Source organism: Pinus tabuliformis, chromosome 5_2, assembly GCF_031772625.1.
Source record: "Pinus tabuliformis cultivar Carrire ecotype Pingquan chromosome 5_2, CPIR1, whole genome shotgun sequence".
In the NCBI taxonomy this organism is placed as follows: domain Eukaryota; kingdom Viridiplantae; phylum Streptophyta; class Pinopsida; order Pinales; family Pinaceae; genus Pinus; species Pinus tabuliformis.
Window position 1 is genome coordinate 1,001,308,252 of NC_142306.1, and position 72,089 is coordinate 1,001,380,340.

At 39.7% G+C, this 72,089-nt stretch overlaps 1 protein-coding gene across 1 annotated transcript; it reads right to left on the reverse strand.

The window, feature by feature from the left end:
- Window positions 1–14,283: 14,283 nt before the first annotated feature.
- On the reverse strand, window positions 14,284–28,927 carry LOC149162655 (nuclear intron maturase 4, mitochondrial-like). The gene is made up of 2 exons (XM_089437337.1): window positions 28,312–28,927; window positions 14,284–16,794 (listed from the first exon to the last, which is right to left on the reverse strand). Exons 1-2 carry the CDS (start codon window positions 28,415–28,417, stop codon window positions 14,297–14,299), a joined length of 2,604 nt encoding a protein of 867 aa, XP_089293463.1. The 5' UTR covers window positions 28,418–28,927; the 3' UTR covers window positions 14,284–14,296.
- Window positions 28,928–72,089: the final 43,162 nt, after the last annotated feature.

Consider the following 72,089-nt stretch of genomic DNA (forward strand, 5'->3'; position numbering starts at 1 on the left):
CATCAAAATTCATCCATTTATCCAATTTCGTCCTCCAAAAAGAACAGCGAAAAAATCTCACAAGAGAGAATGATCCAATCCAAGTGATGATGATCAAACGATTCCATCGCACTTCTATTTATACACTTCCTAATGAATTTGATTTAGTTACTTAGGCCTAATTTATCCCCTAAAATAAAATAATGTGCATAATAACAAAACCTTTAGCGACAAGCCCACCAAATAGCTCAATAATGTAAAGATAAGCCTCTCAGGAGGGTTGAATGATCAACAAAGTGATGTCGTTGGGACTTTGAAGAGGCCTGATGATGTCCAAGGGGTGCCATGGTGAAGAAAAAGACTCCAAACATAGTGGACAAGGGGTTGACTCTTTGTTACCAGTAATCAAAAACCTGTCATTAGAGGAAATTTCAGCCCAAAAGTGCCCATGAAATTTTCATGTACATAATATGTAAATCAATCAAAATCATCTAAATTTAAAAAGAAGTACATGTAAATATTTTGGAGGGAAGAAAAAATAAATAAATAAAAATAAATAAATAAATAAATTGTTTTTTTAATTGTATTTTTGGCTTAGCTCATTATACGTTTACTCAAATTTCAAGTGTAGACATTCGTAGAATGCGAAATTAAATTCCACATCCAACGAGTACCCATTATGCATACTTCTGAGAAGACCCATATTTGATAAAAATTGAAGATACATTAAAAAAACATGTTGAACACACTTTTTTAATGTATCTTCAATTTTTATCGATGTGGATCTTCTCAAAAGTATGCATAATGGGTACTCGTTGAATGTGGAATTGAATTCCACACTCAACGAGTGTCTACACCTGAAATTTTTGTAAACCTAGAAGGAGATAAGCCAAAAATAAAATTAAAAAAACCAGCTTTCTACTTTTCCCTCCAAAATTTATAACTTATTTTATTATTTTTCCTTAGGAGGTCACTTTTAGGTTGAAATTTCCTCTAATGGGTGCTCCCAAGTGGGTGTGGGGGCACAAGGACAATCTCATGGGTCTCCAAATGGATCAAATATACCTGTAAACCATTTGTAAGGGCTAGAGTGATGATATAAACCGTCCATTCGCGTCGAGAGGCATCCTGGAACATATGCCAAGTGTATGGTACAACTGTGGAGTCTGTTGGGCAAGGTGGACTACGTGCATCATCCTCATCCAAAGGTGGAATATGAGCAATCAATGAACGTTGTTGAGGATCCATGAAGTAATATCTGCTATGGTGGAGGCCCATGGCTCTCAAAGCTCACCCTACAAGTGTCAATGTGGCCTTTTGGAGGGCTATGACCTCATATAGGGAGACCAAGCCTTAGATGAAGACCCACCTGCAATCCTGCATAAGATCCAATGCGTCCCCTTGCCCTCCAATACAACAAATCATTAGAATAATCAAGTAATAATGTTTACAAGTTATGGGATCAATGGAGCACTTCATGGTGGCATGCCTTTCCATAGTGGGCTTTGGTAAGTACAAGTGTCTCCAAGCTCAAAAGGGGGTTAACCAAGGACCCTATTAGGCAATTTCAACCTTTAAATGGGATGGCCCGTCCATAGTACATCCTTTAAGAGGTAGGTGTTAAATGATATAATGATGGAATGGAGTGGCGATGAAGGGAAACATCCAGACCACATGTCAAGGTACATTGGGTAGATATAACAAGGGAAGCTCGCACACGGATATATGTATGTAGGAGGGAGTAAATCGTGGTGCATGAGTTACCTCGGCCTTTGTTTTTCCACCCTTCTTCATATGCCTTTTGCCTTTTATTGATTTTTCTTCATAATTGCTCGGGGCTCCAGGGGATGGAGAGCATGATGTGTAATATGTAGCAGTGGATACCCCCTTGAGGTGGGGCAGTTCATCACCCACTAGGGGTTGGGACAATCATGTGTTCCATAATGATGGAGGGGGCTCATCTAGGGCCCACAGGAACCAGGGTGATGGCCATGCATAAGGGGTAGAGCTCATGTTCGGTTTTTGCCCACGTGATAAATTTGTATCTCTCGACCATCTTTTGCATTTTGTGGTACATTTCCTATTGAGAGTGGCCAAATTATGTTTTTCACTTTCTTTTTAGCTGCATCAACCTCTGAGGCATTGTTCCAGACCCAACCCAAGGTGTGGAAATGGGAAGGAGGAAGTTAACCCTATGTGGACCTAGTGGACACATGTGGACCCGGATGGGAAAATAGATGAATGGGGCTAAACAAGTGGAGAGGGAGTAATGTAGGTGGTATTGTGAAGTAGGACCACGCAACCAAATTAGGGTTTCCCATGTAGTGCCAAACCTAAAGCTAATGGCTAGTAAAGGAGATCCCACGAGACTAAGATACAAGGGTAACCAAGAAATTGGGCAATGGAGACAAGAATACAAACCTAACCCACTCTTTCCTCCGAATCCCCCCGCCAATTCATGCTTCGAAGTGCCCATAACAAGTAAGGAAAATTACCCAACTATACCAATAAAAAGTCATACCTTTGGGGTTGGGAGGCCCACCTTCAAACATACATTCATAACAGATGGGCGAAGGACCACATGGTTGACTCAGATAGCAGAGAAAATGGCACATCGAGTTATGTGAGGCATGCAAGGGGTTGCTCGCTATCAGCTAAGGACCATCTAAGAAAAGAAAAAAATCCTCCCATATATACTACCCACAGATGGTGGGTAACATTTGGCTCCAACTGGGTCATGAGCTCTCGGAAAAGTGCGCGAAGCCACTCGAACAAGAGGTCATGAGAACATCAACAAACTTTTAGTTACCGTAGACCTGTTACCTACACATATCAAAGACCAAGCACACAGGGCAACATGCTTTTTGTGGTGTCTTGTGATCACCCATGCTTAGTATTAGGTCATAAAATCAATATAAAAGTAAATAAAATATGCAAATTTAAATCTAAATGCAACCATTCTACCATTCAAAATATCATACGATGTTATTTCTAATGAGAAAACCATCATGCAATGCATCCTACTCTAACATACATATACTACAATTTCATGTGTCGAGGAAAGGGGTGATACGACTTGACAGGTTGTGACCATAGTTCATCATTGAGTTTAGCAACGTAATAATAGTCCTCCCCAACTTTCTCGTGGATCTTGACAGACATTAGGTCTTTATCGACCAAGACCAAGTCCTCGACCTTATATTCTTTTTTAGGCTTCCACTTTTTGCTTGTTTTGTGATTTGGTCATTTGAGAATACAGAATTCTTGTGAAGGGAGAATGGGAGAAGGCTTCTCGATCTCATGTGTCTCGTAGTATGGGATTGATCCTGGCTGGCTTAATCACATGAGAAGGGTAAGTAGGCTCTCTATAAAGGATGAAAGGAGTTCCATCAGATTGCGAGATAGTAGCGTATGACAAGTCCATTTGGAGATGACCTCCAACAGTGGCTCCCCATTTCCTAGATAAGAGCATACCCCACACATCAGGGATGTCTATGACCACAACATCCATGAGAAGTGATATATCAGGGTTCCTAGCCAAAGAAACCTTAAGGTCCTTTATGAGACCTTCCACCTCCACGAGCTTAGAGTTAAAACCACATACCTTCTTATATGGTCGAGTGATGTTAAGACCCAATTGCTTCATGACTTTTAAAGGCATGATGTTTGCGGAAGCCCCTGAGTCTAACATACAATTATGCAATAGGAGGTCGTTGATGGCCAAAGTAAGCATGAATGGCTCATTCCCAGGGTTAAGATCAGGAAGGTGAATGTTTTGCAAGTCTTGGGTAATTCTTCTTCCTCAAAACCTAGGGATTTCTTAATTTGTTGTTTTTGCTCTGGAAGTTTCACAATCTCTTTCAATTTATTTTCCCTATAGTAGTCTCTATGTCAATGTTAAGTCCAACCTCTTTGCCCTTCTCCTTCTTCTTGGTGTTCTCTTTCCTTGGGGGATCTTTTTTTGGATTAGCTTTTGTTGGGGAATCCTTTTTAGGAGGACTTTTAGGAAGAGGTTCCTTAGGAGAGACTTGCTTGGGAGTTGGGCCATCTTTGTTTGGTTCCTTAGAGGTTGTGAGGCCCTTATTATTGTCCTTTCGTGAATATTCAACCCCTTTAAATCTTCCACTATCATCAGCATTAAGAATGGGCTCCTTCTCTTCTTCTTTAAAGGTGACCTCATTAATTGGAGGATGAGTGTATGAACCTCCTAACAAAATGTTGAAGACATCGAATTCTACAAGGTTAGCCTGCTCATCTACCTCTTCATCATCACTTTCGTCCTTTTCACTTTGCTCATCCTCAAAAGATGAATCTTGCTCCACTGCATTAGGCATAGCTAAGGTGTTTGGGACTTGAGATGAACTTGGCTTGTCCTTCATTTTGCTTTTTAGGAAAGGGTTCCCCTTTTGGTATGTAGCTATACTTTTTGGCCCTTTCCAAGGCAATGATTTTGTTCATGTAATGCCCATCTCGTGAATTTACTTCTTAACTAAGCTTTTCCATTTGTTTAGGATGGCCAAAAGGGTTTCTTCGTGTTGATCTTTGGATTTTCCCTTTTTGACCTTTGTTTTTGCCTTGGGATGGTCATTGACATCTACTCTAGAGATCCGTAGGTTTTCTTCAACCTCCATTGCTATCTCTTTAGCCTAGCCAATGTTGAAGGTTTCTTATCCCTTAATGCATAGGTAAGGTGGCCACCCACAGCGTTGATGAATTTGTCGATGTTGAAATTTGTAACCAGGTTCGGTCTTCATTAATGTATTTGAGATGTATTTAACAAAAGAATGGAGAAAATATTTTTATTATTATTATTATGACTTATTAAAACATGGGTTTCATGTTTAGGTCCTCATGTTTTAGTTCAAAGTCCCCATTGAGGACTTCTACTATTTATTCTAAGTCATTGGAGCCATTGTACATTTAAAGAGACCCTTATTGGGCTTTCAGATGATGTAAAAAGAATTAATTTTGAGTCAAAAATGAATTTAGTCTCCTCCACACCAAGTCGGCCTCAATACAAGTAATTCGACCTCCCCAAAAGGCTATAAATACAAGGAGCTCAAATTCATTTGGAGCATCTCATTCTCTCTCACTTTTTTATTTGTTCTTAAGGTTATAGGTATCCCTCAAGCTTGGAGGGAGCCCTTATCAACCTCCAAAGATAAGTATCTCATTACCAATTTCCTTGTTAGGTTTCCTTACTTATCTAGTTTTATTTGCATCAAATACTAATCAAATTTCTACTCTTATTTTCCTTGTTTAGGAAAACTAGTTGAAGATTCAAGAAAGAAGTCATCACAAAAACAAAGCATTGGAATTACAAGGTTCGTTAAGAAACAAGAGGTATGTTTTGAATTACAAGTTTTGTTATCTCCATATTCATTCTTGATCAACTATTACTAACACCTTTGTGTCTAGCTTTCCTAAATCTTAAATATTCTTGATTGGGTGATTCATCATTAGATAAATCTACCCTCTTCATATCTTTGATTGCTCTTGTGGAACCCTAGAAAGGTTCATTGTGAAAACCCTAACTTAAGGGGATGTCGATGATTATGTGTGAAACCCTAATCTGCTTAGGGTTATTGTTGAAAGAAAATGTCTGATTTTTTATGAAGTCTAAAGTAATTGATTGATGTTTTGATGATGCCTTGTTCGGGGTTTTGGTATGGTTATGGAAACCCTAACTTGTTAAGGTTGAATGGTAATCTCTGAAAGACTGAAACTTTGAAGTATTGATAATTTAGGGTTTGTTATATTTTGTGTTGAAACCCTAAATAATTAGGGTTTGGTAGAGTGTATAAGCAAGACCCTTATAATGTCTTAGAAATGATTTCCTTGGGATGTGTGTGTTTGTCTGATCAAACCCTAGTCTGATCAGGTTTGTTATATGTCTAACTCTTATTGATATTTGCGTAGTTGGGTTTGACTAACACATGTTGTGATATGCTTTTACATGATGATGGAATCCTAAATATATGATTTAACCTAATTGTTGATAGTCATGAGTCCTAGGGTTTGGAACTAAGCCCTAGTCCATGTTGTTTCTCTAGGATGATAGTATTTGTGAATTCTAGGGTTTTGGGAGATAAACCTTAGTAGAAGTGAAAATCTCTGATGTATGATGACAATGTGATCATTTGAGATTTGTATAAGATTGTTGAAATCTGAGTTTTAGTTTTCACTGAGAAAATCTAGGGTTTGCAATAAATCCTAGTTGAAGCTAGTCATGTTATTGATTAAGTTGTAATTGGTTTTGATTGTTAAATCTCATGTATGAAATCTAGGGTTTGTATGAAACTTTAGTGGGAAGTCTAACATATGAATTCTGAAAGTTGTTTGATACATTCTAGTTCTATATTTGTTTGAAGTTGTTTCTAGGGTTTGCAATATGAAGTGGTAGGGTATGACATACCTCTGGAAGAAACATTGAAACCCTAGATGTAATGAAGGTTGTTATGAATTGCTCAAAGTTTTGATGAAATAGTCTAGGATTTATGACAAAAACCCTAGCAAAAAGTTGAAGAGTATGTGTCTCTTGATTGTAAGTTTGTGTATCTAATATATAAAGTTGAATGCTTCCGTGATTTTGATATGGCTAACTTCATGCTTCTATAGATTTGGTTGTACTTGCTATCTAAGTTGTACAGGTACATAATCTTCAAAGATGGTGAAGATGTTCGTAAAATAAAGTTGATGTGATAAGCATGATGTGAATGATGATGATCACGATAACTCTGATGAGAAGGATGGAAACCATGAAGGATTCTTCGATGTCGAACTCCCCAAATTAAGAGGAAGCTTGATGAAAACTCCATAGGTTAAGAGGGAGCTTGAATGAAATAATTCTCCCTAGATTGAGAGGGAGCAAGGATGAAAGGGATCGCCCTAGTTGAGAGGGAGGTCACATCATGGTCCTAAAGGACACCTTGATAGAAGAAATTGGAGAATGTATTTTGAAGGACTGTTGAGATAAGAAAATTCAGATCAATTTATAAAATATGTTGTTGCATGAGAAGTAGGAAAGGAAGTTGCATGGTTTAGGAATCTTCTGCCAAGATTCATTAGAAAAGCTCTAAGTCCTACTATGAAAAGTTGAGAAGCAACATCAAGTTGTTTGGAAGACTCAAGAGGTTTGTATCTATTTATGTACATTTGAATGTTTATTACTGATTGGGTTGTGTTTGTACAAGTAAATATCTCGGAAGTTTGATAGCATGTTTTGACATGTTTAGAGTTGTCAATCAATTTGATTGAGAGAGATTTGGAAGGATTTGTTACCGATTGGAATAATCGGGAAGTTGAGGCTTTGGGTGAGACATTGCCTGGGAGGACATCTAGCCAACACTTTGTGTTGATGTCTAGTTCCCGAAGTAGGGAGGGTGACATTGGTCATGGATCTCTGACCTCAGATACGCACCCAGATCCCTGAGTTGATGGTTAGTAAGTAAGCCTGATGATACCTAGAAAGGGTGAAATCTTTAGTCCATCTTAGTCCCACTTGGATAGATTGCCTTGGTCAGGAATCTAGTCCATAGCATTGCGGTGCCTACACTGTTAGAGGACCTTATATAGATTACCCTGGTCAGGAATCTAGTCCATGGCGTTGCGGTGCCTAAAATTCTTTATGGTTCATGTGTTCTGAGATCTTCCTTGTACTTGTGCTGATGAATACCTCCCTAGTTAAGAGGGAGTGTTGAAATTTGTAACTAGGTTCAGTCTTCATTAATGTATTTGAGATGTACTTATCAAAAGAATGCAAACATTATTTTTATTATTATTATTATGACTTATTAAAGCATGGGTTTCATGTTTGGGTCATCATGTTTTAGGTGAAAGTCCCCATTGAGGACTTCTAGGATTTATTCTGAGTCATTAGAGTCATTATACATTTAAAGAGACCCTTCTTGGGCTTTCGGATCATGTAAAAAGAATTGTTTTTGAGTCAAAAATGAATTTAGTCTCCTCCACACCAAGTCGGCCTCAAGACAAGTAATTCGACCTCCCTAGAAGGCTATAAATACAAGGAGTTCGAATTCATTTGGAGCATCTCATTCTCTCTCACATAGTTCGATCTCTGAAGCTGGAAACTGGAAAAGTGTGAAATTGTTTAAGGGCTAGAAAAAGAACTGGAAAGAAGTGTGAATTTCTGGAGGAAGAGAGAATGGATGAAAAAATGAAATTTTGGGACAAATCTCACTCAATTCCGAGGTGTATCAAGGGAGATCGAAGTTCTCCAAGTTTGGTCGAAGTCATTCCTGCAACTGTTCTTGGGTCGAAGTCACTGCTTATGTTGTCAGGTCGAAGTTGCTTGTGAAGGGTTGTCATTTGAAAGAAGGATTGAGGGTTGACTTGGTGTGGAGGGAATCTTTGTCTGGGTCTAGAGTCTTGGATTATCTCAGGAAACTACTGAAGAAAAAATTGTTGACTGGATTTTCTCTTAGATATGGGTTTTTCCTTGGTTGTCCACCTACATTTGTTGTCCTTGTGTTATTGTTTTGGTAATTACTTAATGAACTAAAAAATAAAAGAACATAAAGATAAAAGAATCTCAAGTAATTATCTATATAAGAAAATCTTTTTGCCTTTCTGATTTTCTAACAGTCGAGAATGTTGGCATCAAGGGGCTTCATCTATTGTCCTTGTGTTACTATTTTGGTAATTGCTTGATGAACTAGTAAATATAAGAACATAAAGATAAAAGAATCACAAGTAATTATCTATATAAGAAAATATTTCTGCCATTCTGATTTTCTAACAGTGGAGAATGTTGGCATCAGGGGACTTCAAATGGTCAGGGATATTCCTGGCTATCCTATACAAATTTTGGATGAATTCCGAGATATCTTCCCTTTCCCTATTTATTTGATTATAAAAAAATCAATGTTGAAGGTTCCTTGGGCATTGCATGACCATCTTCTCATGAATAGGTCCTCAAATTGGTCAGAATCTTCTATGCATGTTGGGGGAAGACTAAGGTACCATTCTCTCGTTTGTCCTTCAAGTGATAAATCAAAAAGCATCATGAGCCTATCTTCATCAAAAATCATCCTAGGGGACATGTGCCAATAGAATTCTTCAACAAAATCACAGGCACTTAGGGTACCATTGCCTTTGAATTTGGGTAACCATCTATTGAATTTTTTACGTAATGGTTTAGGGTCATGACTCAACTTCAAGGGGGCAAAGACACCAACCAAATGCCTCTCACTCTTGGTCAGCGTGGGAAGGTCATTGTTAGAACTAGTTGTCATTTTTGGGGTGGCGTCACTGACCTTTTCAAACTTAGGGATAAGGGTGGTTTTAACAAGCGATGGAGTTCGTTCTCCTCTTCTTGCAGCAGCCCTAGTTAAAGGAGGAATATTGTCACCTTCAAGTAAACTAGGGGCTTGGACAATGAATGGAGTCGCCAAAGGAATATTAGAAATGTCATTTATGAATCAATTCCTTAATGATTCACTAGGAAGGTAGACCTGCTTCCTTCACGACAACAGACACGAAAGCATTACCGCTCAAACTAACTAGGGTCCTAGGAGGGGATCATAAAGTGACAACTACTAGGTCAAGGGTAACAATGGAGCAATAGCCCACTGTCACATCAGCTAAAGATCTCTACTCTTTACAGACTTTCACCGATGGGAGGAGACCCAATATGAAGGGAATCACTAGATGAATAAGTTAATGAAGGGGTAAAGAGTGATTCCTAAGGGTCTATTCACGAGAGAGACTCAATTTTGTGGTTTACTTGCTTGAAAAGCAAGGTGTAAAGCTCTATAAGAATGGCCAAGGGGATTTCAATGGCTAGGGTTTGCAAATAGGACTTGTGAAGGAAGGACCTAGAACTTGGATTCCAAGTGGCCTTTGTGAAATTATATGCAAAAGGTTGTGGGACCACACGGGATCAAGTGGACCCAAAATTAGGTCAAGGGGGTGGAGTTGATCAATCAAGGGAATGCTTGACATGATTGAGGGGAAGAAGGGGATCAAAGGAATAATATTCAACAATCTTAATACAATGATCCCTATGAGGTCACTAGCCAAGGGTATCAAAGGGCAAGAAACAATCTCAGAACTAGGGCTTGAGGTATCTCGAGATACCACCGTTGGAATGGCTTCAAATTTGGAAGGCTCTTAGCAAACACAACAGCGTAATAGAGGCTAGGAGATCGAATTTTTTTTATGGGTAACTTGTGAGAAGTGTGATGCCCTAGGTCCCCTATGGTGATTAGGCCTAAAAGAAAGAGGGACAGGTGATAGAGATTGTGTTTTTTAGTGATCATCTATGGAGGGCAGGTGCCTAATCCATTGGGAGAAATGGAGTCAAGATGATTCCAATGCTTTGAGTGATTTCACTTGGTCAAAGAGGCCTCCAGAACAATTTTGCATGGCAATTAGGGCATGGGACAATTGCTTCAAGGCATTTATACTTCAATATGTGATATGTGATGACTTATCGAGATAAAATTTTAACAAAATATCTCTAGAAACATTCACTTATTCAAACATGGCCCATGACATGATGCAACACTAATAAAAGACAAATTTTCACCATTTCACACAAGAAAAGTAACAAACTTCAACCTAGTATAGAGAAATTCCCCAGCAACATGCATGTGACATAAGAAAAGACAAAATAGCATTAAAAGAACACTTACATGTGAGCACAAGTATATCCAAGAGAAAAATGAAGAGATCCAAACATCAAAATTTATCCATCCATCCAATTTCGTCCTCCAAAAAGAATAGCAATAATATCACAAGAGAAAATGATTCAAACCAAGTGATGATGATCAAATGATTCCATCACACTTCTATTTATACACTTCCTAATGAATTCGATTCAGCTAATTAGGCCTAATTTAGCCCCTAAAATAAAATAATGTGCATAATAACAAAACCTTTGGTGACAAGCCCACCAAATAGCTCAATAATGTAAAGATAAGTCTCTCAAGAAGGTCGAAAGATCAACAAAGTGATGTCGTTGGGCCTTTAATTACGCCTAAAGTAGTTCAAGGGGTGTCGTGATGAAGAAAATGACTCCAAACATAGTGGACAAGAGGTTGACCCCTTGTTATCTAATCAAGAACCTATGGTGCTCCCAAGTGGGTGTGGGGACACAAGGAAAACCTCATGGGTCTCCAAATGGATCAAATATGTCTGTAAACCATCTATAAGGGCTAGAGTGGTTATATAAACCCTCCATTCACATTGGGAAGCATCCTAGAACATCTGCCAAGTGTATGGTGCAATTGTGGAGCCTGTTGGGCAAGGTGGACCAAGGGCATCATCCTCGTCCAAAGGTGGAACATGAGCAATCAATGAATGTTGTTGAGGATCCATAAGTAAGATCTACTATGGTGGAGGCCCATGGCTCTCAAAGTTAACCCTACAAGTACCAATGTGGCCCTCTGGAGGGCTAGGACCCCATATAGGGAGACCAAACCCTAAATGAAAACCCACTTGCAATCATGCATAAAATCCAATGCGTCCCCTTGCCCTCCAATACAACAAATCATTAGAATAATCAAGTAATAATGCTGACAAGTTATGGGATCAATGGGGCACTTCATGGTGGCATGCCCTTCCATAATAGGCTTTGGCATGTACAAGTGCCTCCAAGCTCAAAAGCAGGTTAACGAAGGACTCTATTAGGCAGTTTCAACCTCTAAAGAGGATGGAATGTCCATAGTACATCTTTTAAGAGGTGGGTGGCAAATGATATAATGATGGAATGGAATGGGAGTGAAGGAAAACATCCAGAGCACATGTCAAGATACAATGGGTAGCTATAAAAAGGGAAGCCCACACCTGGGTATATGAATGTGGGAAGGAGAAAATCGTGGTGCATGAGTTACCTTGGCCTTCGTTTTTCCACCATTTTTCAAATGTCTTTTGCTTTTTATTGACATTTCTTCATAATTACTCGGGGCTCCACGGGATGGAGAGCATGATGTGTAATATGTATCAGTGGATACCCCCTTGAGGTGGGGCAGTTCATTGCCCACCAAGGGTTGGGACAATCATGGATTCCATAATGATGAAGGGGGCTCTTCTAGGACCCACAAGAACCAGGGTGACAGCCATGCATAAGGGGTAGAGCTCATGTTCGGCTTTTGCCCACGTGCTAAATTTGTATGTCTTGGCCATCTTTTGCATTTTGTGGTACATTTCCTATTGAGAGTGGCCAAATTATGTTTTTTACTTTATTTTTATCTGCATCAACCTTCGATGCATCGTTCTAGGCCCGACCCAAGGTGTGGATAGGGGAAGGGGGAGGCTAACCTGGACCCAGTGGACACATGTGGACCCGGATGGGAAAAAAGATAAATGGGGCTGAATAATTAGAGAGGGAGTAATGTAGGTGGTATCGAGAAGCAAGACCATGCAACCAAAATCAGGATTTCCCATGTAGTATCAACCTTAAAGCTAATGACCAATAAAGGAGATCCCACAGGACTAGGATACAAGGGTAACTAGGAAATTGGGCAATGGAGACAAGAATACAAACCTAACCCACTCTTTCCGCCGAATCCCCCCCACCAATTCATGCCCCAAAGTGCCCATGACAAGTAAGGTAAATTACTCAACTATACCAATGAAAAGTCATACCTTTGGGGTTGGGAGGCCCACCTTCAAACATACATTCATAACAAATGGGTGAGGGACCACATGGTTGGCTCGGGTGGCGGAGAAAATGGCACATCGAGCTATATGGGCACTGCAAGGGGTTGTTGACTGCCAGTTGAAGACCATCTAGGAGAAAACTTTTCTCCCATATATACTATCCACGAGTGGTGGTTAACAAGAACAATTCCATGGCTTTTTGCAGAGTCCTTAAGCAAGCATTTCCCCCTTCCCTATTATTAACATGCATTTCACCACTTTAGCCACAAGAATCGAATCCAGAAATCCCCCCTCCCTCGCCCCTAGTAGATGGGAAAGATGTTGCTAGTGAAGTTTTTCAGTGCAGGACTACAGACTGTCACTCAGCCCGAATTCTCCCATTATTAGTTCAAAACTCTTTAACTTAAATTAACAAAACCCACAAGGGCAAACTAACGCATGCCTGTAAACAAATTCAATACACTTAATATTTCAAGTCTGCATTATATAATATAAACTTCCTCATTGTAAACGACAAATGTTACTGTTCATCCTACTTCATCATGGATTCATATAGACATGATCCAAACAATAACCAAACCTTAGATCCGTATATAGTTCCATCCAGTGTGAAAAAAATGAGTACAATAGATTCATACTCTGTTCTACAAGAAAATGTAATCATAAGAATAACACAATAGAAATAGAACCACAAGACAAAAGACATTTTACCGATTTATGCCAAAAATAATTGCTGAAACTTTTGACAAGGTCATAAGCTCTTGAATTAGGCTTAGAAGGCAACAAATACATTGGACTTCAAGATTAATAAATGTTCAAGGGACTGACACTGAATGCCATAAGCAAAGATACAAACTGAAAACAATAGAGATGCAAACACTGTATTTACTGATAAGATTTGGCCAGTGTGGTGAACAAAATGGCAAAGTTTTCATCACTGATAATTAGTGCAAGAGAGGACAGGACCATTATAATGGGTTAAAGATATCCATTTGGTAATTGTACACCTAAGCTGAAGTTTAGCAATGGGATTATTTCAGAAGGCATTGCTTATATTGGTTACCCAGGTCAGGCAAACATGGAAAATAAGGGGTTTCATGGTGATCGCAGGCTGGAAGAAATTTTATCTGCATAGTAGATGTTGCTGCGACTTATGGAAATTTCCAGTATTTTCTGATGATGAAATAAGAATTGGGCAGGGGGAGGGGCTGTTTTTTCCCCAATAGGGTATGTGTTCTTCTGTTTGTTTAATTTCATTTATGTGAGAGTTTAACACCCCTGGTGGGTGTGTTTCCCAGCAAGGGAAACTTCCTGCATCCAGAATTTCCGAGGGCACTTCCCCTGCTGGTAGACACTCCCAGCAGATCATAGGCTGGCTAGGTGCACATCGGAAAAGCACCCAGTCAGCAAATGCCCTAAATGGGTGCTTTGGGTACAGATGCCTGCATCTGGTTATGTGCCCAATGTGGGTGTGACTGCAGGTATGGACACCAGAACCTAGGGGACCAAATCCGATAATCTAGCCATGAAGTTATATGCATTTCATTCCGAATAAAAAGTTCCATTGTGAAATCAATAAGTTTGAATTGTTCATTAATTTACGTTGTTGGAGTAATAAGTAAACCATTGTTGAGGATTCAACCAAGGAAATCATCCAAAAAAAGAAAACCCATATGATAAAGAAAGAATAAAATTAGCCATGTGGTTGATATGTGGTTTTTGAAAATGGGGCAAATGTAAAGTCAATGTCTTGAAGTGTGATTTTGCCCAAGTACAAATCTGTTACATGCTCCATGCATAGGTTTATATATTTTCTTTCAAAGATTGGATGAGTACTACCCAAACCAATTGGGCATATCTTATGATTCACACCAGAATTATGTCCTTTTCTGTTTCCATATATGGAATATAATTCCGTAACTTTGTTATTGCAGCATGCAATAGAGCATCTAGCAGATGAACCAATACTTTTATGGACTACTAAAAGCCACAAGCTATTACCGAAAGATATTCTGTCACTAAAACAGGAGTTGCCTAGTGATAAAATGTCAAATTTAGATGAGGTTCCTGATTCTGTTTCTTCAGATGAAGGTATGGCACTTAGTTCTTCAGCAAATTGATTCAGTACCCAAGTACTGGATGTCCTGTGCTTCATTGCGAGGGTTACAACACATGAATTTTTTACATGTTTACTAATGATGCTCATGACCATCGAGAAATTTTTGCAGTCAAAAAAGTTATTTATCAATCTCATGGCAAGCCCAATATACCAATGTATAATTAGTGAATCTTCTTGATGAATGAGTGCATGCAGACACTGAGGATGTCCTTTCCTATTTAAAAGCCCAAAACGAATGAGACTACTCTTGATACTGATAATAGGTGCATCTATCACAATTCTCATTTCTGCTGAACACTTAGCATCAGCCATCGAACTTTCAAGGCCTTTCTTTAGTGAATTCATGGTTGCAAATTCTGAATTCACAAATTCCTCAACTTTTTCCTGAAACCGATAATATGAATCCCTTAGATCTTGAGGTAACTCTGATTCAATGATGAGTTCAGACAAAAGATCCTCCTCAGAAGCCTTTCTAAGCCATGCTTTTTTCCTTTTATCCATCTCAGATCGCTTATCCAAGTCCTGGATCCATATAATCAGCATCTCTTTGAACCAGTGATCTGCTTTCATGCCAGGTTTTCGATATTCTCTTAGCTCGTCAGTCATCCCAGGTTTGCCATCATCTGACTCCTTGATTTTCTTCAAAGCATGAGCCAACCACTTCTTTCCTAGTCTTTTGGTCCACGCTTCCCAATGCCATTGCTTTTGTTCAGAAAATAGCTTGATTTTACTACTAAGCTTGTTCACCACTCTAAGAGGAGCTTTATTTTTAGGATTCTGCAACTCAGATAGTGGAACAGTCCCAATATCCATGCCAAGAAATTGTATACCCTCAAAAGCAGTATTTCGTACTCGTGCTTTTGAGTGGTTCACCTTTAAATCAAGGGAATCCTCCAGGAATACAAGGATCACATCTCTAACTTCAATGGCAAGTTCATAAGGACCTGAAATGGCAATAAATATTTCATCCATATACCTGCAGGCATGTAATTTTTTAGAGCTATCAGCAGTTGAATGAGTTCCTTGAGAATCGTGTTTCATTTGATTGCGAAGCCACTGCCGGAGCTTCGAAAAATGTTGCATTTGATTTAGTAAATTCATCTTATGCTCACAATCAGACTTATTATCTAGTGCTTCATAATGCATACAGATCTTATAAAATTCCTGGTCAAAAAGATCCAAGTAGATATTCATCAGAACTGAGGAAAGAATACCTTCTTGCGGATATCCTTGGCCCTTTGGAAAACCACCAAATTCTACATTTAGAACATCTGCATCAAACATCTGGCCCAGAAATTTGTACAGGCTATCATCATGGATATTTTCTTTCATTGCAGCGACTAATTTCATAAAGACTGAAGCATCAAGTTTCTTTTGTATGACAATGCTGAACCACCAATCAGGATTATGAATCTGATTTTGAATGTATTTTAGAGCTGAATGTTGTCCTCTTCCACTTCTACAACTGTGTGAAATTTTGGAAAACTGTGGCCTGTAAACAACCTCCAAAACCATTCTAATTGCCTCTTGTACAGCTTTCAATTGTAAGCTGGGAAGCACCAAGTATTCATGTTTATTTTTCGACGAAAAAAATGTTTGAATATTTGATTTTACATCAAAATTTCCATCTACCAGCTGCTTTGCTATAGAACTGAAACAAATAACGTTAGCATCAACTGTAGACAATCCTGTCATGTCTGGTGTTATAAGGTTCAAGTTATGTGTTACACTTTGATAAGCTATTTTGAGAACTTCTGGGGTTGCAATCACATTTGTCAGAAGATCATTGAACTTCCCATTGCTGTATTGCTGTTTAACATACTTCTTCACACGCATTTCAAAATTTCTCTTACAACCAATATGCCTTGGACTTTCTCCCTTAATAGGACTACTATCAATGGACCATCCTCCTAATCTCTCTTCCACAGTATCTACAGGAAAATCAGCTTTTGCAATTTTATCTCTTTTATGGCCACTCACATCAGTCTCCAACCCGCTTCCACAAAAATCATGCTCTAGATTCAAAGTCGAATATTCTTTATATTGAGGGAAGTACTTCAAGCAATTCCCATCTGTCACAAAACAACCGCTCAATAGAATCACACTGATAAATCAATCATACCAAAATCTTTATACATTATATTCACAACAGAAAGTAAAGAAAAACTCAAGAGAAGGAAAGAAGATTGTAGTCAAAAGAAACTATAAGACTCCAAAAAATTGTATAAGTCCAGTTTAATTTTTTGCATGCACCCAGTAGCCTAACTCTGATTCTACAAGATGTCCACTTCCTCGCTCTTCAGAAGAAATTGTTATGAATGCATTTCTGAATCTCGATACATTTCCAAAAAACATTCTTGATAAGGTTCAACCACTTGCAAGGACAATTAATATGGACTGCCACTATCCTAAACAAATGAACACAGATTGATCGAAGAACCAAGGTTTGCTCTAACACATTTTGGACTTCTTTAGTTAAAATGGCCTAATTACAGTCTAAAATGAAGACTGATTCTTTAATAACCCGTCAAATGATATTCACTATTCTCAGGATAATTGGTTGTAGGCACCTTGAAACATAGCATAAGTTAAGGCCATTTGATGTCTGTTGGTTGCCATGTAGTTTAAGTTGCATAGACCTAACGCCCTAAAGTTGCCAACATCCAAGAAAGTCCTTGGAAACTGTAATGAATAAAATATATATAAATAATGTAAAATAATATAAATGATAATAAGCATAAATAATTATTAGTTAAGTAGTAATTAGGTTGAAGAGGCATGTCTAATTGAGACATGACTCTTCATGAAGAGACACTTGCCTGATATATAAGCAAGCCTCTCGTTCTCATTTGTAAATCATTCATTCATTCTTATTCATATTTAATATATAATATTTGTATGTTCATCTTTCTCTTTCTCATCTTGATTGGGTACGGATTTATGGGCCTCACTCTCTCCACACGTGCGAAAGGAAGACTGTCTTTTTTCACTGCTGCATTGACCAAATTTGACCGAAATCTCAAGAGGTTGGAATTTCAAGAAGACGGAATTTCAAGAGGCTGACTTTGACCAGCGTTAACCGTGTTTGACTTCGGTTTTGTGAGGGAGACTTCTGTTTAGGCAGGTCGTTGTTCTAGGCACAAAAAAGAGCCAGTTTGACCCCTGCATTGACTGCCCTAATTCAGGTTGTTGCGTTGAATTTTGTTGACCATATTTGACTGGTTATTTTCGGACTGTTTTGGGTTGCATTATCTTGTTGTTGGAGGCCGAGTTGACCAAGGTTGACCGAGCTGTTTTGGAGGTCAATTTCAACCCGGTTAACTAGTGTTGACTTTCTGGTTAGGGCTTTCTGTTTCCGCTATTTTGACTGATCAGTTTGGGCAAGTGAATATTGTAAATTGTACTCTCTCTCTCTGTTGAACTTTTGAAGAATTATAAGAAGAATTGATCAAGGGTTTCCCCACATTGGGGTTTGTCCCTGGCTGGTGCCATATCTTGTGTCCTCTTGTGTTGGCTTGTCTTCCACTGTTATTGTTTATGTTCTATCTGCATTTTACTATCATGTTGATGTGATTGCTATACTGGATATGATATTGGGCTAATAAAGAAAATTGAAGTAAAATTGCTCTAAGCATAGAACATACCATTGTTATCCTAAAATTAACATGGTATCAGAGCTGAGGTGAAGACAAAGCCCAAGCAAGAGTGAAGAGCAATCACTAAAAGGAGCAATCACTGATCAAGAACAAATCTCAATGACCTCCACATCCTACTTCAAGTTTGATGATAAGCTTCATGATAAGTCTGATTATCATGCATGGAAGATGTCTCTTGATTTGACTTTAGAAGAGCAAGATGTCATGAATTATGTGCAGGGAAAGATTTCGGAACCTCCTTCAAATGCATCCGCTGTTGCTAAGACAAAGTACAAGAAGGGTGAAGTCAAATCCAAGAAGATCATTAGGGATTCTATTCATAAGCACTTAGTTGCTTACATCTCCAATTTGAATACATCAAAGGAGATATATGAGAGGTTGGTTGGCATGTTCAAATCTAGCAATGCAAATCAAATTCTTTTCCTCAAGAACAAGCTTAAGGATATAAAGCAAGGAAGAAATGAAGATATTCAAACCTACTTCATGAGGATTACAGAGATCAAAAATGATCTTCTTTCGATTGGTGAAGCTATTGCTGACAAGGAGCTCACTCTCATTGCCCTTGGAGGTCTTCCTCCCGAATGGCATGTGTTCAACACTACTATTCTCAATAACGACAGAATTCCAAGTTTTGAAGAATTGTTGACTAGATGTTCTCAAGAAGAAACAAGGATGATGGAATTGGAGATGCCTTCGAATAGGAATAATCCTACCGCATTCTCCGCTCATGCCAAGAGGAAGAACAATGCAGGTTCAAAGAAGCAAAGTCAAGGAAGACCGAGATTCAAAAATGGAAGGAAGGGAAGATGCTTCGTTTGCAACAAGTTTGGTCACTATGCCAGGGAGTGTCCAAATAGAAGGGACACATCTCATGATGATGATCACAATCATTCCAGGGGCAACAACAACAATCAAAGGAATGGCAGGTTCAACAACAAAGGGAAAAAGAATGCTTCTGCTACTCAACTTGGCAATGATCGAGCTTTGAAAAGAACAAGAAACTCCAAGCACTTCACCAGGTACAAGGAAGCTCTTTCAAATCTGATAGAGAAGGATACAAATTTGAGATTATCCTTGGAGACAATGCCACCTATCCCGTGAAGGGAGTTGGGAATGTTACCCTTCAATTGAATCAAGGTAACACCATTCATCTTCAAGAAGTACTATATGTCCCTGATCTAAAGAAGAATCTAGTATCTATCTCGACGATGGAAGACAAAGGATTCAAGGTGGCATTCATAGATGGAAAGGTACATGTGTGGAAAAGAAATTTCAAAGAAGCATTTACTCTTGGATTCAGGGTTGTCAGTTTATATCGAGTTGGAGGAAGTCCACTGGGAGCCATGTCTTGCGACACATCTCTTCAATCCGAACTATGGCACCAGAGGTTTGCTCATCTTCAATATAAGGCTCTACCCGATGCAAGGAAGATGGTTACAAGTATGCCCGAATTCAAAATAGAGCATGAAGGTGTATGTCAGGGATGTGCCGAGGGAAAACATACAAGGGGACCATTCCCCTCAAGTGATAGCAAGACCACAGACATTTTGCAATTGGTTCATTCTGATCTATCTGGTATGTTGCATGTGACATCATTAGGAGGATATTTATATTATGTTGTCTTTGTGGATGACTTCTCTCGCAAAACTTGGATATATTTCTTGAAGAAGAAGGACGAAATATTCTCATGGTTCCATGCCTTCAAAGCCTTGGTGGAAAATCAAACAGGGAAGAAGATCAAGATATTGAGGACCGATAATGGAACCGAGTATGAGTCAAATGAATTCAATGACTATTGCAGGGAAGCTAGCATTAAGAGGGAGACTACTACTGCATATACTCCTGAGCAAAATGGTGTTGTTGAAAGGAAGAATTGTTCCATTATAGAAGCCACTCGTGCCATGCTTCATGATCAAGGACTTCCAAAGTTCCTATGGGGAGAAGCTGTCAACACTACTGTGTACGTTCAAAATCGATGCCCTCATCAAGCATTGGACTCCAAACCTCTCGAAGAAGTTTTCACCGGTAAAAAATCTGATGTTTCTCATTTTAGAATTTTTGGTAGTCTAGTATACTTTCATGTGCCGAAAGAAAGAGAAGTAAATTGGAGGCATCTGGGAAGAAAGGAACTTTTGTGGGCTATAGTGAAACTTCTAAGGCATATAGAATCTATGTGCCTGGTCAAAGAGAAGTAGAGTTGAGTCATGATGTCACCTTCGATGATGATGTTGCCCTAAGGAAGATTAGCAATCTCCCTATTCCAAGGAAGGACAAAGAAGCAAATGCAGGAAATCAGGGAGATTCACAGGATGAGCCGATGCCCAGTGTTGAAGAACCGATGGATCCCACTGATCCTCCTCCTCATGAGCCCTCCTCCTCCAAAAGGAGACCCTCATGGCTAAGAGAAACTCTCGAAGATGCCGAGAGACATGTTGCACCAAGGGGGACATTTCGTGAAAGCAAGAAGCCTAATAGGTAGCAAGGGTACTTAACTGTTATGAGCACCATTATTCAGTCTGAACCTTTCTCATTCAAAGAAGTTGTGAAGCAACAAGTATGGAAGGATGCTATAAACGAAGAGTACGAGTCAATTATGAAGAATGATGTATGGGATGTGGTCCCTAGACCCCAGGACAAATCTGTTGTCACCTCTAAATGACTCTACAGGATCAAGCATGGTGTTGATGGAAGTGCTGAGAAGTTCAAGGCCAGATTTGTTGCTCGAGGCTTCTCTCAAAAGGAAGGTGTAGGTTAAGATGAGATAATTGCACCCGTTGCTCGCTACACCACCATCCGTTCGATTATAGCCCTTGTTGCCTCGCAAGGATGGAATCTACAGCAGATGGATGTCAAGACTGCCTTCTTGCATGGTTCATTTAAGGAGGAATTTTATGTGGAACAACCTGAGGGGTTTGAAGTTCAAGATCGTCAGACACATGTATGCAGGTTGAAGAAAGCCCTCTATGGGTTGAAGCAAGCACCCCGAGCTTGGTATGAGAGGATCGATAGCTATCTGATGAAGCTGGGATTTACAAGAAGTAAAGCTGATCTGAACCTTTACTTTAAGGTTGAGAATGATGGACCTCTCATCTTGGTACTCTATGTGGACGATCTCTTTCTAATAGGTGCAGACCCTCTTATCGACTAATGTAAGAGAGAGTTGGCTTCCGAATTTGATATGAAGGACCTAGGACTGATGCATTACTTCCTAGGGTTGGAGGTCTGGCAAAAGCCAGGGGAGATTTTCCTTTCTCAAGGAAAATATGTTGTGAAGCTACTTGAAAGATTTAGGATGGTGGACTGCAAGTCCTTTACTACTCCGATGGAACTTAACTTCAAGAAGTTATGCAAAAGTGTTGCCGGGCCCGATTTGGGAAATCCTTCTAAGTATCGTCAACTCATAAGGGCCCTAATGTTCTTGGTGAACTCTCGTCCGAACATATGTTTTGTAGTGAACACATTGAGTCAGTTTATGGTCGAGCCTCATCATATACATTGGATTGCTGCCAAGAATCTCTTGAGATATCTCCGGGGCACAATCACTTATGGATTGAGATACACTGTCGGGAATGTGAGGCTCCATGGTTACTCTAATGCAGACTGGGCTGGCAGTGTGGTGGATCGCAAAAGCACATCAGGATGTTGCTTCTCTCTAGGTTTTGCTTCAATATCATGGATGAGCAGGAAGCAAAAGTCGGTTGCTTTAAGCACCGCTGAGGTTGAATACATTGCTGCTAGTTTGGCCTCCTGTGAAGCTGTTTGGTTGAGGAAGCTCTTTAGTGAGCTGTTTGGACATGTGTTGGATACCACCGTGATCTTCTGTGACAACCAGAGTGGGATTCGTCTTTCTGAGAATCCTGTGTTTCATGATCACTCCAAGCATATTGATATTAGGTACCACTTTATCCGAGATATGGTACAACAAGGAGCAATAAGGTTCCATCATATTGGGACCGATGAGCAGGTCATCGATATTCTTACGAAGCCCCTCGGGAAGGTCAAATTCTTAACCTTTTGTGAACGACTTGGAGTCGTGGAGAGACCCTCTTATGAGGGTCCTGTATGAGATGGATAGTGAGCTCTGGGAGCTCTGGGGGGCTTGGGGTACTTCTTGGAGCGATGAGCGACCATAGGGTGACTCACCCTCCCCTAGTGGTGCATTGTGTACAAGGTGAATGGTTCACCTTCCCCTGTGATACCCCATGGTGGCATATGCATAAGTTGAGTGGTTCACCCTCCCCTATGTCATATGAGCAGGATGAATGTTTCACCTCCTCCTGCTGGCACATCCTACCCATGCAATCCGGGACTCATGGGAAGTACCTCTCATCTGACCAATGGGTATGGAAATGAGGATAGGGACCATAGTACTATGGATGGACGCATCGTGTACTACCGTACTCCCTATGCTAAGATGTTGATATTGATCTGGGATCAATGGAAACTGACTACGGGTAAGTTAAGAGTGGTATGACACACTCTCAGTTGTTGGAGACTGACTTCGGGTCAGTGAAGAATGGTATGATACATTCTCGATCATTTCTTCTTTCTTCATGGTTTAGCAGTGCAGTAATAGGGATGGTACAGATTGTCAGACAATTTGGCAGGTGATGTTCTCCCTAGTTGAGAGGGAGTGTTAAATTTGGCAACTAGGGCCAAACATCACTTTGGATAGCTCTTATGACACAGTTGATATTTTTTTTGGATTCCTCTTTCCCAGAGGTGTAGGATTGATATAAAGATCATCGCATTCTGACATGTACGAATGAATTTATGAATTTATTTTGATTATGGACAAATTGTCAAGGTCGGCCAGCCATCAAATTAGCCTCCTACAGCCTTCAACGTTGCATATAAATACAAGATGCCTCCTCCTCATTTTGGCATCTCATCTGATTCATCTTTCTCTCTCTCATCTTGATTGGGTACGAGTTTATGGGCCTCTCTCTCTCCAAACGTGCGAAAGGAACACTGTCTTTTCTAGCTGCTACATTGACCAAATTTGACCGAAATTTCAAGAGGCTAACTTTGACCAGCATTGACCCTGTTTGACTTCGGTTTTGTGAGGGAGATTTCTGTTTGGGCAAGCCGTTGTTCTAGGCACAAAAAACGAGGCAGTTTGACCCTTGTGTTGACCAGCGTTGACTGCCTTATTTCAGGTTGTTGCATTGACTTTTGTTGACCAGATTTGACTGGTTATTTTCGGATTATTTTGGGTTGCACTATCTTGTTGTTGGAGACCGAGTTGACCAAGGTTGACCGAGCTGTTTTGGAGGTCAATTTTAGCCATGTTGACCAGCGTTGACTTTCTGGTTAGGGCTTTCTGTTTCTGTTGTTTTGACTGATTAGTTTGGGCAAGTGAATATTGTAAATTGTACTCTCTCTGCTGAACTTTTGAAGAATTATAAGAATAATTGATCAAGGGTTTCCCCACAATGGTGTTTGTCCCTATTTGGTGCCATATATTGTGTCCTCTTGTGTTGGCTTGTCTTCTACTATTATTGTTTATGTTCTATCTGCATTTTACTATCATGTTGATGTGATTGCTATACTGGATATGATATTGGGCTAATAAAGAAAATTGAAGTAAAATTGCTCTAAGCATAGAACATACCATTGTTATCCTAAAATTAACAATACTATTAGGGGGAGGTGATGATTCTTAATCATTCCTGCAGAAGCTATTTGTGAAGAGCCCTATGAAAACCTTGATGAGTCACACATGGATAAGCATCTTTTAAAAGATCGTCACTTGGGAGCAACTCCATTGAAGAACATGATTCCTTACTCATTTGATGGACTATTGTTGAAGATTTCTTCCACTTGATCACATGGCAGCAATCTTTCTTGAAAAAGAAAAAAAAAGTGCTAGAGGAGTTTATGAAGGCAGGGGAATTGGTGGATCATCTACATCATCCATTTCCATGAAGACATGCAGTGGCTTAGGGGAAGCAAGTACATTAAAGAAGAGCATCATGATAGGGGGAGCAACATATCTATAAAGAACTATCATTGATGAAGAAAATATGATGAAGAGAAGCAGCTTGATAGGGGGCGTACTTGGGCACCCCATTTGCCATTGATGTCAAAGGGGAGAGAGAATGTTGAGAAGGCAAGAATATTGCCATCAATGACAAAGGGGGAGATTGTTGGTCAAGGTTGTCATTGATGTCAATATGGCATTGTTGAAAATGGCTAAACCTTGATTACTTGGAAGCCCTAGACTAATATAGCATTGCTTGTTAACCTAACCTAGAAGCAAACCCTAACCCTAGATGTTATGTGAACCCCAGGTGAGCAAAATCTAGATCCTAAATACATGAAATCCTGACATTGATGAAATTGATGAAATCGTAGCTATATCATCATGAAACCCTAAACCTAAATACATTGCCAACCCTTAGCTCTAAATACATATGCATATAACTATATAAATATACATTAATATATAGTCAAAATAAACTAAATAATTATATTATTATATTACATACATTTGAATTAAATACCAAACGTTAATATATAATAAAAAAGTCTCTTGATGCTAGCGGTAAAGACCTTAAAATATATTACACGTTGGATGTTGCATTACGTTAAACATCGACTTCACCAAAACAATTGTCAGCTTTTCTGGTTGGCTTGCCCTCCAAACATGTCCACTCATACGCACACGATCAGATATAAATAAACCATCAAACTTCGGCTAAATGCATGGATTTGAGTTTCAGAGTATAATAAAAAACGACAGATCGTGGAAAATACAGGACTCGGTCAACACATAATTTTTGGAATGCGTAGGGTTCACAACTCGTGAACTAAACAATTTAACAACAACGACGACAACAACAACAACAAAAACCGGATCTACAAGATATCTCAAATACCTTTATCGTTGAAAAGAGCAAGACGTGGACTATTCTCCTCGGTTTAGACAAGGAAAATACATTGCAGGGTGAAGGAGGAACGATTCGAGGAAACTCGGACCTGTAGAAAGCATATTTTCCAGAAGTTTGTTTTTCAACCTGTGATCGAAATTTTGTGGCACATGTAGCAGACTGAAGTTTTTTGCATAAATTGAGAACCTAAGCTTTGAAGCCTAACTTTGGTGCACATCGAAGACTAGACCGTAAACTGATTGCAAGGCAAGCGTTTTGAATAAGCATATCAAGTGGATCGAATCTCTTACATTTCCTCTTTGAGGATTGTAGAACACGCACTAGTATCTTGAAGTATTGTGTTCCTATGGAATAGTCTAATGTTGATCCAGTTTTTATCTAGCCATGATTGTTCCCATGGCTTGGAGATGTCTGGCATTTCTTCTTTGAGCACACATTTGTTGATCCATCTAACTCTCTGACCAAAAGTTCGACATGGAACCAATGCTCATTGAAATTTCCTGAACTAAGATGCAATGGTGACAACTTCAAACATATTTGAGTAAATGATCCTTAAGAACAAATGAAGACCAAGTGGGTTTGAAAATATTAACACATAGCATGTTCAGAATTCTCATTCCATTAAAGAGTGAACCTACCGTAGAATCTTATTGAAGAAACCTTGATCAGACCTTAAAGTGATCTTAAAGGAGTATTGAAGGACAAGCAAGATACATATTGAAGTAGCCTTGTTAAAGTGAAGACTTCTAAAGGAGTATAGGAGAACATCCTTTGAAGCCAGCATCAAGAAGCTTGTTGAAGATATTGTGAAGACATCTTGGGAAGGCATTATTGAAGATCTATTTGTAGAAGGTACTTGGAGGCATCTTGAAGACTTGGTACAAACATCTTAAAGCAGATCTAGGAGGCATCCTTGGAGAGCATGGTGCATTGTTGAAAGTCCTCATGGAGTGACGTTAAAGAATTTTGGTTGGGTGACATGAAGAGCAGTGGTGACACCTTCATGTGAAGAACAAGGTTGTCATTGATGATGTGATGAGGAGACTAAGTGAATGGATAGTTGAAGATTGACAAGGTTCGTTGAAGAAAACATTGGGAGTCCTGAAGTATAACCAATATATCTTGACGAAGTAAAGGGTTGGATCCCAAGAGGTTGGAGCCTCAAAAAGACAAGGTTGGTGCCTTGGAGGATAGGGTTGGAGCCCTAGAGGATAGGAGTCCTCAAGAAACCAGGTCGAAACTTAAACCAGATATAGGGTTGGAGCCCTTGGGGTTGGTGCCTCAGAATTGACAAGGTTGGAGCCTTGGAAGTCCAAGTTGGTGCTTGGCAAATACAGGTTGGAGCCTGGGAGATTGAAGATCGGTGTCTTCATCTAGGGTTGGAGCCCTACATATATTGTACTTGATTTATTGAAGAAATTAATAAAAGCATTTATTCTTATTGTTGTTCATTTCGTGTTCTAAATATAAGTGATCTAACTGGTAAAAGTAGCAATTGGAAAGGAATACTGATTCACCCCGCCCCCTCCCCTCTCAGTATTTCCAACAAGATATGTATGTGTTTATGAACTAAAATTTATGTAAAACTGTAAAAGCTTGAAACATAAAACCCTGTGATTTGAACTATAAAACCAAACTCTACCCCATTAAACAACAGTACTCCACAATTTATAGGGCTTTGCCAAGACTCGAGGGAATCATACCAGTCAATATTTTGGCACTACACACATTGGTTGGATCCATGTAAGAGATTTCCAAGCAATAGAAGGTACATATCCAAATACACAAAAAACCTCCATATCAGCTAGTTGGGCATGAAATATGCCAGTCAGATTCTTAGAAGTTAGGATAGCTTACTGCACAGATTCATGTAGCAGATTAGAGGAAATGAAAATGAAAATCAGACCATACATCAGACCATTGGGCATGGAAGGCACGGATCAGACCTTAAAAATGAGAATGCCAGGCATGCGAATAGACCATATCAATCAGAATTTTGGATTGTTTTCAGGGGAAGTCCCTCGAGTTTCACCAAAAATGCCACCCCACACCCAAGGCACGGAACGGGGAGACAAGGGAAGGTTTGTGAACCCATTCTTGGCAACACAGCATGGGAACCATCAGGCCAGGCCAAGAGAAGTTTTAACCTATGGTACTGAGAGATGAATATTCGATTAGGATTCTCGCCGGTGTGTGCATAAGATAACTTGAACCTATTTTTGAAGTCAGTACATTTTATGGATAATTAGAATAACGGGAAGGGCAGTCCTCTGGAAATGTTAGTCCTAGCTAAATGCAAACCTTCTGTTCATTATCTTTCTCCTCCTAAGGCGCTGACTATTAAAGAGGGTTCTCTATAGGCAATTTTCGTCAGTGCTACCAGAATCACCTTGGTGATTTACCAATTAATCTGAGAGTCAAAAAAATTTATTGTTCAATGATTTTTGCAAATTGGTTAAAACGTGTTATTGAAGGTAACTACTCAACACATTGTCAACATTGGACTTCATCATCATTTACCCTGAGCGATTAAGCAAGTTTGCATCTATGCTATGTTACTCCGTAATTCTCTCTCTGCTTCCTCTGTTTAAGTTGTTGTGAATAGATATCTGAAAAAACACTTGGCTCTGTTCGATCGATTTCAACCACCATGAAGTTAATGTTTCTACCATTTTATGCATAAAGTCAAACCTATCCAAGGCTTTCTCCATGGTCTATTTTCTTTCAGAATCAACATGGTGTTTTCTCCCATCCTAATCTGTATTTTTATGATATTTTTACACAAACATTGGAACTCAAGCCCACAATTTTAGCAGTCCCTACTTCAAAGCAAAATCCTACAAAATCCTGCATCTAAACAACCGAGAGAATGAGATAGATGAAGTGAGTTTTACCAAATGAAGACAATTTGGCATTTTGTCCAACAACCCACAGAGATTTTGATGTTAAACATTGGCATACAAATAAAACAGAGAAGCTGGACATTGAAGGAAACATGTGCATAAAATACAGTACAATTTTTTAAGTGATAAGTACTTACCAAGCTCGCCCACTTCCACAGCTAAAGGCTTCATCCTAAGACCTTTCAGCATCGCCTTCACACTGTGACACCCTCTGCAAAAATTGACGACACTCATTATGGGCATCCAATGTGCCTCGCTACAGCATGGGGCACGTTCACAGCCGTCCAAATGCGCAGGACACCAATCAGAGCAGAATTAGGAGTCCATCCGTTCTAGATTACTTTTAGGCTAAGTAGGCATCTAGCGCACAATCCCCTTAATTCCCTTGTCCACATTTTACTCCGCAGCTTCAGGAGACTCGAAGAGGTTTTACCATTGTTCACAACAAATAATTTCAAGATGCTCGATATTTACAGTCCGATGTTGATCAAGATGACTTGAGGTGCAGATAGATTTTGATTAATATTATCAAGGAGCTCACTGATTTTCTCCACCCCTAAATCATTCAAGGCGGAAATGGCTGATTTGCAGGTGTCCAAGCGGCAGAAAAATTGTTAAACAATGATTGCAGAAGCACGGCGGGAAAGCGAAAGCGTGAAAAAGAATTGTGTGACCCTCGGCTAGCGTGGTAATTATCATGCCAAGTTAAAGTACACATATTTTGGAACTTAGGGTTTTATGAAAAACTAGAAAAAAAAAATGAAACCAGCGATGGTCTTTGTTGATAATATTGTTTTCCACTAGATATCTATATCTATATTTATGATTTTGCCCAATGTTGTTACGAGGATTGTGAGACTCGTAAATGGAAATATGGTTTTTTTTCCTATTTTCGTTTTAATTGTGATACATGAGATGTTGAGTTTATAACAAGTATAAGAATAGTGACCTTAAGTGAGGTATCATGATTGGTAATGCCCATATGAGTGAGGATTTTGGTCCTATGAGAAGTTGTTTTGGTTAACAATGTAATCATATATAATATAGTATTATTTTACTAAAAAATTATAAAAATAGTATTTTTCCCTAATTACATTGCCTAATTTGATAAGGACATCCAATGAAGTATACAACAAAGATAATTACCTCAATAAATCAACTCTAATACCTCTCACGTGAAACTCAAGGCATTCAACTACTAGAACTAGTGATTGTCTTTACTGATAATAATGATTTCCTCTATATATCTATATCTATGATTTGCATAATGCTGTTACAAGGATTGTGATATTGATTTCCACTATATATCTATATCTATGATTTGCATAATGTTGTTACAAGGATTGTAAGACTGGTCAAGAGAAATATCTTTATCTTTTCATTTTGGTCTTAATTTCCATATTGATATGTTGAGCTTTAATCAGTTTAAAAATAGTGGGTTAGGCACTTCCCCTTAATTATAGTGCCTAACTTGATAAAGACATATAGTGAGGCATGCAACAAAGGTAGCCAACTCAAGGAATCAATTCTAAGACCTCCCACGTGAAACTCAAGGTGCTCAACTACTTGAACTAGCCCACCAAGGTATCTACATACGTAGCCAACTCAAGGAATCAAATCTAAGACCTCCCACATGAAACTCAAGGCGCTCAACTACTCAAACTAGCCCACCAAGCTATCTACATATGCAACCAACTCAAGGAAACAACTCTAAGACCTCCCACATAAAACTCAAGGCACTAAATTACTCAAGCTAGCCCACCAAGCTATCTACATATGTTGGTATTTTCAAATGAGAGACTTTGATGAAGTCTTTGCCTAAAGTGAGGCTTCCTCATTTTTCCTAATTTGAGAAAGAAATTTCATTTCATCATTACATATCAGTCAAAGCTAAATATTACACAAATGCCTATCAATCAACATTACCAATGTCTATCATAGTCGGTAGCAAAGTCGTCCCTTGTTCTTTACATATTACCAACCTAGATCCATTTTAACCCCAGATCTATCAAGCGTTGAGAGGGATCAAATCTCTTGAGGTGCTAACCTCTTTTTTGAGCGCAAAACTTCCAGATGGGTTTGCAGCTCAAGAGATTTGATCCCTCTCGACGCTTGATAGATCTAGGGTTAAAATGGATCTAGGTTGGTTTTACTCATGTGTGGCCATGGAAAATTTGTTGAACATCTATTATTCTAATCATTTAGAATATGTTAAATATGTCTTAAGATTAATATGGTCATTTCAATTTTAAATTTGCTCGGTTATTTCAATTTATTAAGATGATAGACTTTGTTAATAACTTGAATGATGATAAATGATGATAAAACTTTTGAATGCAAAGTGACAATGTAACGATGTTGAATGATAGAAAATGTGAATAATAAGAATGTAGTCAATTACAAATAGTCTTCATTGTGATCAATCTAAAAGTACCTTTTTATATTGTTCTTATGGGCATACCTATTAGTTTTGTCATCTTTTCATATGGATCATATGAAAAGGGTGGCTAAAATTGTAGGTCATTCAAATCTTTAGTTCAATCTATTGTAGTAAACATCATACTTTGTCTCTCTTGCTCTCCAATATTAATAGTAGCTTTCTCCAAAGTCAATGATTGCGACTTATGAAGTGTTAAACCCCAAATAAGTTTCAATGGTAGTTGTTTTCTATTACATTGTTTGAATGGAAAGTGGCTAATACATTTGAATGATGGAAAATGGAAATAATAAGAATGTAGTCAATTATAAATAGTTTACAATTTCAAGAAGAAAACAATTTAGGTAAGTGAACATTTTATTTAAGATGAAAACTCAAGTATTTTATTTATCGTTGAATTATCGTAACACAGTGATCAATGCACGTCATCAATAAAAAAATGTGTACTCATAGTGAAATCAATGCACATTATTAATCTAATTATGTTGAAATTAATGTATGTCACACATCTAGCTATATCAAATAAGAAATCAACATCTACACTGAAACCAATGCGTCTAGTGCAAGTAATCAAATAGGATTAGAAAGCAACATCAACACTAAAATCAATGCATCTACTCCAAGCAACCTGTTGTTGCTGCTACAACACCCTCCAAAATTTTGGCCTACACCAAATTTTGGAGCCTACTTTGATCTTGTATATTGTCATTATAAACATTAAAACTTATTGCATGTGTTTTCTCTAAGTGTTTTTCTCTCATTTGCAAGAAAATCAAAGTGTCGTATTTTCACATGTTAAGTGTCGCACGATGTACAAAAGCTAGTTTTGGTGGTTTCAAGGGGTAATCTTTGCATAAATGAGTTGGTATTACCATGTAAACATGTGTCACACTCATTTCCAAAGTTTTAAGCACTGTCACACAAGTGTCATCACGATCGTCGTAAAGTGTATCTTTGGTGTCGCACTTGTCGTTGCAAAGTTGTCGCATTGAGGGAAGTTTGTTGTTCATGTGTTCTGGATGATCTATGTTGTATCTTCAAGTGTTCTAAGTGTGTGATCACAATGAAGTCTTATCATTGTTCACATCAATTTCAATGATCCCACACCTAACCAAATTCAGAAAAATCCCCGACCAAGCAACTTAGCCTCATCTAGCCTCCTAAATTGTGCATTACACAGTCTCAACCCTCAAGCAACAACCTTGCCTCTTGACACTATACAATGTGCAGTTCCTGCCTCCTAGGACTATGCATTGTGCAGTCTCAATGCTCAAGCTCAACCCATGAGTTCCAAAACTGCACAATCATGTCCTCCAACCAAGCCTGAACTGCACATTGCACAGTCTCAGCCCTCAAGCCCATCCCTTGAGCTCCTGAACTGCACAATTTCACAGTCACCTGGCCTCCTTGTCTTTCCATCACTGCGCAATGGGCAACTTCAGTCATCAAGCCCTTAGCCTGGCTCCTTAAGCTCCCCAGCTATGCAATCATCATGCCCAGTGCAGCCTGAACTGCGCATTGCACAGTCTCAAGGCTCAATCCTGATCCCTGACTGCCTGAGTTGCACAGTCAATGAACCTCTCCCTCAACTTGCCACCTGGTTCTGGCTCAATCAGTGGATCATCATGCAACATCTTAGACTAGGGGTTTATCGTACTCATGTCATATTGTCATGAGTGAAATTCAAATGCAGGTACTCTATCATACCATGATATGATGATGAAGAAGGAGATGGAGAAGGGAAACATACTAGAAGACACCTTTGTAGTTGAATATGCAAGTTGATCAATTAGAAGAAAGCAAAGGGACACCAGTTTGCGACCATAACTCAAGACTTGATATCACTGAAGACTCCTTATCTCTAAGCCATATGGAGGTGGACAAAAGAACATTCTCAAGAAGACACATAGCAAGAAGTAGCAAGAATGACTTGACATTGCCATGTCATCAGTGTCATGTCATGTCATGTCATGAGTCACCATATGCCACATCATTTTTATGGATTATGTAAATTCCTATTAGAAAATGTATTGTAAAGTGGAAGTGTTATGAAACCAGCTCAAGAAAAGATAGATCAACGCCTTAGAATTCAGCCTCTTCGAGGGGGCAACCTCCTTTACATTACATAAATGAACAATTCTTGGATGATACAAATGACAAAACCTCCTTTCTATATATAGGAGTCTAAGGAGTCACAATATAATCCAGCCGACCTAACAATAATAATATAAAGCCACAAAAATAACAATAGAGGGATTCTATGGGGCACAGAAATAACAATATGGGGGTAATAGGGGCACAACAATATAAATAAGGGGTATAACTACAATAGTAATGGGGTAATCACTAGTATTATAGGGACCCAACATGCCCCTCTCCTTCAAAAAAGTGTTGTCCTCAACGCTTGAGTAGTTCTGGATACTTCTGCATAAAATTCTCATCCTCCCATGTGGAATCTTCAGCGGATAAGTTCTTCCACTTGATAAGATACTCTGAAATTGATCGATTTCGTAGCTGTCGAGTTCTTGTTTCTGTGACTGCTTCCGGTTCCAATATAATTTTTCCTTCCTCGTCAAGTTCTGGCAATATTGTTTGAACTGGGAGCTTGTCGCCTATAACCTTCTTTAAACATGAAACATGGAAAACTGGGTGCAATCGAGAAGCTGCAGGAAGCTCCAATTTGTATGCCATAGTACCAATCTTTTGCAACACCTTGTACGGACCATAATACTTTGGTGATAATTTATTATCCTTCTTAGCTTGCTTTAGGGACATTTGCTTATATGGTTGTAGCCGTAGGAATACCCAATCACCTACATCAAAACTTCTTTCACTGCGATGTTGATCTGCCTGTTGTTTCATTCTATTTTGTGCCAACACGAGGTTATCCTTTAAGAGTTGGAGGACTTGTTGTTGATGTTCGATGTGATGTTCCACTGCCTGAACCTTAGAATTTTCTCTTAAATATGATGTGATGGATGGTGGTTGATACCCATAAAGTGCCATAAATGGGGTCATTTTTGTTGCTGTATGGAAGGAAGTGTTATACCACCATTCAGCCAGAGGCAACCATTTGACCCATTGTGTCTGTTTATCAGATACAAAGCAACGAAGATATCCTTCCAAACATTTGTTTACTATCTCAGTTTGCCCATCAGATTGAGGATGATAAGATGAGCTATGAGCTAACTGAGTACCAAGACAAGAAAATAATTCTGTCCAAAAATTTCCAGTGAAAATGGGATCTCTGTCACTTACAATAATCTTTGGGTTTCCATGTAGCTTTTGAACTGTTTCCATAAATGCAGTAGAAACTGTACTGGCTTTAAATGGATGTGATAATGCACAAAAGTGTGCATACTTGGTAAGTCTGTCAACTACCACCATGATGACACTCTTTCCCTCAGACTTGGGTAAACCTGTGATAAAATCCATTGAAACCTCCTCCCAACGTTGGCTTGGAATGGATAAAGGTTGTAATAGACCCGGTGTCTTAATTGTTTCAACTTTATTTTGTTGGCAAACCAAACATTCCGCCACAAACTTTTGAATATCTGATTTAAGGCCATCCCAAAAAAATTCCTTCTTAACCCTGTGGTAAGTTTTTAAAAATCCTGAGTGCCCTCCTAAGGGAGAAGTGTGCAATTCCATAAGAATCTTTTGTTTTAGCTGGGAATTCTTACAGAGGTATAAGCGATCTTTGTACCATAACGAATCATTTTGCCAGCTAAATGTATCAGAAGTACTGGAATCTTGTTGTAGCTTTCGAATAAGTGCCCACACTTCTTCGTCATTCTTCCATTCCTCCCTTGCTTCGTTTATCCAATCTGGTTGGATAATAGAAATGGCACACAACAATGCTTCCACATCCTCATCCTTTCTTGAGAGTGCATCTGCCACCACATTTTGCTTCCCTTTTTTGTAGATGATTTCAAAGTCATAACCCAACATCTTTGTGACCCACTTTTGTTGCTCTTCAGAGGATAATCTTTGTTCTAAAAAGTATTTAAGGCTATCATGATCCGTTTTTACCTTGAAGTGTCTTCCCATTAGGTAGGGTCGCCATTTCTTAAGTGCATGGAGTATTGCCAACATTTCCTTCTCATAAATAGCTTTGCTTAAAAACTTTCCCTTGATTGGACGACTTTCAAAAGCAATGGGTCTTTCATCTTGCATTAGAACAACACCAATTCCATTTCCTGAAGCATCACATTCCACAATAAAGGTTTTTGTGAAGTCCGGTGTAGCTAAGACCGGTGCTTGGCACATTGCCTCTTTAAGATGTTCAAAGGCCTTTGTTGCTTCCGGAGTCCATGAAAATGAATCTTTCTTCAATAATGTTGTTAGAGGTGCTGCTATTCTCCCATAATTCTTAACAAACTTGCGATAATACCCTGTCAACCCAAGAAATCCTCGCAGATGCTTTATGGATGTGGGGATTTTCCATTCCTTAATGGCTTTAATTTTGCTAGGGTCTACCTTAACTCCTTCATGAGATACAATATGACCCAAATATTCCACCTCCTGGACTCCAAAGAAACATTTGGATCTTTTTGCATATAATTGTTTCTCCTCCAATAGTTGTAGCACCTTGTCAACATGTTCAACATGATCCTTCCAAGACTTGCTGTAGATTAGTATATCATCAAAAAATACTAACACAAATTTTCTAAGGAATGGTTTGAAAATTGAATTCATCAAACCTTGAAATGTTGAAGGTGCATTGGTAAGGCCAAAAGGCATGACCAAAAATTCATAATGACCCTCATGAGTTCTAAATGCCGTTTTCGGAATGTCTTCAATCTTCATTCTGATTTGATGATATCCCGAACGAAGATCCAACTTGGTGAAGTAAATTGATCCATGCAATTCATCCAGTAATTCATCAATGACAGGAATGGGGAACTTATCTTTAATAGTGAGCTTGTTGAGCTCCCTATAATCTGGACACATGCGCCATGATCCATCCTTCTTGTGCACCAATACTACTGGAGCTGAGAAAGAACTTTGACTCGGTTGAATTATACCAGCCTCTAGCATTTCTGCAACCATACGTTCAATTTCACTTTTTTGGACATAGGGATATCTGTACGGCCTGATGTTTGGAGGAACACTTCCTGGAATCAGATGAATAGCATGATCATGATCACGCATAGGTGGGAGACCTTTGGGAGTCTCAAATACCTTGGAATGATTGTCCAGGACTTTTTGGAGATCTGGAGAAATAGATGATTCCAATGTGGAAACATCTAGCGAACATAATTGTGCAATTACACCTCTTTGCTCCTTTTTTAGAAGCTTTGTCATGCCATTAGAGCTGATTATCTTTCCTGGTTTCCCTGCAATACCCCTTAATTCAACTTCCTTTCCTTCCACAGAAAATTTCATGAAAAGTTCTTGAAAATTAAAAGCTATTGTACCCAAGGATTGTAGCCATTGGACTCCTAGTACAACATCAGCACCTCCCATTGGAATGGAAAGCATTGGGCTAGTCAATACATATTCTCCCATGGATAGCTTGATATTATGGCACTTTCCAGAACAATTTATTGTTCCTCCATTTGCAATCATCACTTGACACTCTGGTGCTGGATATAGGAAGCAATTCAATTCTTTTGCTACCCTACAATGAATAAAATTGTGGGTGCTTCCTGAATCAATCAACACTATTACCTTTTTCTTCTTGATTTGTCCTTCTATCTTGATGGTTTGAGGAGTGGTAATTCCCGCCAATGCATTACAAGATATGGTCGGATTTATTTTTTCTTCATCTAGGCTTTGTTCCTGGAATATATCCTCTTCTTTTGACCTTTCTTGCTCCTTTTCTTCTTCCTCTTCACAATCTATGTAGAATAATTTCTTCTCAGCACACTTATGACCTTTTGTGTATTTGCTATCACAATTGTAACAAAGCCCTTTTGCTCTTTTTTCTTCCAATTGTTGTGGTGTCAACCTTGTAGGTTGTGGAAGACTATGGGCAACAACACTTCCGTCTTTATAGTTGTGAATGGTATGCTTCCTAGTTGCCATAATTTTGCTTTCCATTTTTCTTGCTAACCTGAATGCCTTCTCTAATGAATCAGGTTCCCAAAGGCGCACATCATGTTGGATATTATCCTTTAAAGACCCTATGAACACATCAATCCTATGCTCCTCTGGAATATCTTTTACCCTTATGTTCAATTTTTGGAACTCCTCAATGTGCTCCATTATTGAACCCTTTTGTTTGAGACTTATCAATTGGCTAAAAAAAGTGTTGCTTTTTGTATCCTCATAATGTGCTATCAATTCTTCCGTAAAAATTGCCCAAGTGATAAATTGTTTACGAGAACAAAGCCATTGATACCATACAAACTGATTTGGTTCCAAATATAAAGTTGCCATACGTACCTTTTGTGTGTTTTGCACATTATTGAGATCGAAGAATTGCTCCATCTGTAATATCCATGTGGCGGGATCCTTGCCATCAAACTTCCTCATATCGATTTTTGGAATATGGTGATTCTTCGATCCAACATTAGCGTCTATGGAATCATGATTAACATTTCTTTTGTTCTCATCATGAGTTTCCTTTACTACCTTTTCACCATTAGTAAGTATTTCTTGTAGAAAATTAGTCAAATCTGTCTTCAAATCTGCCATGCCTGTCTTCAAATTTGTGTTCAAATCTATCTTCAAATTGTCCATCTTAGCTTCCATGCCATTCATCTTAGCTTCCACGCCATTTATCTTAGCATTTGTTAACTTTTGTGAGCGTGACATTTGTTGCACTTGTTCTTGTAATTTTGATATATCATGTAGCATTTCTTCCTCTTCTTCATGAGTCATGCTAGAGCTTTCAGGTTCCTTACTAGGTGTTTGCATTTTCTTTCCTCGGGGCATCAGTTACCGATAATAATGCTCTACTATGCCCTTTGAATTCCTTCAAAATAAATTTTCAAACCAAGCTTAAGCAAAAATTTAAAAAAATCTACACACCTTTTTTCACTTTGTAGGAGCTCGATATTGTCTCTGATGTATCTCTGTACTTTCTAGTCATCTAGTTCTGAAATTGTGACCTGTAGTAGCTCTCTGTGTCCTCTTTCCAATGCCACAAGTCTGACCCAAATTGGATTCTCCAAGGAAGAGTTATGCGAAATCTCCCACAGTGACTTGATTATAGACTAGTTCAGTAGAGCGAACTTGTACGACGTGCCACGAGTCACTGTTTCGACCTTTGGATATAAAAAAACACCCACAAGAAACTACAGTCCGTCCTCTTTCTGTACCTTTTTACGAAATTTCAATCCGATCCTTAGAGAGAAAGTTATGACGATTTTCCCCAGGTCACCTGTTTTGAATGTAATTCAGGAGTCTGCAAAAAGACCAACTTCCTCAGATCATATCTCCGAAAATATCGCGCGAAAAGCTCTGAAATTCAGACCCAAGGTTCAGCGTCAATTCTTCTCAAATGGGTTTTTTTTTGCGACTTCTGAAACGTCACAGAAAAAAGTTATAGCGAAAATGCCACGATGACCTGTTTGGAGCAGCGAAACCCTAGAATCCAAAGCTCTGATACCAAATGTTATGAAACCAGCTCAAGAAAAGATAGATCAACGCCTTAGAATTCAGCCTCTTCGAGGGGGCAACCTCCTTTACATTACATAAATGAAAAATTCTTGGATGATACAAATGACAAAACCTCCTTTCTATATATAGGAGTCTAAGGAGTCACAATATAATCTAGCCGACCTAACAATAATAATATAAAGCCACAAAAATAACAATAGAGGGATTCTATGGGGCACAGAAATAACAATATGGGGGTAATAGGGGCACAACAATATAAATAAGGGGTATAACTACAATAGTAATGGGGTAATCACTAGTATTATAGGGACCCAACAGGAAGTCCAAAGGACATGTACAAAAGGTGAAGAGTCATGTAAAGTCGAAAGCTCATTGGAAGTCAAACAACCATGAGGGTAGTCAAAGAGTCAGAAGGAAGGTGAAGCATCACCCCATTGGTTATATATACACCCTCATTGTATGAGCAAAGGATTTTTCACCTTGGATCCTCCCACAAGGCATCAAAGAGACAAGCTAGTTCTTTTGAGGAGCAAGTGGTGGCTCCAACACTCCACTATTGGAGCCAGTGGTGTTTGATGTATACATGTTTCTTAGGAATTTTACTTAATATATGAAGCTTGATGGCTAGCATGTTCTTAATGCATGGGTTATGAATATTGTAAGATTGTTCTATGAATGTTTATGATTCATGTTTGTTTTCAGCTATACTAAAGTAGTTGAACTATTTCGGTTATTTTAGTGCTTATCATATTGAGAATGTATTGTAATGGTTGCAATGACCGTCACATCTTTGTGGACTATTTCGCTTGATGTTAGATGGATCTTTCATGTTCATGTGTGTCTCTGCTAGGGCGAAATTGCTACCTCTCTCTTGGAGGCTCACTTTCTTTTCCCTCCATAATATAAGAAACTTGACACACCTACAATCGAACACTCAACAAGAATTCTTACTTACTTTTTGAAGGCACATATGTTGATCTGAAAATGGGGCTCTTAGGCTTCTTGTCTAACTTACAAGAACCTATCCCACTTCCAAAGCTTTAAATTTTCCCAAGTCTTAATGATTAACCAATGAGGAATTTAGAAATGCTTGAAAATATGCTTATACTTGTTTAAACTGATTATATGCCTTAAATTTTGTTGTTGTGTTGTAAGTTAATGTGCTCAAACTGATATATAAATGTACATAACAGTAAATAAAACAGCAGTAAAAACAAACACATAAGACAACAAATTAACTAGGAGTTCACCCACAACTCTTGGGCTACATCTCCGTGAACTCTAGTCAACTCAACTAGGCTCTTTGGGATTATGGTATAAGTCTTTTTTACAAGCTCTTGGCTTAACTCCTGCTGTGTTTACACAAAAATAGCAGGTTCAGACACCATGTTATCCCTTGGCTCTTGAAGCTCTAGCCATTGGCTCTGGCTCTTGGCTCTGGCTCTTTGGCTCTTGGTTCTAACTCTGGCTCTTTGGCTCTTGGTTCTGGCTCTTGGCTCTGACTCTGGCTCTTTGGCTGTAGCTCTGGCTCTCTGGCTCTTCTACTCTAGCTTCTTTGCCCTCTATCAGTTTACAGCTCTCTCTGGGCTTTTCACTTGAACTCCAAGTGAGTCCCTTGGCTGTTATGTTGCTTATGCACTGCCACTTTGGCTTCTGTACTACCTCTTTGCCTTAGCTTCCTGCTTTGGCTTCAACAACAGCTCCCACAATGACCAACAACCAACAGTCCCTTCGTTATGTTGTTCTGTGGCTTTTTAAGCCAAATCGCGCTTCCTGTTCATTGTCCCTCTCGGGCTCCCTGTCTTCTAGTCGTTCCTTTGTCCCCAATCATGAGGAATCATTCCCTTTTCGCCTATGTGGCTCTCTGAGCTTCATAACGCACATGTGTAATGGTGGTTTCCAATGGAAAGGGACCGACACATGGGAAACTGGTAGTTTTTCCTTCCTGTTCTGGTTCACTCGAATCCCTTCTTTGAGCATTAGTAATCATTGCTAAACGCTCTTGGGGATGAATGCCACCTATTCCACAACGGAAGGAGCTATCGGTGCTTTAAATTCTCCAGAAATAGTCGTTATGTGTTAACACAGGAAAACGTTGCAATACACGGAAAAATCCATAGGAAACACTGTTCTTGGACTTCAAATTTTCATAATCCCGCTTTATATCCCTATCGGGTCTGCCTGGGAATCGCTATCGCATATCACAATTGGCCTGCCCCTTTGTATTTCGCAATACATTAAAACTGCGAAAATACATATAAAACATGAAAAAAACCCCGCTTGTCGGACTTGAAATATTATACAGAGGCATTTCGGAACCCTTTCAGGTCCATAATATCACATCGCATATCCATATATATATAGCCCCACTCCACGGTAATGTGTCAACGCGATACTGCGATGCGACAAGTCGCAATCGCAGATTGCTCATGCCCCGGGCCTGTGTAGCGCTCCGTTATGGTCACGATTACGATCCACCTGTCACCGCCGATGCGATATGACATTCGGATCTGGATCGTTGATCGGCCAGATCCGACGGTCCCTGTTCACTGTTCCTTTGACCTCCGATAGGCTCATTTTTCGTTGTTTTCTCATGTTTTCAGCCTCCGATAGTGTTATTCGCCTTCTCCATGACTTCTCCTTTTTCGGTGGTCTTGCCTTTTTGGGAGATTTGGAAGACTTATAGGGTTTTTTTTAGACCCATTATTCAAGGGATTTTGCCTCTTTTTCCTTTGAAAAAGGGCAGCTTCATTTTATGATAGCTTTCCCATCTGAAATCCGTTTTTGCCCATTTAAGTTGCGTTGGATTCAGAATGGAGGGATCCCTGCAATGAGACTATTTCTGAGAGCAGCCTGTGACTTTCATTTTCCTCTTATTTACAAAGGATTTGTGCCATTTGGCACCTTTTACCTCTTGCATGACGTCTTTTAGACATAGAAGTTTATCTAGGATCCATTTTTGGATCATATGCATTCCTCTCTCTTGCTGACAATTAGATCCAAGGAAAACCTTTAAGAAAACAGTAACTAGGTCGTATTCCAGATGGGGCTCCAATCCCAAATGGTGTGAGGTCTAATTGGGACCACATAACGAGGAGACCCCTTGAATGTTGGCAAGTCTAGCACTGTCAATATTTCTAGCGCTAGAAGGAAGGCAACCAGATTTTTATGGCTGATAACTTCACCACCCACATCATACTTCTTTCGGTCAAGGCAACAAAATTCCCAACACATCCCCTGCTCATATTCCTGAAGTTGGCAAATCTTCTCAACCCGGTCTTGAACAAACATGTGAAATATCTTACGAGCACATCCGACCTATAACCCATAAGTTTTCAAAGGATATTGGATTGATTCTTGGAGTACACAATCTTCCTTATTTTCCAAAGAAGAACACAACCACTCCTACTGGGATAGTGGTTTCGACAGTCGAAGATATGGTTCTCGCCACCCTTGAAGAGTTAGCAGAGACTGCAGAAAGCGCAGAGAAATCAGAGCAGCCCCCATCTTTTAACAGTGGTGACAGAGACGATGTTGTAATCTCAGACGATACTTTCCGCAGGTTATGCGGTTATGAAGAGGAGGAATAAGATCCATCATATTATGACGAAGAAGAGGAGCACATAGATCAAGATATGGAGGACCAAGATTTGTATTGGATGTCTTAGGGCCCACTTGCTCAATTGGATGTTTTACACAAGATGTTGAGGCACCCGGAGAAATGGTTAACGAAGTACGACCCTGATAAAGGAGTGAAATCGAAGGACCATTTGGAAAACTTCTACCTACATCTGCAAATGCTTGAGGTAAATTACGATGATGTTGCATGTAGACTTTTTCTTTGTACCTTAGATGATAGAGTAGTTGTATGGTACCACAATCTTCCTCCAAACTCAATCCAGAATTGGAATGGGTTTAAAAAGTTGTTCCTTGAAAAGTTTGTCGATGACAAAACCCCTTCCATGTTATTAAAAGAGTTGGGCAATCTAAAGATGAAGCAGAAAGAAAAAGTTAAAGATTTTAATTATAGGTTCAATCGTATATTGAATAGATTTCCTACATATATGAAACCTCGTGACTCCATCACCATTGATTATTACATTTCTGTCTTACCAATAAGCATTGCGCAATTCGTGAAGAGAAATACGAAAGGAATTTTGGCAAAAAATTATGAAGAGGCCATTGTGGTTGAAAAGGACTTACACGCAATTGGAGTCATCATGGACGATGAATAATCAAAGGACTCCAAGGACATGGGCAAAAGGTCTTAGACCTCCTTAAGTAAGGATAAGGATAAAGAAGCTACTGACCTTGAAAGCTTGACCTGTACCATCAAGTCTCTATCCAATGAGTTGGCAGAGTTGAAACAAAGGTTAAGCGAGACCACCATCAACGGCAAGCCCCCAAAATTCAACTTCTTGAGAAGGGTTTCCAACTATAGCAATAACAACAATCAACCAGCCAAGTCTGCACAAAACTCAAACATCATGCTAAATTTTGATAGCATGGGCATGGATCAATATTGTTCATTTCATCAAGAATATCATTTAGAAAAGACATGCTCGCAATGGAATCACGACATGAATGCTCTAGCTACGCTTATCATTAACATTGTACTTTCAAATGAGCAAACTGAGCCAGCGGAAGAAAAGGAAGAAATTATTACGGGTGAAGAAATTGCAAGTGTTGGGCATGCAGTGAATACGTTCAGCTGTGTATACGCAGCTGAAAAGAAAAATGTCGAAGAACTGCCACTAAGTGAGGACCCAACTCAAAAGCAGAATAGTCGATATAAGTTGAGAAGCCAAGGTTCAATTTCTGAACCAAAGTTGACAAGGCAAAAACTGAAAGAACATTTGTTAAGGAAGATCACTCCACGTGTCAACTCAACACATAACACTCAGAACAAGTTTGGAAATACTGCTATAGCGAAAAGTACTTCTGCCAACAACAAAAGAAAGCCTACCATTCCAAAAGTATCAGATAAGGTTACTCCTCCAACCACTTTGGAAATGCCCATTGTGCTTGATTATAATATAGTCGAAGACATGAAAAGCTCGCACTAATATTTCACTCTTCGAAATTACAAGAATCGTGAGCCAGAGGGAGCTGCTTGTCCGCGCTCTTGAATAACCTGCCTCGGGTAACAATTCTTCTTCACAGAAGGGATCTGGTAAGTCTTCTGGTCCCCTGGAATATGTTCTTAATGCGTTAACATTAGATGCTAACACACTCTGCCCTCCGTTTTTATTGACATTCAAAATTTTTAATTACAATGTACATAATTGCTTAGTTGACTCCGATGCATCTGTAAACGTAATGCCATTATCTATAGCTAAGAAAATCAATGCAAAATGGGATAAGACAGATGCACATATCATTCAGCTGGACAAGACTCTTATCCATGCGATTGGTGAACTCAGAAATGTGCTTATTCGCCTATCATCCGATCAACGAGTTCACCAATGCATAAACATAGTAATTGTGGACATCCTGGAAGCATACAGTGTATTGCTAAGTAGAGACTAGTCCAGCAAATTACAGGGGTATTTTTCTACTGAATGGTCACATTTATGGCTTTTGTATAAGGGCAGAAACAACCAAATCTAGGTAGACTCAAAACCTTACATGAAGCACACAATCACACCCTTTGAGGGAAAAAATGAACTGGTTGCTTCTGCAAATCTGATATTTGGTAATTGCTTATTGGAGACTGACCTAGGGTGCTACCTTGCTTGACCTTCCCCAGTCCCACTAGACACAAGGTTGGAACTCCTTCCTAGTCCAACTAGCGCAAATTACCTTTGTACAATAGATAGTAGTACTACTACTACTAGTGTAGGGTGTAGATTTTGTATATATGATGTATGGATTTTTGTTTTTTGACGGTTCAAAGATATAGGAGGGCTCTGGAGCTGGTTGTGTTTTAGTAGACCTGTGACAAAGAAAACACTTGATCTCAAGCCGCTTGGAATTTGAGTGCACTAATAACACACCGAAATACAAAGCACTCCTCTTGGGCTTACATAAGACCATTGACCTCAATGTTGGGGTTTAAAGCAATAGGTGACTCAGAGATCATTGTGCGGCAAGTACGCAATACTATACATTGTGTGTCGCCTACTTTGAAAAGTTACAAACAAGAGGTATGGCGTTTAATTTCTCAATTCCAAGCTTTTAACATTATATTTGTTCATAGAATGTGTAATGCAACTGCATTTGCATTAGCAAATGTTGTTGCTAGGTTGTCACCGGCTAGGGACGGGTTTTCTATTGAAATTCTTTATAAGTCATTTGTCCTTGATAATATCACTAATTTACGTGTTTTTAATGATGACCAACAGATACTGCATTTCATGGCAAACATTGATGTATTCAAAGATGCAGTTATTGATGAAGACGAGCACGAAAAAGCATTGCAAGATGCAACTTGCATGAACAAGGATAACCCCATGTCGAAGAGCGTGGTATCATTATAAAATTTGTATGACTTATAGACTCGCTTTAGAGGGCCATTCAATGCCAAGACCCACAGTTCAATGTTGTTGCATGAGAAGATTAATCTTGGAATGGAGAAAGATCTGAAGTTTGTTAATCTCAACACTTATTGCACACCACAAGAGCGGCAAGCTTTTATCCACCTATTCAAGTAGTACCGAGATGTGTTCATGTGAACATACGATGAGTTCAAAACTTACAACACACAAATAATCCAACATGTTATCCCAATTAAGGAAGGGGCCAAGCCTTTTCAACAGAAGTTGTGAAAGGTACATCCAACGCTTGAGCCCCTGATTCAAAAGGAGTTAAGGAAGTTGTTGGATGCTCAAATCATTTATAAAGTGTGACATTCAACGTGGGTGTTAAATCTGGTCCAAGTAAGGAAGAAGTCCGGGGAGATGAGCTTATGCGTAGATTTCTGAAATCTCAACCACGCCCAGACAAAGGCAATTACCCTGTGTCGTCTATGGAATAGATATTGCAGACAGTATCGAGGTCAAAAATGTTCTCTTTGCTTAATGGTTATTCTAGATACAATCAGGTTCTGATGTCAAAGCTTGACAAACTTAAGACTACCTTTCGAATGAAGTGGGGCACGTTCGCATTCAGAAGAATTCCTTTTGGGCTAGTTAATGTTGGTGTGACCTTTCAATATGTGATGGACATCGCATTTCGCGGACTAATTGGACAGAGCATGGTGGTGTATCTTGACGATGTCATAGTGTTTTCAAAGAAGAGATCTAACCACCTACACCACTTGAAGCAAATCTTCGAGCAATGTCGAAAATACGGGATATCTCTTAATCCCAAGAAGAGCATTTTTGCAGTGTCCAAGGGAAACCTCTTAGGCCATATCATCGTGAAAAGTGGGATTAAAGTGGACCCTGAAAGGGTCAGAGCTATTACATAGATTCCCTTCCTAGTGAACAAGAAAGCCATGCAGTCCTTCCTGGGGAAGATCAAATTTCTCCACAAGTTCATCTCTGATTACACTCAAATTGTCAAACCTATACAAGAGATGGTAAAGAAGGATGGAATATACAAGTGGGATAAAAGGAAAAAGGATGTGTTTTCCCATATCAAGCAAGCTATCACAAAAGCACCAGCCTTATACAACCCAAATTTCAACAAGGATTTTTTGATCTACACCTTCGTTTCTGATACTTCTCTTGTCGTTGTACTTATGCAAAAAGATGATCAAAGCAATGAGTGACCAATATCTTTCATGAGTGACTGGCTGCAAGGACCTGAACTTAATTATCCCACCTTTGATAAGTAGGTGTATGCAATTTATAAGGAGGTAAAGCACTTATGTCCCTATCTCTTGAAGAATCATTGAATTATCTTTGTTTCGCACCTAGCAGTCAGATCAATGTTTGTCTAACAAGAGTTGGGTGAGAGAAGAGAAAACTGGATGACCGATTTACAAGAGTATGATCTAGAATTTAAACCAGTTCACACCATCAAGGGCCATGGTCTATGTTGGCTAGCAGCAAAAGTGGTGGATGCAATAGAAGATGATCCATTTGGATGGGAGCAAGAAAACAAGATGTATAATGTTGAACGAGCCTCCCCCACTACTATCACAAATTCTTGGTATGCGGATGTACACAAGTATCTCGAGCATGGAACTTTTTCCTCTCACTTATCCACACGACAAAAGAGGGCAGTCAGATTAAAAGCATCATCCTACCACTTGGTGCATCCATAATGGAGTATTTCTCAGATGCTTGGAAGCACATGATTCAGAGAAAGTGTTGCATGATCTCCACGATGGACCAATTGGGGGACACTTTACAAGTGACACAACAATGCACAAAGTTTTGCGAGTTGATTTTTATTGGCCCACATTATTCAAGGATGCTCATGCATATGCCCGCAAGTGTCCAGTCTATCAGAAGTGTGTCTTTCGATGAAAGAAGTCAATGCCACGTTGCAGGCTATCATAGTGGAAGAACCATTTCAACAATGGGGCCTATATGTCATTGGTGAGATTTTTCCACACTCATCGAAGAAGCATCACTATATTCTCACTACTACATACTACTTTACGCGGTGGATAGAAGTGGTTCCACTCAAACAAGTGAATGATCAAGAAGTCACCAACTTCCTCAAGCAGAATATCATTTCTAGGTTTAGTGCTCCAACTTCACTTGTTTTTAACAATGCAAAATACTTCTCATCGTTAAGGTTCTATGATTTTGCATTGGAAAATGATATTGTATTGAAACATTATGCTAATTACTATCTGCAAGGAAATGGTCTTGTTGAGTCTACTAATAAGAATCTTATTAGCATTATCAAGAAGACTGCTTTCTATGAACAAAGGAACTTGCACTCTGCTTTGGTGAATGCCTTATGGGATGATCGCGTCACGCAAAAACCTTTCCTGAATACGTCTCCTTGCTTCTTGGTGTAGGGAAAAGAAGGCATCCTACCCCTGAACATCTATTTTCCTACCCTTCAACTTTCACAAGAATCACAGGGCAAGCCATGCTTATTGGCTCAAAGTAGGATAGACACCCTTAACAAGTTGTGGGAAGAAAGATAGAAAGAAAAAGAAAAATTATCTCTCACCAGAGTCGTATCAAGAGGTGGTTCGACAAGAAGTTTCCAGGAAAAAATGAATTCGGTGTGGGTGACCTAGTCTTGAAGTGGGACAAATCCCATGAAGACAAAGGCAAACATACTAAGTTTCAATCATTGTGGATTGGACCATTCACTGTGCATGAAAAGCTTGGCCAACACACATATCATTTTCAACCTCTAGACGAGAATATTGACTCTCTTCTTGTTAATTTTTTTTTTGCATATGCCATAACATTCCTTTTGCTGTTATGAAATAGACCATACACCTGTTGCAATCAAAACTGTCCTTCCTAAGAAAGACCACCTGTCAATGAAAACTGCTGAAAAACGTTAAAGCCTTAAGCTCTTAACTTTTCCAGCCATAAACCTTAAGAAGCCTTCCAAAAAGGGGCATGAAACAGTCTAAAAACGGGTCTCCTCAGGAGAGGAAAACAACCCTTACATAAAAAGATATTGAGCAATATGTTTTTGTAGTTTTCATTTTTGCAAAGTTCAAAAAAGAGACTAAGATGAAAGTAACAGAACAGTGATGAAATGTAAGACTGAAACGACATCCATGGATCTAGATATGAGGTGGCTGATCCGACACACGGATCTGTCCATGATCCTCCTCTACAATTTTCCAGCTGCCCAGATTCTGCTGCAAACCTTCCTTAGAAAGTTTGTCTGCTGATTCATTACGATCCCTGTATATATGACACAAAGAGAAACTGTTAAAAGAGATTTTTAGGTCCTGTATTTCTTCAAGTAATGATTTCAACATATAATTCTTGCAAGTGCTTTGACCATTAACCCAGTTTATAACATTTAGAGAATCTCCAAAGATATGAATCGTGAAGATATTCCTTTGAATGAGCCAACAGAGAAGGAGTTTTAATGCTGACATCTCTGCAAAGTTATTGGATCCAGTCCTTAGTCCAACGGAAGCTTTTAAAGATTGATTTGTGTTTACATGTATGATCATTCCTGCTCCCGCCCTATTATTCTGCGAGGCCCCATCAAAGTAAGCCCAGGGGATGCCTTCTTTTATCTATTCTTCCCTTATCTGTCTTGGGGTTTTGTTCTCCTCTAGTTCTGGGATATTTGAGTAGATGGAAACGCTTTGGATTGCTATAGATGATGCAAGGGATTCCTTGTCCTGAAAAATACTCCGGTTCCTGGCGATCCATACCCCCCAACAGATGATGAGAGGTAAGTTCCGCATGTTTCCTTCTGGATATTGTTGCCACCATTTGACCCAGACCTCAGGCAGATTTTCTCCTACCCAATATATCTTTTTGTTCATCAATTTTCCTACCTCCTCCCACACATTTTTAGCTGTTGGACAAGTTAAAAATAGATGATTGATGGTTTCGGCTTTAGATTTGCATAAAGTACATCTCCCTGGTCCTTGCATATATCTGGATTGTAGGATATCCCATGAAGGGATTTTCCCTTTTAGAATGCACCAAAAGAAAAGTCTGGCTTTTGCTGGACATTTGAGTTTCCATAAATTCTTAGCCCACCATTCCGGTTCTCCCCATCCTTTCCTTGACATGATGAATTTATATCCATTTTGTGGGGAATACTCTCCAGTGTCCGCATGGGCCCAGACCAGCTGATCCTGTCTGTCTTTCAACCTGACATTTGATCTGGAAAGTTCTTGGATATAATCGTTCCATTCATTCCACCAGGTGGGCTCTAAATCTAAGTCTTCTCCGGTTTTCCAAGCTTGTCCCCATATTGTAGAGTAGCCAACTTTCTCCACCTGACTTAAGGAGAGGATGCCTTTTGATTCTAGGTGTCTGATTAATCCAGGGGAAAGGGCATAATTTTCATTACAGCCAACCCAGGGATCCTTTCCTATCTTCATATTTCCTCCATTTCCAATCTTCCATGCCAAACCTTGTTCGATCACTTTGAATGACTCCACAGTTGCTTTCCATACCACCGAAACATTCGTCTTTTTCTTATTTGGGGTTCTGATCCAATCTTCTAAAGGGACCAGATCTGTATATTTTCTCTTTACCACTCTCGTCCATAGATTTTCCATCTTGATGAGTCTCCAGCCTGATTTGGCTACCAAAGAGAGACTGAAGTCAGTAAGGTTTTTTATTCCCCATCCTCCCCACTCTTTTGGCCTTGCCACTTTTTCCCAGGCAACCCATGGAAGAACAGAATCCTCCTTTGAGCCAGCCCAAAGAAATCTGCAACATATTCTTCTTATTTTCTCCAGTATCCCTTTAGGTACCCATGTTAATGCTGCCCAGTAAACCGGCATGGCTAGTAGCACAGATTTGATTAAAGTCAATCTCCCAGCTCTGGACAACCATTTGTAGCTCCAATGCGTAATTCTAGCTTCAATTTTAGCAATCAACCAGTTCCAGTCTTCTTTCTTATAGGCATTGGGCTTCAGCCAAAAACCTAAATACTTGAAAGGAGACTCCATGTTACTCATATCAAAGGGAAAGATTGAAAAAATCTGTGCTTTTTCTTGTCTGTTTAAACTTTTCAGAATTAACTGAGATTTTCTGGAGTTTATTTGCATTCCTGTTGCTTTCAAGAAAAGGTCAAAAATGTTTTCTAATTCCTTTATTTCATTTGAGTTTCCACTCAAGAACACCAATATATCGTCAACAAAAAGGAGATGAGATATGAACATGTTGACTTCCACTTCTAGTCCGTTTACCTTGCCTTCCCTTTTGGCCTTTTGAATCAATTGCCTTAATCCTTCTACAACTAAGAGAAAAAGCAAAGGTGACAAGGGACAACCTTGCCTCAAACCCCTCTGTCCTTTGAAAAAGGAAGTGGTTGCACCGTTGATGAGAACTGCATAGCTGACATTTGTGATACACCCCATGATCTAGCTAATGAAGTCCGTTTTGAAGCGTAAGTGTGTTAGAAGCATCCGGAGATATATCCAGTTTATTCTGTCATAGGCTTTTGATAAGTCGATTTTTATTACTGCTCCCTTCTTGTTCATCTGCTTTACACTGTGCAAAGTCTCCTGCGCCACCCCTATAGCTTCATGAATCTGTCGACCATTCAAGAACCCAAATTGTTCGTTGGAGATGCATCTTGACAAAATTGGCTTTATTCGGATCGCAATCACTTTTGCAATAATCTTGTATATACTATTGCACAACGAAATAGGTCTGAAGTCTTCAAAGGTTTCAGGTACTTCCTTCTTAGGGATGAGGGCTATGAAAGTTGCATTGAACGGACTGTAAACCTCTCCCTTCCTTCTGGACTCTTCGACCACTTCAGTTATTTCTGCTCCTATCAGGTCGAAGAAGTGATGGAAGAGTTCTATGGTCCACCCATCCAGACCAGGGCTTTTGTCTCTTGCCATAGATTTGATGACACTTTCTACTTCCTCCTTAGTAACTTCACTCATCAGATCCTCCGCTTCTTCCTCCTCCACATACCGAGGGAAGCTTTGAGCAGTCTTGATTACTTCTGCAATAGTAATCTCACCTTGGTCGGCATACAAGTTCTGAAAGTGGCTTTGCCCGAGTGCTGATAGAGACTCAAAAGTCTTTGCCTCCCTACCTTCCTCATTCTTGAGATTCCAGATTGTATTCACAATTTTCCTCCCTTTTGCATAGTTATGGAAAAATCTCGTATTTTCATCCCCTGCTTTGAGCCAAATCGCTCTGCTCTTTAGCCTCCATTCCTCCTCTCTTGCCAGAAGGATTTGGTTTTTGAGTTTTTCAAGAGAGAGGATCTTCTCCTTTGATTCCTGGGAAGCATAGCCATCCTCCTCTGTACTTTCCAGCCTTTGTAATTCCTCACTGATCTGGATTAATTCCTCATTCTGTTTTTGCTTCCTGCCCTTTGCCCATTCAACAGTAGCTTTCTTTAATCTTTTTAGATTTTCCATAAACAAAAACCCCTTATCCTCTGTAGAACTTCTGACTGGATGTCTCCATGTTTCTTTAAACAGTTTATTGAAAGAGTCCTCTTGCAGCCATGATGCATTGAACTTGAAAGGTGCTGCCAGCTTATGAGGAGGCTTGGAAAGTTCTAGAAAGATTGGAAAGTGATCCGAGGATCCTCCCTCTTCGACCCATTGTCTAAACATAGGAATCCTGGAGGTTAGCTCTTCGTTTATGAGGAAGCGGTCCAATCTTTTTGCAACTCTTGCTTCTCCTACTCTTCTGTTCCTCCAAGTCGGTTTAAGTTTAATTGGATTTACATCTATCAAGTTATTGGAGATTAAAAAGTTTTGGAAGAAATCTGAAAGAGAATCCTCTCTGGCCGAAGGTCCCCATGCCTCCGCGCTTCCAATTGAAAAATTTAAGTCTCCGCCCAAAACCAAATTTTTGCATTTCACTATCGATTTTGACAGTAGTTCATTCCAGAAGGGCACCCTCCCCTGACATGGCCCATAAATGTTTAAAATTGTTAAAGGGAAGCTAAACTCAGGGGATTGAATTTCAATGCCCATCGTCTGCTTCATGCCCCATTGGTTTACAATCTTAATTTTCCCTTCCCTATAACCCACAACCAAGCCTCCGGAATGTCCAACAGAGTCAATAGTCGTAAAATGCCAGCCCAGGAGGAGGGCATTTAGCGCTGTTTCTACTTCTGCACTCTTCCCCAAAGTTTCTTGTAGTAAAAGGATATCTGTTTTTGAGTTCATAATCATCTCCCGAAGGGCCAGTTTTTTGAGTTTATTGGCTAAACCCCTACAGTTCCAGGATGAAAAAATCATTTTAAAACATTTTCAGGGGCCTGCACTGCTCTAAGTGCCCCAGGGATTGACAATTGTTTACCATCTGCGACATCATGCTTTGCTTTTACCTGGGCCTTGGAAAGATTGGATTTCCTTCCCCTTGTTTTCCTTTTTAGGCTCTGAGGAGGGGACAGACCTATTCCACCAAAAGTTCCTAAGGACTCAGGTTTATTATCAAGGGATCTGAGATTGTAGTGGCATATAGGAGGAGCGGGCATGAGTTTAGGTTCCTCACATGGATCATCTTCACGATTCAGATCTAAGGAAGGGATGGCGGCCGAGATGTTTTCAACACAATTTTCCACATAGTTTTCATCATGAAATTCCATAGAAACATTATTTTCAGGGATGCATTTTCTAATATGTGCTCCAGGAACCAAGCAAGCATCTTTTATTTCGGAAGTAGGAAAAGATGTGTTACTTGAATCTAGACACATACCCTTTGAGTCCTCGCTGTGAATAGGATTTTGAATGGCTGCCGCTTCCTTGATGGGCTCCTGGATTGTTGCTTTGTTCCCATGCTCGAATTTTGCTTCTTTCCTTCTGTCCGGGGTGACTGATTGGCTTCCTCCGATGTCTTCCCCTCCTATGGGATATCCACCTCCATATCCCCTTCAGACTGAAGAACTGATGGCTCTATCCTCTGGAGAGACTGATTTTGTTTTGCTTTCTTCTCCATCTGAGTTGTCATCTTCTGACATCTTCTACATCACCTCCCCAATGGGCAGTCCCTAGCCAAATGTCCATAGACATGGCATCTATGGCATCTAAAAGGCAGATGTTCGTAGTCCAGAATCTGTTCAAAAACATATTCTTTGTACTGGATGTTAATTTTCTCTGCTAGTCCTCCACGAGGGTTTAGACTGACTAGGATCCTCGCCATAGCTTTGTTCTGGGTTTGCAGAAAGGACATATCCGCTTCCAGGTAGGTGCCCAACCTATTCCCTATTGCCTTGAACACCGATTCTACCCAGAGGAAAGAGGGTAACCCTAGGGCCTGAACCCATACCGGAAAGACATCCGTCTTTTCGTGCATCGCATCAAACAATGGACTCCATTTTTTTAAAAGAACAGGGATGTTTCCAAAAGCCCAATTCCTTTCTACAACCCCGCTTCCTTGTTCTCAAACCGCACCATGAACCAACCTTTTGCTAAGACCAATACCTTAAAGCTTTTGATTAGATCTGACTACCAATTTTGTTCTCCCCGTGATTTGATGAAATTGGTTGTGTATTTTTTCCCTCTCGACCTACCTACCAGGGTGCATTCAGCCACCTCCAATGCCTCTTCTATCTGCACATCCATTCCCAGCACCAAATTTCCTTCTAAATCCTGCGAATTTATCGGCCTCTGCTTTTTTCTTTTCTCCCCTGATTTTCTGATCCCGTAGCCCTCCTCCCTTATTGGCTCGCTCGCCTCATTCCTATCTTGCTATTCCAACTCGTATCTCAGAGAAGGGCTCCTTGGCGCATTGGAGGATGATATTGTTTTGCTGGCTGGAGCATTAACTGGCCCTGATAGAAACAAATTCGCTTCCTGCTTCTGAAATTCTGGTCCTGATGGGTTCTTTCGTGGATCCAAGATTCCACCAGATCCAACTTCCTTCCATCCTTCGTTCCTACTAGGGCTTACCAAGTCTTTGGCAAGGGAAGCCCTGGTGACTGTCGAGGCCCTTTCATTACCCCCATCAAACCTTAACCCTAATGACGATCCATAATACACAATGTCCTCGAGACCTCCTGAAAGAACGGGACCGTTAGAGAAAAGCTTACCTTTATTGCATTGGATGGGATGTAGAAAGCTTGCATGCAGCTCGTTTTCCTCCAGCCCACTTATCTGCTGCAAACCCTTGATACCATGATGGCTTGAACCGTTCCCCTCCAAGATCCCTTCCGACTGGAGTTTGAACTGCTTGTTATTCCTTAACCCTTCCGGAGAGAGAGAATCGATACCTCGACTTTCTGTTGCTCCAAAATACCATTCTAAGTTCTGGACGGTTGGATCCTTCCCCCAGACCGATAAGATATCCTCCGGAGCTGGGTCCAGGTCTACAAATTCGCTAGGGTTAACCATGGTTACTGAAAAGGGTCACAAGAAATACTCTCAGGTCGTTGAAACTTCTGCAGGTTCGATGTTGGGTCTATTCTAGGGAAAGTGCCAGCACATTAATCTTTTCTCCTTATTTTTTTGCACAGTAAAAACCCTCGTTCCAAAACGTTATCTTCCGGCTATCCCCCAGCTGTCAACCTCGTGTTTTAGACCGCCACCTGCCCCACTGACGCTATCGCTGTCCTCCGTTGTACTGTCCAACTTCGTCATCGCGTTCTGCTAGCGTAGCCTGTTGGGTTCTAGGCCCTCGGCCCAGCCGGCCCTGGTTCCGGCCTGCGCCCCTGCGCCCGAATCCTCCCCATCCTTAGTTTTTTGAGTGTGATGAATTGTTGATCATTGGTATCCTCTTCTTGTTAATGGCTAAGATGTAAAACAATATTTTCAATGATGATGTGGGGTTGTGCCCTGCCCTATGTACATAGTTTGTTTTCTTGTTTGCTTGTTTGTTTGGCCTTGCATTTTGTTTTTTGTGCATGTAAATAAGCGTCATGTGTGAACGTGTTTTTTTGGCTTCTTTGTGTGTGGCTAAGTTGAAAAGAGTCTTGTGACACTACAACATTTGGCTAACCTTTGATCCTCCTTCTCTATGCTAGTTATGTCTTTTAGTCGATGATGTTCTCACAGAAAATAAGATTTGTCCGTAAGGAGAGTTTTGTGTCGAACCATGACACATGTTTCTATTCTGGAAACCTTATGACCACACTCGGTTGTTTATGTTTCGGTGGTTTTGATGAGCCTAGGTATTGCAGCAAGAATGCTGCAACTCCCAGGGCTACAAACTCTAATTATCAACCCGGAGTTCGTATAAACTTGGAGGTGACTATGCTATATACACAAGTAGAAGTGAAGGTACTACTTGTTGTCACTACTCATCTGTTACGAGACCCCAGGGGTTCCAAGCCAGACTTCTATAGGGTCAGAAGAAGCTTGATTTTGATGGAATGAGACCAAATCTATTCTAGGGGAGAGCTACTCTACTGTAGAAATGAAGAAAACAACATGCAATCCTAAATCACACCATAACGTAATTAACCATGGAAACAGCTAGACTAAGCAAAATTGCTAAAAACACTAATCTAATGCTAACTATCTAAGTTGCAGAAGTAAAACAACATAAAACTATCTTAAGGTGCAAGCAAAGGAAACTAAGCTAAGTCTGAGTTTAAGCGAAAAAACGGTCAGAGATAAAAATTGGTCAAAGGAGGACGTGAGGGAGCAATAGTGCATAAGAACCGTTGGATCAGGCGGGTGGAAGGTGAATGAACGACAGAGATCGAATCGCAGGAGGGTATGTAGGTAGATAGGCGAATACGATTAACTAACAGGATGGACGGTTGAGATTATGTCACGAAGGCGAAGTCAAGAGTTGGACGGGCATAATCAATCGGCAAATGGACGGCGAAGATCGGCCAAGCCAGTTGGCGATCAGGTGAGGCGATAGCCGTCGGATCAAATGAGGCAGATCGATGGTGGGAGTTTAAGGCGATAAAATGATCGGGTGATGCAATGGCCGTCAGATTAGGAGATAGATCGATGGTGGAGATGGGAGCACTTAAAGGAACGTGCGAAAATGGGGGAGCGGGTTTAGAGGGCGGTAAGTAGTATATCGCGCGCCCTCAAAGTTGTAAGTTGTTTCCTAAAATTTTACGCAATTAGCCTCCCCAGGCGACACGTAGCATGGGGAAACCGCTCATTTCACGTGCCCTCGGGTGGATAACGATCGGACAGAAATCCACGCGATATCGCGCGAAGGTTGTCGGATCTAGCAAGGCAGATCTACGGTGGATATTTGACCGAGCGGGTTGGCGAGCGGGTGTGCGATCTACGGTTAAAAACCGTTTGAATATGGATTGACGACTTCCGCTAAGCATTTCATGCTGAAGGAGAATGACAGGGATGTGAGGGGGATCAAATGACAGGAAGAGAGCGAAGGAGAAGATGACCATTAATGGAACAAAGTGATATGAAATGAACTCAGTGACTGTGTTAAACAACAAACTCCCTATGAAAACCAAAACCCTGTGTTTTTGGGGTTTCTAAAGAGTTTCTTCCTCACGTCATGGTCCCAGAGGGAGGAGGTGAGGCTGACACACTTGTGGGAAACCTTGTGGATCTTTTCTTTGCTACCATGCTAATTGGACGAAATCATAAATGAAGCAAACTGAAACACAACTAATTTGTTCTACCCTGCTGTAATGGAAATGCAACTACTTAAACAAATAAACAGAAAACAAGAAGCTACTTCAATGAATGAATAGGAAAGCCATAAATCTATGTTGAACTACTGTAATGAAAATGCATCTACTTGAAGAAATGAACAATCAAATCATGCATCTATGCTACTACTGTAATGGAAATGAACTACTTAAGTAAATGAACATAAAACAGGAATCTAAGCTAGAATAACAATACAATAAAGAGGAGCTTTGGCTGCTAGGGTTGGGCCCTAACCCAAGAGCTTCAGCCCTCTGAGTTAACTCAGTGCTGGCTCAAAACAAAACTCATCTTCATTATAAAATAACACTGTACTACACCGAAACTGTTACAAGTCTGCACTTGGACAGACAAAAGTCCGAATACTTGCTACCTGGTTGACTAAAAAAAACTGAGGTCCTAAGCCTCTCTATTTATACATTTGAAGTCTCCAACGACTTCCCTCAAAATTAGGGAGGTACAACTCCCAACTTAATGGTAACTTGTCCTTTCACTTTCACTAGCTCGGTTGCCTTCTAGTAGGGAGGTTGCTTGTACTTTCACTTGCTTGGTTGTCTTTTAGTACTCCTGATTTGGCTATTTGTACTTTTAGCTGATGGAGGGATATTCGAATGGATGGGCAGTAAATGAGGAGGATTTACCTCCTATAATTCCTCTCCCTTGTTCCATCCGAGTTTTTACCAAGGTCTTTTACGATAGTTCCTTGCTTTTACCTTTTATCCCTACATTTCCCTTGCTTTTATCCTTTATTCCTGCATTATGTGCACATTAGACCACAAAGCAAAATACCCAACTCTAACTCATCTCATAAGCAAAATATAATCAAAAGTATGCAATAAGTTGTGAGAATAGTTCGTTTGACTAAGTTGGGAGGTGAATTAAGGCCAATTAAGGCCCATATAATTACTCAATGATGAGGCTCATCAGCTTTCACACTTATCCAATCAGTAGGGGAGGAAAAAGGGAAAAATCCAACCGAGCAAACATAAATCAGAGGTCTCTATATGCTTCTCTAAAGGAACAACCTATTTTGCTCTCAATAAGTCAAGATCCCTCTTCCACCCATGAAATGAATAAGTGCTTATGCACATTCCTATATAAATATATAAATAAAGGCGAAAGAAGAGAATGGATTCATGCATAGAGAGGTGAAGCAAGCAACTCCGCCAAGGTACTGTTAGGCTCGCTGACAACGGAGCAATATCTGTGTTCATGTAGTGACTCCGTCGAGATACTGTCCAGGACTGCTGGCAGCAGAGCAACACCAAAGATGAAAAACTGTACTTTGGAAATCTAAAGCTCGCGAACTATACTACCCTTTCCAATTCGAAACATTGCGATATTGTTGATCTTATGTTTGTGTTTGGCTGAGAAGGCATAGAGGGGACCATGTTTATTCACGGGGTGAGTGGGGAAGCCGAAGTGGTCTTCATGATGGATCAATACTCCCCGAAGAACTAAGACTCTGCACAAAAGAATTAACCAAAACAAAGACGTTGGAATTCCACTAGTGTGTCGCCAAGTGTTGTCGCTGCTACAACACCCTCCGCAATTTTGTCATACACCAAATTTTAGAGCCTACTTTGATCTTGTATATTGTTTTCATAAACATCAAGACTTATCACATGTGTTTTCTCAAAGTGTTTTGCTCCCATTTGCAAGAAAATCAAAGTGTCGTCTTTTTTCATGTTAAGTGTCGCACGATGTACAAAAGTTAGTTTTGGTGGTTTCAAGGGGTAACGTTTGTGTAAGTGAGTTGGCCTTACCATGTAAACATGTGTCACATATTTCCAAAGTTTTAAGCATTGTTGTATAAGTGTCGTCATGGTTGTTGTAAAGTGTATCTTTGGTGTCACACTTGTTGTCGCACTGAGGTAAGTATGGTTTTCATGTGTTCTGGATGATCTATGTTGTGTTTTAAAGTGTTCTAAGTGTGTGATCACAGTCAAGTCTTATCACTATTCACATCAGCTTCATTGATCCCACACTTAGCCAAATTCGGAAAACTCCCCGACCAAGCAACTTAGCCTCACCCAACCCTTCTGAACTACGCATTATGTAGTCTTATCCCTTAAGCAACAACCCTACCTCTTGACACTGCACAATGCGCAGTTGCTACCTCCCAGGACTGCGCACTTTGAAGTCTCAGTGCTCAAGCCCAACCCTGAGCTCCAAAAATACTCGCTCCTTCCCTCCGGTTAGGCCTGAACTGTGCATTATGTAGTCTCAACCCTCAAGCCCATCCCTTGAGCTCCTGAATGGTGCAATTGCACAGTCACCTGGCCTCCTTGTCCTTCTAGCACTGTGTAGTGAGAAACTTCAGTCTTCAAGCCCTCAGCCTAGCTCCTTGAGCTCCCCAACTGCATAATGATCATTCCCAGTCTAGCCTGAACTATGCATTACGCAGTCCCAAGGCTCAAGCCTGAACCCTGATTGCCTGAGTAGCATAATTACGTAGTCATTGAGCCTCTCCCTCATCTTTCCACTCTGTTCTAGCTTAGTCAATGGATCATCATGTAACATCTTAGACTAGGGGTTTATCAGACTGATGTTGTCTTGTCATGAGTGAATTGCAGATGCAGGTACTCTATCATACCATGATAGGATGATGAAGAAGGAGATGGAGAAGGGGAACATGCTAGAAGACACCTTTGTAGCTGAATATGCAAGTTGATCAATCAAAAGAAAGAAAAGGGACACTAGTTTGCGACCACAGCTCAAGACTTGATATCACTAAAGACTCCTTATCTCTAAGCCATATGGAGGTTGAAAAAAGAACATTTTCAAGAAGACGCATAGCAAGAAGCAACAAAAATGACTTGACATTTCCATGTCATTATGCAGTCCATGTCATCAGTGTCATGTCATGTCATGAGTCACTATATGGCACATCATTTTTGTGAATTATGTAAATTCCTATTCGAAAATGTATTGTAAAGTGGAAGTCCAAAGGACATGTACAGAATATGAAGAGTCATGTAAAGTCGAAAAGTCATAGGAAGTCAAACAATCATGAGGGTAGTCAAAGAGTCACAAGGGAGGTGAAGCATCACCCCATTGGTTATATATACACCTCATTGTATAAGCAAAGGAATTTTCACCTTGGCTCCTCCCGTAAGGCATCAGAGAGACAAGCTAGTTCTTTTAAGGAGCAAGTGGTGGCTCCAACGCTCCACTATTGGAGCTAGTGGTGTTTGATGTATACATGTGTCTTGGGACTTTTACTTAATATATGAAGCCTGATGGCCAACATGTTCTTCATGCATGGATTATGAATATTTGTAGATTGTTCTATGAATGTTTATGGTTCATGTTTGTTTTCACTTGTACTAAAGTAGTTGAACTATTTCAGTTATTTTAGTGCTTATCATATTGAGAATGTGTTGTAATAGTTGCAATGATTGTCACATCTTTGTGGACTATTCTGTTGGATGTTAAACAGATCTTTCATGTTCATGTGTGTCTCTACTAGGGCAGTACTATTACCTCTCTCTTAGAGGCTCACTTTCTTTCCCTTCCATAATATAAGAACCTTGACACACCTACAGTCGAACACTCACCAGGCACACTTACTTGTTTTTCAAAGGCACATATGCATTCCTCTCTCCTATTGACAGTTAGATCAAAGGAAAACCTTCAATAAAATAGTAATTAGGCCATATTCCGGATGGGGCTCCTATCCCAAACGGTGTGAGGTCTAATTGGGACCACATATTGGGGAGACCCCTTGAATGTTGGCAAGTCGAGAACAGTCAACACAACTAAATAGGATTATAAATCAACATGTACACTGAAATTAATGCATGTAGTGCAAGAAATCAAATAGTATTGTAAATCAATATCTACACTAAAAGCAATGCATATGGTGCAAGCAATAAAATAAGATCATAAACCAACAACTACACTAAAATAAATGCATCTACTGTAATCAATCAACTAGGAGTAGGAATCAACATCTACACTTAAATCAATGCATTTATTTCAGTGAATAACATTGTATCTCCTCTCTCTCTCTCTCTCCCTCCCTCCTCTTTCTCTTATGCACCATCTATATCTATACTTCCCTCCATCTATCCTTCTTTGTCTCTTTAACTCAGCCCCCAAATACACACGCTCTCTCTCTCCACATCTATCTATCGCTCCCTCCCCCCCTCTATGCCTCTCTCTTCTTCCTTCTCTCCCCCCTCTATCTATATCTCTATCTCCTTTTGTCTCTCCTTTGTCTCTCTATCTCACCCCTCAAACACACACACACACACACTCTCTATCTATCTATCTATCTCTTTCTCACTCCCTCTTCCTCTCCCCCTCTCTCTTCCCCTTCTCTCTGTCTCTCTCCTCCTCTCTCTCTTTCCTCAATGCACGTCATCAATAAATTATTTTGTACTTACATTGAAGTCAATGCACACTACTACTCTAATTACTGAAATTAATGTACACCATACATCTAGCCACATCAAAGCAAAAATCAACAACTACATTGAAATAAATGCACCTAGTGCAAGCATTCAAATAGAACTAGAAATCAACATCTACACTATAATTAATGCATCTAGTGCAAGTAATTAAATAGGATTATAAATCAACATGTACACTAAAATCAATGATCTAGTGCAAGAAATCAAATAGGATTGGAAATCAACATCTACACTGAAATCAATACATCTAATGCAAGGAATCAAATAAAATTAGAAATGAGCAACTACATTGAAATTAATGCATGTAGTGTAGTCAATGAAATAGGATTAGGAATCAACATCTACATTGAAATCATGCATCTATTTAGTGAATAAAATTGTATCTCCCCCCCCTCTCTCTCATGTCATCTATATCTACATGTCCATCCATCTCTCCTTCTTTATCTATCTCACCCCCCAAACACACACACACACACTCCATATCTATCTATGTTTCCCTCCCTCCCTCTCTCTCTTCTTCCCTCTCTCACCCTCCATCTATATCTATATCTCCCTCCATCTCCCCCTTGTCTCTCTATCTCACCCCCCAAACACACACAATCTCTCTCCATATCTATCTATCTTTCTCTTCCTCCCTCTTCCTCTCCCTCGCTCTCTCTTCCCCTTCTCTCCCTCTCTCCTTCTCTTTCTCTTCCCTCTTGTTATCCTCTCTCCATCTCTCCCTTGTCAGACCCCTCTCTCTCCACCTTTGTATATATGTATTTCTTCTTCCCTCCCTCTCTCCCCCCTTCCAACTCCAACTCTTTACGTTCCTCTCTCCTTCTCTCTCTCTCTCAAGTCCTCTCTTTCTTTCATCCTCTCTCTCCCTTTCTCTCCCACCTCCTTTTGTCTCTCCCCCAAATTGTACTCTCTCTCTCTCTCTCTCTCTCTCTCCACCCTCCAACTTTGTGTCCCTTACATTTTACATTACATTACATTTTGCATTTTGCGTTTTGCAGTTTTCTTTTTACATTTTACTTACTTACATTACGCCTACACATATCCCCTATATATATATCCTGACATGTAAAAAATGTTGACATCTAACAACTAACACCTACACATCTCCCATTGTACAATAAAAAAATAACATGAATTTAAAAAATATTTACCACATGTTTACATCTAACATCTAACGCCTACACATCCCCCCTATACTAGGTTGTAGAGCACCTCTCAGCGCAATGAAGGCCAATGTCATTTAAGTGGAATTTGTGTTCACTCCTCCCTTTTATAGGAGAACTTGGAACAAAGGTTAGATTGTAGGTTGATCTTGTGGGGCAATGTAGTTTTTGAAATCGACAATAACAAATGTTAACATCTTTATTGCCTTGGATTCTATTGTACAATATGGAAATAACTTTACCTAGAGATCTATTAATAAGGCCTTTTGTGACCCATAGGTTTGTTGCTTACATTAGTTGTTACATGGTACATAACAATACGTTTTCCTGCTACTAATCATCTTCAATTGTTGTTGGAACTTATGCTTTAAGTGTGCTCTACATTTCTCCATGCAATTTGTGTGTTTATTATTGTCAAGATTTGTTTATTATGGAGTGTGACTAAATTGCTAGTTGCAAATAAATGTATCAGATTTTTGAATTTGTATTGCTTTCCCTAAAATAGAGAGGAATTTTCTTTAGATAGGAGAAGGCACCAATCTTCCATTAACTCTATTTTTTATGTTTTCTAGAAAGTTTATGAAAGCTACCTAGTTTGGGTTGCTTCCTCGTTGACAAGGGATAGTTTCCAAATCGAAAATTGTATCCAAGCTTCACGAGAGTGTGGTCCATGCAATGTCCCTAAATAGAAGGCCTTGTTTTTCACATGCAAGAATTGAGCTAGGTCTCTAATGAGTATCCTTGAGCATCTTACAAATGGGATGTCTCTATGTAGAGAGGATACCTTGCAAATGTTCTCGTGAAAGTTGTTGAAAATCGTTGGGCCAAAGAAGCTCATCTCAATGATCAAGTGAATATGTTTAGTTCTTTCTAAAAATTTCAATGGTTATCCGTCTAAAGGCTTGAATTTATTTATTGCAATTCAAAGGGTTGTATATATGGTTGAGTCATGGATGTTGAATGTTGTGATGTCAGTTGCATCAAGTCATAATAATGGAGGGTCCATGGTATGTTGGAATGCTTGTTTAATGCATTTGGTCAAGTATGATTTTCTAGTCCTAACAATGTCTTGGATTATCATTTACACTAGAGGGGTAATATTTTTTTTTTGGCAAAGTGTTGTAGTATATTCATTTTGGGAGTCAATTGGGGTTATCTCAGGTGGTTGGGAAAAATGGTTGTTATCTTCCCCACCCATGTTCAAATCCCTGCAACGTGACATTATGAGCTATAATTCCTTGATAATTATTGTTGTAATGGCTTTTTGACTATGAATATTGTCGTATTGGCTTCTAACCTTGTTAACTCTTAAGTGAGCATACCTATGGGTTGACTTAGTACCAACAACCTCATTCTAGCCCTCAGGTTGAGAGGGAGGCTAATTTCTTTCCTCATAAGAAAATAAAATAAAATCATTTTGGGAGTTGTAGGTTTTAGCCCTGTACAAAAATTACCTACAAACGAATTCTTAAAATAGGAAAAAAAAATATGCAATGGTGAGAACATAAAAAAAATATACACAGATATTTTCTCCTGGAACCCAAAACAACGAGATTTATTTTTCATTAGATTATTTTCAATGTTACAACACATTATATACATGTTGAAGCATTCATAACCCCAATCCACTAACCCTGGATTAGAACATAACCATAATTCCCTTGATTGAATCTACAAAATACTATAGGAAAAACCATCATGCCCAAAACCATGTGCAAAACCATGGGTGGGTTCGTGTAAAAAAAAATCATGGGGCGCTGCCCTGAACCCTGTGCAGGGGGGCTACTATCGCCCTGCAAACCCCCTAGTAGGGGGGGATGTCACTCACCCTACGACCCCCCCGCTGCACTCGACGCAACGCAACAACACATGGGACTAGTCATGGAAAGAATATAACACATACCCAAGAAGAGATTTGTATTGGAGTGGGGATAGGAAATTTAGAGAGTGGGGAATTGAACATCATGGTAGTAGATTGTAGTTGATGAATTGCATGGTATTTTCATATAAGTTGAGAAGGATACATGTTGCATTCCAGCTATGGTGGTTGTAATATTCATGACAACCAAGTATGTCATGAATTTCAATTAGTTGGATGTTGTTGCTAGCATGCATTCAAGATGGGATTTGGCATTAATCCAATTACATGGGTTGTTAGGTATGTATTTCATTGACAAATAGATATTCCTCATTAATGGTTTGAGGTTGTTAATGTGTTCAATCGAGATTTCCAAGCATTGTTTATATTTTTAAATTGTTCCAAATTTACAATTATGTCTACACTGCAAGAACCAATATAATTAAAAATACTACAAAAATTTTTGTAGAGCACTAGTTCACTTCATAGGAATCAATGTAGTAATTTGAATCCTTGGTGCAAGTTGGAGAGTGGTGTGGTAGTACACAAACAATGCCTTTGGGTTCCCTTGCTTTCCACTTTTTTTTTTGGGTGAGTATATGTTGACAAGCAAAAATGAACGCTCATCAATATTAGGAAATAGCCCAGACCAAGGCTGTAACACCCCACCCCACATTTACCTATTTTTACAAGCTCTCCAAGGTAAACATGAGCTAAGAGTTACTATGCATGACCTGACAACCAAGTTTCAGTTATGGAAGTGGGGCCTACTATATTTAAACTTTACTACAACCTATGAGGGACACATGATCACCCAGATGTCAGACAACACCCACCGATGATTCTTCCTTGAGCAGGAACTTTCTTTTTGCCTGATCTTACAACCCAATCGCACGCATGCCAAGCCTTCCATGCGGCTAGAAGGTTCCATCCACACGTAAAACCCATCCTCCATGTGGCTACAATTGAAAATACCCAATTCTGTGCCTACAGTCACGGATTCAGTGCCTGAATTTTAGGGCTAGCCCACAGGCCACTACCCAGAACTTTCCAAAATCAATTCTAAGATAATCACAAGTATGCATAACCTATACTTAGGCTCAGATCTTGCCCAAACATGCCAAACACATGATAAACATTTAGACAAACATATGGTAAACATAGTAGCTACAGGTCATGAATGCATATTTGTTCATTATCTCATAGTTTCACCAGAGAATCATCAAGAAGGCTCACTACCCTCTCAAGCTAGTTACATCAAACACTTTTTAGCTTATACATTCATATAATTATTCACTAACTTATCGAATCGTGAACAAGATCTATAACAAGAACACACCATTTAACCATGCATATAACCAACATTTAACCAGAATGAATCCATGGAAAACCAGTCATAAAATCAACATAATAGCTAATACATGGGCTCATTGATCTCAATAATAAATAACACATAATAACATATGTAAAGGCCAACCAAGTCAGGGAATTCCACGTACCACCCGACCATAGATTGGGCTGAACCAAATCTCTCTTTCTGCCAAACACCCCCATGCCATATTCAAAGCATGATTGTGGGATCTCATGGGATAAACCAAAACAAAACCAACCAGGGCTTCCAAAGACTACACCACCTTAACCCTCAACCATCTTGATTTCACCTAAACCAGTCCAGAAATCACCAAACCAACACAAGCTTGGATGCCTTAAAATTTCTTCACCATACCCCGAGGATTTTTCTTGTGTCCACCCACCTGTCGAGGGATTCCTGAAGAAAACCATCTCCACCCCCAACCCTTGGGATTTTCTCGAGACCACCTCACCCAAATCTAAAATCTTTCGGCAATCCAAAGCTCAACCAAGAATGAATCCCATCACACCATTGTTATCTAGGAAATGACAAGGCAATTTTGTAACCATTGTCAATCTAGGTAAATCCCATGCCAATGATAGGAAAGTAATCATGTAAACCAAATGCATGCACCATGCATTCAAATCCCAGCAAGGAAATCACACATGCAACCTGTTACCTGCAAAATATTCTTGTTGCAGCCGCTCTTCCAACATTCTCCATGCGCTTCCTTGTTTTCCTTTGTTTATCATTTGCTTGTTTGCTTGCTTGTGTCCAAGTGCTTTCCCTCTCATCTTGGAGTTTGATTTCTTCCTTAGCAAAAATTAAAGCTGTCAAAAGCTAAAAACTGATCAAAAGAAGTCAATTGTTTCTCAAATGCCTTTTTATCATTGATGTTTGGTGTCTCTTCCTTGCCCTTTCCTCTTTTTCCTTTCATTTTCCTTTATTTTCTCTTTGATTTCCCTTGCATGCATATTCTTGTCTTTTCATCTTCCTTTTCTCCTATTTACCTTTATTTTTTGAAATAATTGTCATTTATTACCCTTTTCTTTTGTCAATGCCAATGCCAAGTTCCATGCCCATTAATTAACCAAAAGTGATACCCACTTTAATTTTTTCCCCTTCATTCAACTTGGAATACTTGTCCAATGACCTTGGTATAAATTTTGCCTTTACAATGTCCTTCCATTTACATGGAAAATCGACCTAGGGTTGTTACAAACCCCTCCCCCTTGGGGGAACACCATCCCCGGTGTTCTATGACACTTATGACCAACAAACTGCTAGAAACAAAACATATTTCTTATTGGAGCTTTATAATCACAACTTGTTGCAGTCTTTACAATGATACACACACACACACACACATATACATATACTAAAAAATAATTTTATTCAACAGTCTTTACAATGATACACACACACACACACACATATACATATACTAAAAAATAATTTTATTCAACCAACAAATAAGTAAGAATATAATGCCCACATATATTCAACCATCTTCCATGTAGCTTCATCGGGCCCAAAGTGCTTCCATTTCACTTTAGCTTGTTCTATTGCTCAGTTTTAGAGTATGAGTTGTTTCTGTTGAAATATGCATTGTGGCCTTGGTTGGAACTCTCCCTCTGGTTCCACCTGCAATATAGACCAATCAATCACATGATCAACATATTCTACATATCTCTTAAGCAACGAACATGGAAAACATCATGGAATTTGATCGATGGTGGAAAAGAAAGTCTGTGGGCCATTGGTCCAATCCTCTCGAGGATATCAAAAGGCCCACAATACTGAGGTGCCATCTTGGCACATGACCCAATCCTCAAGGAGCTCCTCTTGGGCTTGATGTGAAAGTACACATGCTCCCCAACCTGAAACTCCTTGAATGCTCTATGTTGATCTGCATAAATCTTATGCATGTCCTGTGCTACCTTTAAATTCCTTTTAATAACCTGCATCTCCTACTCCATCTTGGCCAACATATTCTATCCAATTAACACCCTGCTCACTGGATCATTCCAGCTGACAGGAGTATTACGACTCCCACCATAGAGAGATTTAAATGGACTCATCTTCAAGGATTCTAGATACCCACTATTATAACCAAACTCCACCAGTGGAAGATACTCCTCCCTCTTCCTCTGTTAATGCATGACATATATCCTCAACATATTCTCAAGGATCTTGTTAACCCTCTATGTCTGTCCATCTATCTACGGATGATAAGATATACTAAAGACTAAATTTGTCCCCAAGCCTGTAAACAATTCCTTCCAAAATCTGGAAGTGAACTTGGTATCTCTATGTGATATAATCTTCTTAGAAACTCCATGCAACCTCACAATCTCCTTTATGAATACCTAAGCCACTTCGCTAGCTGAATTAGTAGACTTCACCGCAATGAAGTGAGCCACCGTACTCAACCTTTCAACCACAACCATGATGGAGTCATGTTTCCTTGACGTCTTAGCCAACCTTGTAATGAAGTCCATGGAAATGACCTCCCATCTCCATTTTGGAATTGGAATAGGTTGCAACAAACCAACTGGATGCTTGCATTCATCTTTCACTCGTTGACAATCCAAACACTTGGCAACAAACTCAGCCACCTTTTTCTTCAAATTTGGTCGTAGAACTTCTTAATAGTTGTCAAATTCTTCTGGTATCCTGGGTGGCCTAAATATGTCTTGAAATGAAACTCTCTCAAAATACGCTTCTTCAACTCACTACTATATGGCACATAGATCCTGCTCTTAAATCTAACCAAGCCATCTGTTGTGAGGTGATAATCCTCATCCTGATCACCCTTACCTTGTTGCTGCAATCTCTACTTTAGTTGTTGATACTTCTAATCATGTTTCCCTGCCTATAAGATCTACTCTTTTAAATATGTCCCATAAGAGCTCACAACTGAAATATGATTCACCTGCACTCTCCTACTGAGAGCATATGAAAACTTGCTCTCTTTGTCTTTTATGTACCTGATCTCAAAATTAAACTCATTGAGAGTATCCAACCATCTAGCTTGTCTTGCATTCATATTGGGATGGTCAAACAGATACCTTAGTCCATTGTGATCACTCATCAAGATGAACCTCCTGCCAAGGAGATAATGTCTCCACATCTTTAATGCATGAATTATAGATGCCAACTCAAGATCATGAATCACATAGTTCTGCTCATTCTCATTCAACTTCCTTGATTCATAGCAAACCACTTGCCCTTCCTGCATCAGGACTACACCAAGTACTTCCTTACATCCATCTGTATAAACCACAAACTTTTTATTAGGATTTTCAATCTTCAAAACTGGAGTATTGGTAAGAAAATATTTCAACTGATCAAAGCTATATACACACTTCCTTTTCTCTGTAAAGATGTGATAGGAGAACCATTCTTAGAGAAGTTCTTAATGAAACTTTTGTAATAAACTTCTAGTCCCATGAATGATCTAACCTCGTCCACATTCTTCAAAGCTGGTCACTCCATGATAGCCTTAATATTTTCTGGATCCACTGTTATCGCTTCCTTGGAAACAACATGTCCCAAGTAATGAATAAACTGCACTGTTGAGCTTGGCATACAACTAATACTCTCTCAATAATATCAATACCGTTACTAGGTGTCTACATGATCCTCCTCATTTTTTAATATACCAATATGTCATCAACAAAGACTATCATAAACTTATCCATGTAAGGGTGCAACACATTGTTCATCAAACACATGAAGGTGGCTGGAGCATTGGTAAGACCAAAAGGAACCACCACGAACTCATAGTGCCCATACCTTGTACGAAATGTAGTCTTGTAGATGTCTTCTTATTTAATACGCACTTGATGATATCCTGATCTCAGATCAATCTTTGGAAAGATTGTTGCTCCCTTCAAATGATCGAACAAATCATCAATCCGAGGCAATGGGTACTTGTTCTTGATAGTCACCTTGTTCAACTACCTATAATCAATGCACAATCTAATAGTACCATCCTTCTTCCTTACAAACAACACTGGTGTACCCCAAGGCGACACAATTGGCCTTATGTATCCCTTGTCAAACATATCTTTAAGCTACAACTTCAATTTGGTGCTGCTTCTGGCATCAACTCGATAGAGAAATCCACCTCTCTATGAAACTGTTGCAAGACAAGATACCTCCTCAAGACTTCATCATCCTCAACATCCTTCCCTTTGTCACTGGAAATATGAACTACAAATAATACACACCCTTTCCTGTAGCTGCGCTTAGATTGCATAGTTGTAACCATTCTCACTGATGTAGGCTTCTTCTTTCCCTGCAAGATTTTTATTTTCTCCCTCATCATCCAAGCACACAATGGTCTTCTCATAACAATCTACCTTGGTCATGTGAGTAAAAAACCAATCCATGCCCAAAAGCATGCTATATGCACCCAAAGGAAGCACATTTAGGTGTGATGTTGTAGGCATGCCATTAAGCTCAAATGCACAAGATCTCACCCAATGATGAACTCTTCTCTTGGTCCTTGTAGCCAACTTAACCAACCAAGATTCTGCATGCACTTCTTTATTCAAACAACACTGATCCACTAGGTCAGGACTAACATAACTATAATTAGATCCAGGATCAATCAAAATGGAAACAACTTGATCATGAAGCTTACCTTCCATCTCAATAATAGATGCCTGATGGTATGCCTGCTTGTTATCAAGTGTTGCATAGATCCGGGGAATGCTCTGACTAACATCCCCAACTATTTGTGCCTCATGAGAACTATACATCTGTGGCCTACCACCCTGGTACAATGTAAAATCTTTCTTATGATGGTCTTTACCATAAATCCAACACTTCAACGATTCATTGCCATTGGCTTTATTCTACTGCTCTCTAGGCTGAGGCCCATGTCCTTTCTCAACTGCATTGAAATTCTTATAAGGGGTTGCACTTTCCTTCTCACATGCATCCTGAGATATTCCTTGCTTCTTAGGCCATTTTTCTTTAGTCTTCTCATTACCTTTCCAGTCATGCTTGAACTCAGGCTTGCACTTTGACTGCTTATAACATTGCTTTAACTTTCTGATGGCTTCTTTCAAAGACAAAGACTCATTAAACTCAATCTGATCTTTGAATTTCACTGGCAATTCACTGATAAACCTTTAGACCTTTTCTTTCTCATCCATGAAATAGGGCACATACCTCAACAACTCTATAAATATGGTTGTGTACTCTTCATCTATCATAAACCCATCCTGATCTCATAAAACTCCTTGGCTTTTCCATCATAATATCTCTCGTACAAGTACTTCTTCCTGAAGATTCTTTCAAACTCACCCCAAGTTAGTATCTCTTCTCTTATGCCTCTGAAATTCTTAATATCTTCCCACCAGATATTTGTTTTTCATTTGAGACTGAAGGTGGTTATCTTGGCTTTCATGTTCTTTGAGTAATCATGCAATCTAAAAAATTTCCTCATCCCAAGTAGCCATGCTTCTGCATCTTCTGATTTCTTCATTTCCCCATCAAAAGTAGGAGGCTTGGATTTCTTTAATTCTTCTGGAAAATACTCGCTCCTCCTATGATGCTAGTGGTGATGGCGATGATGTCTCCTAGAAGAAGAGCTATAATAAAATCCATGCGTACCAGTCCTCTTGTCAGGTGTATCCAAGAGTCTACCACTCTTCACTATATCATAATTGTCCATCATGTACCTTCTTTGAGACCTGCTTCCATCCATCCCATTATTCTTCTCCTCCTGCCTATCTCCATGACTGCTCCTGAGTCGTCCCTGCTTCTATAAGTTTAAAAGGCTTTAAAGAATCATTGCATTGATTTCATCTTGAATTTCTTAAGCCTTTGCAAGTCTTTCCTATGCCTCAATCAACCTATTATTATTTTTTGTACAACTTATAATCTCTGCCCTCAGACTCCTTAGTGTATCTGCTAGATCAGGAGAATATTCCTCTCCTTGTTGCTCAACTGACTTCTCCCATTCCATTGATTTCACTTCGGGCATATACGGGGAGTCATGTGAACTGTAATCCACCATTCCGTTCTCCATCATTTGGCCTTCTAATTCCTGCAAACATACCATGTCAAATAAACCAAATAGAAGGCATACTCAAAATAATACTTCAATGTATCTCAGGGGAGGTTATCACTTATGCACAAGTCAGTCTAAATTAGCACAATATATAATAATATCAACACCATGCACAAATCAAGATGACAATACAAAACTAAAATAATAATTGTGTGCATGATAACCATAATCATTTGCATTTACCTCGAGGTCCAATACTGTAAACCTCACTTTGGCTCTTAGGTTTTCCGCTCTGTTTTCTGCTCTCGCAATTCGGATCCGATTCCTTCTGCAGTCGATTCCTCTGCAGCTCTTAGGTTTTCCGCTCTCGCAATTCGGATTTGGGGATACGCTCTTCTGAAGTACATGGTCGTTTTCTCCAGTCGATCCGGATCGTTTCCACCAAATTGCTCAGCTGCCTGCAGGGAGGGAAATACAGTGCGAGGGGGGTCGCCAAGAAGCAGAGAACAATTATTCTGATCTTCTTCACCCTTCTTATGGGTCTCCTGCTCGCCGAACGATTTGGCCACTCTGAACTCATTTTCGGTGATAATAATCTAACGATTGCAGTGTGGGAATGGTAGTTGAGTTGTTAAAGTACTATTAATAGATCAGGGTCTGCGGCTCCAAGATCTGAGGCTCTCCAAGTTAGATCTGCGGCCAAGTTAGATCTAACAGGTTTGTAGCTCTCCATCACCTGAACATGCAAGAAGAGATTTTATTACGCACAGTTCTGCGATTCTCCAAGTTAGATCTGCGGCTCTCCATCACCCAGATGGCTCCCAGCTTCGCGAAAATAGTTGGCTCAGTTTCGTCCGCCTCTGGGGGGCAAGCTCCTGCCCATATCGTCAGTGAAGCCCCAGCTCCCATTGTCCAGGTGGTCCAGGCCTCACTCGATGAGGCTTTGAAGTTCTCTGAAAGT

Coding starts and splice junctions, on each gene's coding strand:
- LOC149162655 (XM_089437337.1), bottom strand. CDS start 28,417: ATGCCCATAATGAGTGTCGTCAATTTTTGCAGAGGGTGTCACAGTGTG. Junction 16,795..28,311: donor TGTGGAAGTGGGCGAGCTTG/GTAAGTACTTAT, acceptor GTTTTGTGACAG/ATGGGAATTGCTTGAAGTAC.